Source organism: Neofelis nebulosa, chromosome 10 (assembly GCF_028018385.1).
Source record: "Neofelis nebulosa isolate mNeoNeb1 chromosome 10, mNeoNeb1.pri, whole genome shotgun sequence".
Taxonomy (NCBI): domain Eukaryota; kingdom Metazoa; phylum Chordata; class Mammalia; order Carnivora; family Felidae; genus Neofelis; species Neofelis nebulosa.
Genome location: NC_080791.1, coordinates 22620042 through 22684117, shown reverse-complemented (window position 1 = coordinate 22684117; position 64076 = coordinate 22620042). Strand labels below are relative to the sequence as shown.

Here is a 64076-nt window from a genome sequence, read left to right as displayed (position 1 = left end):
GATATATACCTGAGTCTGAAGGCCAGTAGTTTATTTGATGGGGGAAATATTAGATGGTTTCATGCTAAAATAAGAAGTAAGGAGGGGCACCTGGGTGGCTCAGTCAGTTAAGCTAGGACTCTTGATTTTGGCTTAGGTCATGGTCTCATGGTTGTAAGATTGAGCTCCTGTCAGGCTCCCCACTGGGTGTGGAGCCTGCTTAAGATTCTCTCTCTTCCTTGCCCTCTTCCCCTCCCTCAGTCACATGTGTGCATACACGCTCTCTGCCTCTACAGTTAGTGAATGTAATATTAAAAAATTACTCAATGTAATTAGACAAGAGAAAGCAATTAGAGGCCTTAGAATTTGAAAGGAAGAGGCAAAAGTGTTTTCTTTTGCAAATGCAAGGTGTATACCTGATGAAACCAAAAGAACCAATAGGCAGACTGCTACGGCTAGCCTTTCAAATGTTGAAATCAACTACGAAGGTCTGTAATGAAAACAGCAGGGTATGAATACATAAACAGATGAAGGGGACAACTTTTGAAAAGATGTCCTTGAAAATTTAAATGGCAGTTGAAGAAAAAATTTTTTTTTTACTGAGGTAGTGCTTTCTCTGTTCCTTCCTATATCATAACCCTCAAATGTAACTACACTTCTGAATTCTATCATGGTATTTCTGTCCTGTTTTTAAACTTCATATGAGTGCAACTGTATAGATGAAATGAACTGTACTCTTTTGTGCCTGGCTTCTTTTGCTCACCATTATGCCTTTGGGAGTTATCCGTAATGTTGCATATAGCAATAGTTCAGTCTTTATATTGCTGTGTAGTGTTACACTATATAAATATACCACATTTTATATTTTCTGCTGTTGATGGACAATTGGGTTGTTTCTAGTTATCACCAGTAAAGCAGCCGTGAACCTCTTCCTACCACTCCCCTCTCTTCCTCCTGCTCTTCCCTTTATGGCAACCCCTTCATTTGGAAAATCGTGCTGATTAAAAAAAATTGATTCTATGTGGGTTATTGTTCAAAGGAAACAAAACAGCTGCCTCAAGTGCTCTCAAGGCACAAGAAACAATGATTACAGCCATTTCCTAATATGATGTAGGACTAACATGGTTGGGAATGGTCAAAGGGCTCAAGAAGGTTAGGGTTTTAAGTGAAATGCTTTCTTGAAAAGTAGCAGCCAATGAAACTATTAAATAGTTCTTTACAGTTTTTAAAGATTAAAATGCAAACATTTTAGTCACAATGAGGCCTATCATAGGGGAATTGAAAGGGAAATGTGACGACCCACCCCCCCCCACCCCCAAATTACACATCGGCTCTCCAGTGAGCTACTTTCCATTAAAGAATGAAATGCTTTCTGGGGAAATTGGACAGGCTAAACAGCCTGTCCAATTGCCCACAGTGACATACAGGAAGAAGACAAGTCTTTATAATCAGAGGGATTAGAGCTGTAATTATGCCTCCAGATTGTGTGGTTTATGCTAATTCTGTCATCCCTCTTGGCCTGTTTCCTCCCTGAACATTCTTATAGACATCTTTTGATGGACCAGTCACTCTTTTCGCTACATAGGGTAGACCTGCTAAATCATAGGATGTACCTAATAATGAGGTTGAGAAGATAACCATATATTTCAAAGTACCAATTTACAGTCTCATCAGCAACATTTTTCAGATGCTTATTGACCGTATGGGTATTCTTTTTAGTAAATGATCTGTTTAAGTCTTTAGCCTATTTTTTTGTTTGGTAGTTTTTCATTATCAAACTGATCTGCAAGAATACTTTTTTTAATGTTTAATTTTATTGAGATATAATTGATACATAACATTGTATAAATTTAATGTATACAATGTGTCAATTTGATACATCGATATGTTACAATATAATTGCCACTGAAACATTAGCTAACACTTTTATTATGTCACAGTATTATCATTTCTTTTTTGTGGTAGGAACAATTAAGTAAGATCTAGTCACTTAGCAACATTGAAGTTTATAATACAGTATTGTCCGTAATCACTGTTTCGTGCGTTAGAACTCTTGGACTTATTTATCTACTGGTTGCAAGTTTGTACCCTTAAACAACACTTCCTTAATTCCTCCATGCCCTCGACCTTGGTAACCACCCTTCTACTCTCTGTTCTTACTAGTTTGGCTTTTTTAGATTCCACATATATGCTTTCTCTATCTAATTTATCTCAAATGCTATAAAATTTCATCCCTGTTGTCGCCAAGTGGCAGAATTTCCTTCTTTATCATGGCTGAACAATATTCGCATGGTGGGGGGTGGGTATCACATCTCTTATTTATCCATTAGTCTGTTGATGAGTATAAGCTGTTTTCACAGCTTGAGTACTACAAATAATGCTGCAATAAACGTGGGAGTGCTTATATCTCTTTGATATACTGTTTTCATTTCCTTTGGATGCATAACCACGAGTGGAATTTCTGGACCATATGTAGTTCTATCTTTAAATTTTTGAGGAACCTCCATGCTGTTTTCCATGCTACCTTTACCAATTTACATTCCCACCAACAGTGTCCAAGAGTTCCTTTTTTTCTCTACATTCTCAACAATATGTATCTCTATTTTTCTTGATGACAGCCATTTTAACAGGTGTGAGGTGATATCTCATTATGGTTTGAATTTGCATTTCTTTGATGATTAGTAATGTTGAGTATCTTTTCATGTACCTGTTGACCATTGGAAGTCTTCTTTGGAAAAATGTCTATTTCGTTCTTTTGCCCGTTTTTAATTGGATTTTCTTTTCCTTTCCTTTCTCTCTCCCTCTCTTCCTTTCTTCTTTTCTTCCTTCCTTCCTTCCTTCCTTCCTTCCTTCCTTCCTTCCTTCCTTCCTTCCTTCCTCCCTCCCTCTCTCCCTTCTTTCTCTATTTCTTTCTTTCTCTATTTCTTTCTCTTTCTTTCTTTCTTTCTTTCTTTCTTTCTTTCTTTCTTTCTTTCTTTCCTCCTTTCTCTCTCTCTCTCTCTCTCTCTCTCTCTCTCTTTCTTTTCTTCCTTTGGATTCATAGAGAGAGTGATGTGTTTTGAGCCCAAACATACTAATTTGAATCACCCCAGTGCTGTTACTTACTATCTCACCAAATGGCCCTAAACTACTCTCAATATCTCAGAACCCCAGTTTCCTTATTTATGAAACAAAAATGATAGCATCTTCTTTACTGAGTTGTTGCAAGAAAGAAATTAGATCTTATATTAATTGCCTGGCATGTATTAGGTGCTCAATAAATGCCATAAGTTGTTTTAGTGTTACTGGATTGTATGAATTTTTTATACATTTTGGATATTAACCCATTATCTGATATATGGCTTGGAAACATTGTCTCCTATTTTGCAAGTTATCTTTTCATTTTATTTTTTGTGTTTTGGCTGTGTAGAAGCTTTTAATTTGATTGAAACCCACTTGCTGAATTTTACTTTTGTTGTTTGTGCTTTTGGTGTGATACCTAAAAAAATCTTTGCCAAGACCAATGTTAAGAAGTTTCTTTCCTATGTTTTCCTCTAGGAGTTTACAGTATTAGGTCTTTTGTTTAAGTCTTTAATACATTTCAAATTAATTTTTGTGAATGATGTAAGATAAGGGTCCAATCACTTTCTTTCTTTCTTTCTTTCTTTCTTTCTTTCTTTCTTTCTTTCTTTCTTTCTTTCTTTCTTTTTCTTTTTTTCATCTGGTTATCCACTTTCCCCAACATTATTTGTTGAAGAGACTATCCTTTTTTCATTGAGTGTTCTTGACTCCCTTGTTAAATATCAATTGACCATAAATGCTAGAGTTTAGTTCTGGGCTCTCTGTTCTGTTCTATTGGTCTATCCTTCTATTTTTATGCCAGTACCATACTGCTTTAATTTTTACAGCTTTGTGGTATAGTTTGATATCAAGAATTGTGATGCCTCTAGCTTTGTTCCTTTTTCTCATGACTGGTTTTCTACTCAGGGTCTTTTGTAGTTTCATACAAATTTTAGTATTGATTTTCTATTTCTGTAAAAAATGCTGTTGGAATTTTGATAGGAATTGTGTTGAATCTATAAATGGCTTTGGATATATGGATAGATATTTTAACAATATTAATTCTTCCAATTTATGAACATGGGATATCTTTCCATTTGTTTGTATCTTCTTCAATTTCTTTCATCAATGTCTTGTAGTTTTCATTGTACAAATTTTTCAGTTCCTTCCTTAAATTTATTCCTTAGATTTATTCCTAAATACTTTTTTGTTTGTTTGAATGCTATTTTGAAGGAGATAGTTGTCTTTATTTCTTTTTCAGATGTTTTGTACAGATGCAACTAATTTCTCTGTGCTGATTTTATATCCACCAATTCTCCTGAATTTGTTGCTTAGTTCCAGTAGCTTTTGGGTTACATCTTCAGAGTTGTTCATATTATCTGCAAATAATGGCAATTTTGCTTCTTCCTTTCTCATCTTTTATTTATTTTTATTGCCTAATTACTATGATTAGGACTTCCAGTATATCTTGAATAAGAGTGGTGAGAGTGAGCACGTTTGTCATCTTCCTGATCTTAGAGGAAAAGCTTTCAACTTTTCATTGTATGTATAATGTTAACTGTGGGCTTGTTATATACAGTTTTTATTATGTTGAGGTATGTTTCCCCTATAACCATTTTTTTGATGATTTTATTCTCATGAAATGTTGTTATATTTTGTCAAATGCTTTTCTGCATCTATTGAGATGATGATATGATTTTAATTTTTTATTCTACCAATGTGGCATATCAGATTTATTGATGTGCATATGTTGAGCCATCCTCAGATCCCAGACATAAATCCCCTTTGGTCACGGTGATTAATCCTTTCAATATGTCGTTGAATTTGCTAATATTTTGTTGAGATGTTTATATTCACCAGGGATATTAGTCTATAGTTTTTTAATAATGTTTTTATCTGGCTTTGGGATCAGGGTAATGTTGGCCTTGTAAAATGAATTTAGAAATGTTCCCTCCTTTTAATTTTTTGAAAGAGTATGAACATTGATGTTAATTCTTCTTTAAAAAATTTTTTAATGTTTATTTATTTTTGACAGAGAGAGAGACAGAGCATGAGCAGGGGAGGGGCAGAGACAAAGGGGGACACAGAATCCGAAGCAGACTCCAGACTCTGAGCTGTCAGCACAGAGTCCAACACGGGGCTCGAACTCACGGACTGTGAGATCACGACCTGAGCTGAAGTCGGACGCTCAACCAACTGAGCCACCCAGGCACCCTTTTTTAATAAAAAGAAAAAAAAATTTTAATGTTTATTTATTTTTGACAGAGAGAGAGAGACAGAGCATGAGCAGGGGAGGGGCAGAGAGAGAGGGGGACACAGAATCCGAAGCAGGCTCCAGGCTCTGAGCTTTCAGCACAAAACCTGATGCAGGCCTCGAATCCATGAACTGCGAGAATGTTAATTCTTCTTTAAATGTTTGATAGAATTTGCTGGTGAAGCCATCTGATCCAGGAGTTTTCTGTGTTGGAAGGATTTTGATTAGTGACTCAATCTCCTTATTCATCATTGGTCTATTCAGATTTTCATTTCTCCCTGATTCAGTCTTGGTAGGTTGTATGTTTCTAGCAATTGATCCATTTCTCCTAGGTTAATCAATTAGTTGACATATGATTGTTCTTAGTAGTCTCTTATAATTCTTATTTTGTGTTATCAGTGTAATGTCTCCTCTTCCATTTCTGATTTTATAATTTGAATCTTCTCTCTCTCTCTCTAGTTATCCTAGCTAATGGTTTATCAATTTTTTTTATTTTTTTTGAAAAACCAGATCTTAGTTTTGTTGATTTTTAAAATTGTTTTTCTTGTCTTTGTTTTATTTATTTCTATTCAGATATTTACTATTTCCTTGCTTCTGCTAGCTGCGGGCTTATTTTGTTTTGTTTTTCTAGTTCTTCCAGGTATAAAGTTAAGTTGTTTATTTGATATATATTTTCTGAATATATGCATTCATTGCTATAACTTCCCTCTCAGGACTGCTTTTGTAGCATATCATAGGTTTTGGTATGTTGTGTTTCGATGATTTTAAATTTTATTTTTAAAATTTACATCCAAGTTAGTTAGCACATAGTGCAACAATGATTTCAGGAGTAGATTCCTTAGTGCCCCTTACCCATTTAGCCCATCCCCCCTCCCACACCCCCTGAAGTAACCCTCAGTTTGTTCTCCATATTTAGGAGTCTCTTCTGTTTTGTCCCCCTCCCTGTTTTTATATTATTTTTGTTTCCCTTCCCTTATGTTCATCTGTTTTGTCCCTTAAAGTCCTCATATGAGTGAAGTCATATGATATTTGTCTTTCTCTGACTAATTTCACTTTGCATAATACCCTCCAGTTCCATCCACGTAGTTGCAAATGGCAAGATTTCATTCTTTTTGATTGCTGAGTAATACTCCACTGTATGTATACCACATGTTCTTTATCCATTCATCCATCAATGGACATTTGGGCTCTTTCCATACTTTGGCTGTTGTTGATAGTGCTGCTATAAACATGGGGGTGCATGTGTCCCTTCAAACCAGCACACCTGTATCCCGTGGATAAATGCCTAGTAGTGCAATTGCTGGGTCGTAGGGTAGTTCTATTTTTAGCTTTTTGAGGAACTCCATACTGTTTTACAGAGTGGCTGCACCAGCTTGCATTCCCATTTGTTTCCATTTTTGCTTCCCTCCTACTCTCCCTATACACACACACACACACACACACATATATATATATATATATATATATATATATATACACATATATATATACATATATATGTATGTATATATCTTATTTTTTCTTTTGATTTCTTCTTTGAACCATTGGTTGTTCTGGAGTGTGTTATTTAACTTCCACATGTTTGTAGATTTCTCAGTTTCTTCTTGTTATTGATTTCTGGTTTCATAGCCTTGTGGGCAGAAGATACTTGGTATGATTTCAATCTTTTTAAATTTGCTAGGACTTGTTTTGTGTTCTGTTATATGGTCTATCCTGGGGAATGTTACATGTGCACTTGAGAAGAATGTGTATTCTGTCCCTGTTGGATAGAATGTTCTACAAATGTCCATTAGGTCCATTTGGTCTAAGGTATGCTTCAATTCCATTGTTTACTCGTTGATTTTCTGTCTGGATGATCTATCCATTGCTGAAAGTGGAGTATTGAAGTTTCCTGCTACTATTGTGTCATTGTCTATTTCTTCTTTAATCTGTTAGTGTTTGCTTAATACGTTTAGGTGCTCCAATGTTAAGTTTGCATATATTTATAATTATCATATCTTTTTGATGAATTAGCTCCTTTATCATTATGTATTGACCTTCTTTTCCTCTTATTACTATTTTTGGCTTAAAATCTGTTTTGTGTGATATAAATGTAGCTACCTGCTTTATTTTGGTTTCCGCTTGTATGGAATATCATTTTTCCATGCTTTCACTTTGAGCCTATGTGTGTCCTTAAAACTGAAGGGAACCTCCTATAGGCAGCATACAGTTGGATCTTGTTTTATCCATTCAGCCACTCTGTGCCCTTTTTTGACCGGGGAATTCAATCCATTTACATTTAGAGTTGTTATGGATATGTAAGGACTTACTAATGCTATCTTATTGATTGTTTTCTGGTTGTTTTGTGTCTATGTTGTTTCTTTCTTCGCTCTGTCTCTGCCTGTCTTTGCAAATTGATATTTTCCATGGTCGTTTGCTCTTGCTCCCCTTTGTTTAGCTTTTATGCATCTACTCTAGGTTTTTGCTTTGTGCTTACCATGAGTCTTATTGAAGTTACAATAATTGTAGTTACGTCATTTTTGCACCTAAGTCTGATGGTGGAGATCAAGTGTCAAGTAGATTAAATAGTCCAGTTTAAGCTGATGGTAATTTCCTTTGTCTACAAAAGCTTCCCCCCTTTTATTTTGAGGTTTTTATCTCTTATATTGTGTATTTATTAATAATTACAGGAGCTACAATTATACTAATGGTTTCCCTTTTGCCCTTTGTACTATTTGGTTAGGTGGTTAACACACCATCCTATTAGAATTTTCTAGGTCTGACTGTACATGAAGCTAAAGCAGTGTATTGTGTATTTTTGTATGTTTTCATGCCATTGATTAGCTTCTTTTCATTTCAGCTTAAATAACTCCTTTCAGCATTTCTTGCAAGTCAGGTCTAGTGGTAATAAAGTCCCTCAGTGAGAGCCAAAGCATGGGAGACTCTTAAAAACTGAGAACAAACTGAGGGTTGATAGGGGGTGGGAGGGAGGGGAGGGTGGGTGATGGGCATTAAAGAGGGCATCTTTTGGGATGAGCACTGGTTGTTGTATGGAAACCAATTTGACAGTAAATTTAATATATTAAAAAAAATAAAGTCCCTCAGCTTTTTGTAAGAATTATTTTTGCATTCTGGATACAAGTTCTATGGAGGATATAAGTATTGCAAATATCTTCCAAGTCTTTAACTTGCCTTTTTACTCTCTTAATGATACATTCTAGTGAACAGACATTGTTAATTTTAATGTGGTCTAATTTATCAATTTTTAAAAATGATTTTGCTTTTTAGGTCATGTTTAAGTAACCTTTGCCTATTCCAAAGTTATAAATGCATGCTATGCTTTCTTCTAGTTTTATTGGGTACTTTTCCTATTCAATTTATAATCCAGTTTGAATTGGTTCCTTTTGCATATTGTAACATAGAGGTAAGCAGCAGAGAAAGATTAGGAGAGGAAAGAGAAGAAAGGACAGTTGTGATGTATCTGGACTACATACTAACAGACCTACAAGTGGCCGTGTGTGAGCTATGAATATCACAGTGGCAGGAATTTCCTTATTTTCTCCTTCACACTAACGTTGTATGCGGGTGTACTTTGCAGGTGCCAAGAAAATCATGACTGAGTTTGAAGTGAACACTGTCCACTTGGAAAATAAGATTGTGTCTGTAGAGGAAAATCTCAAGTGTCCACCATCCATTTTGCTGCTATTTCTGCTTAATTATAGTAATGATAAAAATGGGAGTTTAAGACAAAAGTATTTGTGAATGTTCAGCTGAAGTGCTTCTAGTCCACCTCAACTATCTTAGCTGATCATAGGGTTTGGGAACAGTCTTGTTTTAAATTTCGCTGTACAGAGCCTCTTGGGACAGGATTCTTGAGTATAGAAATGCCAATCCCTGTCATGGGAGAGGTCTGTTGTTCAGAATCATTATCCTCTGACTGAGATAGAAACCGAGCTGGAAGTGCCAGGAAGGGTGACACTGAATTAAAGAGACAGCTGGGGTACTTACAAGACAGACAAGGCAAAAAAGCAAGGGCAGGCAGGGTATGAAGGGTGAAAAACATCAACACTTCAGAGTGAGGCCTCGGGAGGGCAAATATCTTAGATTTCGATGTTACAATAATTGTATCTGCAACATTTATGAACGTAAGTCCGATTATGGAAATCAAATGTCAAGTCTCTGCAGAATTTCTGACACACCATATATGATAACTGCAGAATGTTATCTGTAATAAGAAAGAACATAGAAAATAAGTCAGTGATCTAAGTTTTCTAAAGACAAGTCAAACCTGGCACTATTCCTGCCCGTGGAAATTTAATTAGGCATCAGGGTGGGTTTAGGGATGGCTTCACAGCTTATACGTGCCATGAGGACTGAGGTGGCGAGATGTAGAAACCACCGGCCCCCTTCATGTTGGTTTGCCTGAGGTCCCTATAACTCTATACAGCTGTTTCATTTCCTTTCCTGGTAGATTAGCAACTAGTGCTTTAGTGTCTTCAGAGTTAGAATCTGGTCCATTTCATTGGGAATATAGGGCCCCCGTCTTCTTCCTCCTGTCTCATTTCCCCCAATCCTCTTCTGTCTGCATGCACAGGGACCTGAGCTCAGAGGCATTCTGCTCATCGGTTCCTCTCCTAGACTGGCCGTAGTCTGAGATACAAAATCGCTGAAGTGCTCTCCTAAGAATTTTCTAAGATTTTCACGGTACCTCTACTGGCCCTCTACCTTACCCTGGAAGATCTTTAAAGACATGCACGACTCAAACGTCTGAGCAATACAGGAACCAAAGCCTCTTCTACAGCGATCTGTCCGTGTGCGAAGGTGGCACGTTACGCACTTCAGAGGTGTCACTGCTGGAGAGTGTAGAGCTGGTGTCAGACCAGGGACACTTTGGAAAGAGCTGGAATTATCTAGACCTGATTGTGGAGGGTGGAGGAGTAGGGGTGACGGTGGGGGGGTGGGGGGGGCGGTGGATGAGGAGCTGGTGGTGGGTAGAATAGCAGGTAGTAAGCAGTTGGAACTCTCACCAACTTCGTATCACAGACAAATGCGATTGTGAGTATAAAAGGATTCTTCGGATCCCTATTTTGGCCGTTTTAACCTAGGTAACTCAGAGTAAAGATTTAGCTCCCATGACTTTGGTTTTTCCAGCTTTAAAACGGTTCTATTAATGATGGCTTAGCCAACTTGGCAGCACTGTAGATAGGTGGGAGTGTAATAATGAGGGTGAATGCTTTAAACTATTTTACCCAAGGGGCGCCTGGGTGGCTCAGTCGGTTGAGTGTCCGACTTCCGCTCAGGTCATGACCTCTCAGTTTGTGCGTTCAAGCCCCATGTCGGGCCATGTGCTGACAGAGCCTGGAGCCTGTTTCAGATTCTGTGTTTCCCTCTCTCTCTGCCCCTCTCCCACCCACACTCTGTCTCTGTCTCTCTCTCTCTCTCTCTCTCTCAAAAATAAACAAACATTTTTAAAAAAAGAAAAAAAGAAAAAAATATTTTACCCAAGCTAGGTTATTAACATTCGCCGCTTAGATATTATGAGGTAATATACTCTGTAATTTTGAACTTTGAATTGAATGTATGTAAAGTCCTCATGAATTACAACATATTAGTAACACTTCCCATGGTATTGTGGGGTGAGCTAATCAGAAATACAAGTTTAATAAAACAAACAAAAAACCTCTCCCTGGTGCACCTGGGTGAGAAAGGAAAGTAGCATTTATTGAGCATCTGATTTGGGCCATGCTTTCTCACTTTGCATCTGATTTAATCATCACAAGAGCCTCGTGAGTAAGTATTTCCCCATTTCTCAGATGAGTAACCAAAGGTACAGAGATTTTAAAACAGCAATTTTTAAAAAAAATTTTAGTGAGAAATAATTGTTCTTGTTTTATTTATTTTTTTAATATAATTTATTGACAAATTGGTTTCCATACAACACCCAGTGCTCATCCCAACAAGTGACCTCCTCAACGCCCATCACCCACTTTCCCTTCTCCCCCACCCCCCATCAACCCACAGTTTGTTCTCAGTATCCAAGAGTCTCTTATGATTCGCCTCCCTCCCTCTCTGTAACTTTTTTTTCCCCTTCCCCTCCCCCATGGTCTTCTGTTAAGTTTCTCAAGATCCACTTACCAGTGAAAACATATGGTGTCTGTCTTTCTCTGACTGACTTATTTCACTTAGCATAATACCTTCCTGTTCCATCCATGTTAAGACAGCAATTTAAAAATTCTGATTCTAGAGCATCCAGTATTTCCTCTCCTATAATCACTTGTTTTCATATAAACTCCCTGATAAGGGTATCAAAAGTCATTGTCTAAAACAAACTACAAAATTATTCATTATAGACTGACCAGCTGTCACAGCAAATGGGATACAGATTTATGAATGGAAAGGATGACTTAAGGAAAATCTTGCTAGGATTTTAGATTATGGGGAATGGTAGGGACAGAATGGGGAAAGAGTAGGAAGGGGCAGCCATAGAGGCTTGAGCCCCTGGTGAGGAATGGCAGAATGTTGAAAAGGTCAGAAAAGTTGGCCCATAAGGCAGAAGGAGCATTCTGAAGAATGGTTTCCCCTCCCTTATAAACGTGGTCAAGGCTCAGCCCTCCATGGATACCTCCTGTACACATAGAGTTTCCAAAGGCTCCTGAGATCCTGCCTCTGGAGCCCACTTCTCAGGTCTGTGACTCACCTACAATGAAGCAGAAAAGGAAGGAGACTATCAAGAAGTGTTTGTCCATCCTGAACCAGAAGTCTTCTGTACAGGAGGAAAAGAAGCCAGGAACTGCAAGAACAGCTCTTTAGGCTATAGGGAGGAAACCTTCTTCACAGGGCAGGAATTATTCATGCCTAAGGGAAACCAATCACACAAGCTTTTCTCTGGAAGCTCAAGTTCATTCTCTCTCTACCCCATAGCAAAGCATAAAGATAATTAGTAAATTTGGGGGTTTACATTAAGCTAACTTGGTTTTTTAATTATAATCTTTAGCACCGCAATTATTGTTATAGTTACTACATTATCATTCTTACTCTAATTTTATAGAGAGGGAAACTGGGGCTTGGTGAGGTCCAGTATCTTACCCATGATTACATATCTAGTGGAGGCCACACTTTCAACCGCCTTGATTCAATGCCTCTTGGAGATTTATTCATAAAATCAACGAATAAGTACTATTGAGAGCTTTGGTGTTCCAGGTACAGTTCTGTGTGTGCACGTAGAGCAATGTATAAGTAAGAAAAGATCACGTAGCTCCTCACCCGATGGGGAAGAAACAGGAGAATGAAAGAGAAAAAGATGTATAATCTATGACCAAGCTGGGCCTTCAGCCTAGAACTTCTGATTCTCAGCCCAGAATGACTTCACCTTAGCAGAAATCTGTCCTCCACAGTCAGGGACTATTTACTCTGTAGGGCTGGGAGATTCTTGCTAGAATTACCACACAACATGATCTTTACCAAATTTATATTGTGAACTGGCTCGTTTTTCTATGATTTAGGTATCTATCTCTACAAAAGTTAACTCAGTTAAGGCTCACCATGGGTAAAGCACTGGGAAACCATGACTAACCCTGGCATCCCAAGTCTGCTTAACCTGTGTCAGTGAGCTGATGGCACCTTGGCAAGAGGTATTGGGAATCTTCCATGCAGAGCTAATTTAAGGACATATTCTTGCTTGTAGGAACAATACGTTCATTAAAACATATCAAGTATGACATTTTTAGATATCAGGTGAAGATTGGGTGACATGAAGTCTTACATCAAATGCCGCAAAAGTTACAATGTTCTTTTTCTATGACCAGAGTGTGGAGCCGATCATTGCCCAAGAAGAGAAACATGGGGGAATTCGTTTCTTCGAAAAGAATTGATTCTAGTATATGTGCTGCCGAAGCGAGCACTGAAAAGAATTGATTCTAGAATGAAAAGCCAGATTGTGAAGTCTTGAGTCTAGTTTTCTATTCTGCCATATTTCAGGAAGGCATCTTAGAAACTGGATGGCATTTTTTTCAGGACTTTTCAAAGGCTTATCAAGAAGGCAAAGCCCTGAGCCTTTGGTGCTTGGGTTTACAAGGCTATCAGGGCATTTCATTTGTCACCTATTTTCTCTGATTTATCTGTTTAAAGAGAATGACTCTAAAACCATAGCAAATGAAGTAAAGAACATTCCAGGTTAAACTGCAGTTGGTTTTCAGTGTCTACTCTTCTTTCAAGGTTCCCCTTGGCAGATGCTTTCTGAAAGGCCCATTGAGTTTTGAATCTCCTTTCTGCTGGATTATTTCTAGTTAAGATTGTGAAGTTTTGCAATTCTACCCAAACATTGGGTACCTGACTTACTCCTCATCCTCCCCCAGAACCTTACCCATCAAGTTTTTTCTTGGAAACAATTTCCTTCTTCATTTAGCACGGCATAGGAAAGAATAAGTATTAGAACCTACTAGAGGCTGTGTGGTACAATGCAAAAAGAGGATTTTCCTGGGAGTCTGAGACTTTTGGTTGATTACTGTGTAATTCATGGCATCTTTAGCAAGCCATTTATCTGTGATTTTTAGACTTCAACAATTCTATGGTCCTTTACGACTTTAACATTCCATGGTTTCATAATGTAAATCATGAATATGGATACTAAGATCTGTTATTCTGACCTAGCATTTTGCCTGGCACATGGTGATGTGCTGAGCATATGACGGATAAATCTCACATGATACCACTATCCACAATCCCACTGATACAGAGTCCCAGATTAATGCGCCCCATGGCAAGAAGGCCATCTACTCAGCCTAGATGCCATTTGTCCTGCTCTGATGAGACAGCAGAACATTGTGTCCTCATATTCATTCTTGGCTTCAGGGTTGGTAACTGAAATCTTGGTGATACCACAGATGAGCAACCCTCTTAATCTGGCTTCTAAATGCTGTGCTTTTGTTTTTTGGAGGGAATGGACATAGAGTCAGAAGTCAGGCTGCTTTGTTCCTTGGCTTCCAGGGGAAGTAATGGCTTTTCAGAGTGTATATAGAGTGTGAAATAATGATCTTTAAAAAGTGTGGTGGCGAGGAGCCTGTTTGCAGGGCCTAGGGAAATCACCCTCTTCTTCCAATTGCTGGTGATAAGAGAGGTGAAGGAGAGAAGAACAAAACCAGCATTTATTGAGTGCTTGCTATGTGCCACACATGGGGCCAGCCACTTCTACTCGCATCGTTTCATGGAGCCCTCACAACACCCTGGTGGTGAAGCGTCCATGAAGCAGCCTGGCTGAGGTTCAAGCATAGATCAGTGTCACTAACATTCTCTTTGTTCACAATATTGCTGTTAATATAATGTTTTAGATGAAAAGTCCTGATGGTAATGAAAAGTTTCAAAACACCCTTTCAGGACTGTTTATGGACTGAATTTATGCAGGTGTGGTAACAGATTTTTGTTAGCACCTTATCTTGGTTCCTGAGCAAAATTTATTAATATGGGGCTTAGTGGCCTCTTAGTTTCATGAGGTCCATGAACCTTGCTAGAAAATTTTAAATTTTTCACTAACCTCTTGTCGGTGAGCAAGAATTGCTGTCCCCTTCAAGATCCTTCTAGCCAGACTAAGAATCAAATTGACATGAGACAGATTAACAGAAGAAAATCAAATTTAATAGCATATCTATGGCGGATCCACACAGACATAGAATATATATATATTCTACGGAAACTAAGGAAACTAAGGAACTAAGGAAACTAAGGAAAAGGGGGCAAGGGTCTGGGACCTCACAGGATAGGAATGCAATTTATGGGAAGATTTAAAAAAAGAGTAAATATTTGGTAAACAAGTATTTGCTGGGCCACTCCGAAACAGTGGGACATGGAGAACTAGGTTCCTCCCATCTACCATACCTAGCTCTTACCATGTTGGAGTTTTATCTATGGGTGATAGCTCTTTTCCTGGAGCAGGTCCTCCATCTAAATTCTTTCAAGAGGTTGAGGGGTGCTTTTCCTGAATCTGGTGGCTTTTGATTGATTGCTTTTTAACTCAAAATAATTTTCATGCCAAAGTGGTCCATCTTGGGGCATCCCGCTCTTGGCTACACTCTAAAGGATATCAATCACTCCCTTCCATATTCAATGTTGGCAACAAACTACAAAACGTTAGCAGTGCCTAAGATTTTGTTCCTAATAGAAGTAAGTGAAAAAACAAGAATCAGATGTCTTCATTTGCATCTTTGAACTTACTAGGACACAAAGGTCACAGTGGTTTTATGTGTGTGTGTGTGTGTGTGTGTGTGTGTGTGTGTGTGTGTGTGTAAATGTTCTTATGAATGCAGATAGAGTAAAAGTGCATCTCACTTCTGTCTGTCCAGAAACTATATCTTAGAATTTGGAATTTTTCCTAATAAGAAAGCTCAGTTGGAAAGATTTGGCGTGTTTCTAAACGTAGTTGTGCCATTTTACAAAACCCTTTTCTTGGGGCTTCTGCACATTTTCTTTCCAGCCTGCTGAATAAATAGAAGCTCCACTTATATCGGATAAACTTTGGTGAACCATGTCGCACTGATTCGTGGACTGCAACGAAGGAAAAAACTCTGTCATCCATTTTCCTTGTCCAACAGTTCCTATTTCTTTAAAACCTTGAAGCAGCCATTGAGGAATTGGCACTTATGCCACACCCCTTCATTTTACAATGGGATGAAACTAAAGCCACCTTCAGTGTTGCCAAGCTTCCCATTTCCTTCTGGTTTTGCTTGCTCTGCGCATGCTGAAGCCATCGAAGAATTCTTACATCATGAGTCTCCCCTGGGAAGTGTAAAAGTCAACGAACCGACTTTTTGTCAATAGGTAAAAAAGGTGGTTTTATCATGCAGAACTTTGAGGGAAGCAAAAGCTTCCTGTCTCTTTCTGCAGACGGAACGGAACTCCTACAATGCTGGGTGGGCGTCTGGTTTTCCTCACCTCCTAGCTACTCACTTGTTTTGTGACAGACATGCACTGACAAAAGACTATTCAAACAACTCTAAAAGAAATTCTGTCATCAGCCAAAAGAGCCATCGACTTTATCCAAAGTAATTTTCTAAATCATCACATTTTAAAAATGCCTTTGCGGGGAATAAGAAAATCTTCTCTGTCACCACCGAAGTTCTCTGGCTTTCAAAGGGACAAACTTTAGTACCGATTTTGATAAGTTTTATTTGTTTGTTTACTTTTTAAAGAAAAAGCAAAACTACTCTTGAAACAATTTGAAAAAGAGGACTTTATTCATGGTCTGGCTCACCTAAAAGATACTTTTAACCATCTGAATGAGATAAAAATTTGCACTCAAGGTTCTGTATTTATCGTTAAGGTGTTACTGAAAAATTAAAGATTTCTTGGCTGAATTGCCGATATTAAAGAAGAAGGTGGAGGTCAATATCCTTGCAAATTTATGTTCTTTTCCCCCAACTTTATTCAGATATAATTAACATGTAGCTTTGTGTAACTTAGCAACTTTCAAGAAATGTAGCACAAGACTGTGACTTGTAATCGCAAAGCTGTGCATTCAATTCCTAGAGCTTACTCATTTTCTAACTGTAAGTTTGTACTCATTGGCCAACATCTCCCTCTCACCCTCTTGCAAATGTTTAAGTGCTGTGGGAAAAGCTTTAGCAGGATGGAATTGAAATACAAAATTTGTTGTCAATTTATTTGGCTCTTTTCGTGTGCTTCATTAGTAAACAGATTGAACATCTGTTCAAATCTTTTGTCCCTTTCATTAATATTTTCCCAGAGTTATTGATACATGCTTGACATATAACATTGTGTAAGTTCAAATTATTAATAATGTTTATTATTATTGTTTTTAAAATCTGTAGAATAAGTAGTTTTCTTCTGTTTTATTCCATATTTTGTTAGGAAATGGTCCCTCTATTTCGATTTTCTGGAAGAGATGGTAGAGAATCTGTATAATTTCTTCCTTAAGTTTTTGGCAGAATTCACCAGTGAACCTATGGAGGGTACGGGGCGGGGGGGGGGGGTGCTCTCTATTTTGGGAGGTTATTAACTATTTACATTTTTTTAATTAAAAATTTTTTTAGATTTACATCCAAGTTATTTAACGTATAGCGTAATAATGATTTCTAGAATAGAATCTCATGATTCATCACTTACATATAATACCTAGTGCTCATCCCAACAAGTGCCCTCCTTAATGCCCCTTGCCCATTTAGCCCTTCTCCCCTCCCGGCACCCCAACAGCAGCCCTCAGTTTGTTCTCTGTAGTTAAGAATCTCTTATGGTTTGCCTCCCTCTCTGTTTTTGTCTTATTTTTCCTTCCCTTCCTCTATGTTCATCTGTTGTGTATCTTAAATTCCACATATAAGTGAAGCCATATGATATTTATCTATCTCTGACTTATTTTGCTAAGCATAGTATGCTCTACTTCCATTCACATTGTTGCAGTTGCAAGACTTCGTCCTTTTTAATTGCCGAGTAATATTCCATTGTATATGTATGTACCACATCTTTATCCATTCACCAGGCAATGGACATTTGGGCTCTTTCCATACTTCTGCTATTGTTGATAGATGCTGTACACCCTGGGGTGCTTGTGCCCCATTGAAACAACACAGTTGTATCCTTTGGATAAATGCCTAGTAGTGCAATTGCTGGGTCGTAGGGTAGTTCTATTTTTAATTTTTTGAGGAACCTCCATACTATTTTCCTGAGTGGCTGCACCAGTTTGAGGAATGCAAGTAAGGTTTGACATTAGAGGAAGGAATCAATTTAACTGTCCCCATTCATGGAAGAAGAGAAACAAAACTTCAATGATAAAAACCGAATATGAATTTATAATAAAATTATCATCAAATAACAATAGAAGAGAACTTTTAAAATTTGATAGAGTGTCTATTAACATCCACGTAATGGTGAATTATCAAATCAGAAGTCCTTCCAACAAACTGTGCAAGAACAACTGGATAGCCCTATGGCGAAAGATGTAACTTTGCCTTTACACCATACAGAAATATTAACTTTACATGGATCATGCATGATATATATAAACTAAAATGATAAATCTTCTAGAAGAAAATTTAAGAGAAGATATTCACCACATTCAAGTAGGCAGACTTCTATAATGAAACATGGAAACACAAATCATAAAAGAAAAAGATTATAAATTTAACTTCATCAAAATTCAAGTCTTCTGATTTCTAAAAATCACTACTAAGAAAATACAACAGTAGGCTACAATTGAGAATATACTTCATATGTCTCACGAATATACCATTTCATGTGACTAGTGAGGCCTTTTGAGCTTTTGAACCCCGCCCCTTTACTGAGTTATCAAGTCTGAATTGACTCACTCCCAAATGTGAATATCAGCCTAGAAAATACATCACAAGGCTTCCTTGGACTGAGCTTCAGTTTTCATTAGCACTCAGTAGCAGATCCATAGCTGCTTTTCAAAAAAGCTAGAGGTGTGTCAAGGAGGTGAGAAGTCGCAATCTCCAAGTGGACGTTACCTCTTTGTTGCCAGAAGCTCCAACGTCTGACTATCATCAGCCACAGTGTCTATAGTTCAGAAAAGTCATTACGGTTGAAGGGCTCAGAGGTAGAGAGTGGGCCACAGCTTTTCCCCTAAGGGAAAAAGTCCAGGTTGTTTACCACACACACACACACACACACACACACTTCTGGGGTTACCACAGCTGCAGGGAGATTGTTAGTCTGTGGTCGGGAAGGTGGCGCATGCAGGGAGGAGGTGAGGCTAGTGTGTAGGGCATGGCTGGAGCAGTGGGAAGTTTTTTCCTCCTCCTCCGCACCTTCTGTCACTATTGGTACGGCCCCCCTCACTCCTACATAACTCCCCCACTCTGGGGCTCTCTCCTTTCCCATCAGGTGCTGCTGTGGCTTTGCGCTGCAGTCCTCTGTGCTTTCAGCCAGTATATTCATGATCTGCTGTGTAGCCAATTTCCTAAACCTTAGTGGTTTAGAACAACAAAATATATTATTTTGAAGTTTCTGTTGGTCAGGAATCAGTGTGGCTTAGCTGGGTCCTTTGCTTCCGAGTGTTTCATGGACATAATGAAGGTATCGTTGAAGCTGTAGTGATCTTGTGGCTTAACTGGGGGAGGAGTCACTTTCAAGTTCACTCACACAGTGTTGACAGATTGAGCTGTTCAACTGGTTGTTGGCTTCAAATGCCCTGGATAACACCTTGATTTTAGCCTTGTGAGATCTTAAGCAGAGAATCCAGTCACGCTGTGCCCAGACTTCTGGCCTACAGAAACTGTGAGATAATAAATCTGTGTTGTTTTAAGCCACTGTGTGTATGGTAATTTGTTATGCAACAACAGAAAAGTAATAACAAACAAACAGCTAGGAGAAGAAGTTTCCTGTACCTCCCCAACCCCTTGGGGTGAGAACACCTGCTACTGGATCCCCGGACGTCTTCTCTCTCTCTTAACACGATCCTGTGGGAGCCCTTGTCCTTCATCTTCCAGAAAGCCATATCTCTGTCACCATCGTACCCTCATCTCCCAAACTGTCAAGAACAGCAAAGGGTCTGGGATTTTACCCTACCTGCGAGCTAATAATCTGGCCTGTTCTTGTTTTATAGATGCTGGTAGAAGAAACAAAACTCCTGGATCAGAGACAGAAGACTTCATTCTCATGGCAAAAGCAGAAGCCAGACTCCATGTTGCTTTGCATCAATTCTCAAGTTCTCTGAGTCCCACAGGCAGTATAGCTGAGGCCCAGGTAGATGCTACTCACTGTGGGTTTGCGTTACAGCTAGGGAACACTGAGCTAGAGGAATTGACCACTTATATACTAAGTGGAAGCACAACTGCTCTTTGTCCTGGTGGAGATGTTACCTCATTCTTCAATATTTTTCACTGTGAACACAACCCAGGTGATGGCCTGGGAAAAGAGAGTGGTCAAGGCCTTGCATCTTGGCATACTCAACGAGAATACACTGTGATGCTCAGGCCCGTGGTCCACCATCTCTACTAACAAAAGTTGAAGAATATAAGCATATATAGTGGAATATTGACCTAAGAGAAAGAGAAAGTGAAAAGGTAGAAATTTTAAAATTTAAAAGAAATGAAGAGATTTATAGATTTTAAAAGGTTAAAATTTATTTATTTATTTATTTATTTTGAGAGAGAGAGAAGGAGTGAGGAAGGGAAGAACAGAGAGAAAGGGAGAGAGAGAGAATCCCAAGCAGGCTCCACACTGCCAGTGCAGAGCCCAGCACGGGGCTCAAACTCACAAACCATGAGATTATGACCTGAGCTAAAATCCAGAGTCAGACGCTTAACTGACTGCACTACCCAGGTGCTCCTAAAAGGTTAGAATTTTTTAAATAAACAAAAAGATTCAATATACAGATAAAGAAGCTCCTGAAAAAAGACAACCAAGGAAAAAGAAAAGAATACTAAAAATTAATAATCATAATAAAACACTTTTGTAAAATGATTTTAAAAGACTCGAAACTTTACATTGCAACAGCACACTGTGCCTGATGCTGTCAACTTAGAATGATCAACATCAGGACATATTCTTGTAAAATTACCAAACTTACGAAAAAAGAAAAAAAATCCTTTGAGTTTTTAGACCAATGTCCATAATTTATAAGGGACAGAAAATTGGTTAATCATTAGACTTTTGTAACGGCAGTGATGTATTTATGATATGTAAGGAAAGAAAATGTGAACCAAAGATTTTGAATATAGCAAAATTCACCTTCAAAGGTAAAGAACATAAAGTGTATGGACATACAGGAATTTGAGAATTATTATTCCTATAAGCCATTTCTAAAGAATCCAGTGAAAAAATGCTTCTGATAAAGAAAATGACTGGAGATATGGATTACTCAACTTTTTTGAATAAGAAATTCTTTATTAGTAAGAAGTCACAATCAAAAGAGTTTAAAATATGAATCAATGTTAGAGGACAGGAATATATATGTATGAATCTATAGCTCCACATTTACACCACACAAATCTAGTTCTATAGATGAATGTAAATAGCTTAAAGTAACTGGCCTGTAGTAAGCTCCACTAGTTTGATGGGCTTATTGTTAAACGGGCTTGTTGTTAAAATATGCACTCTTATATATTTTAAGCGGAATGCAAAAGGGATCCGACCTGAACCAAAGTCGGATGCTTAACCAACTGAGCCACCCAGCCTCCCCAAAGTTCTATTTCCTAACGCGATGATGAAGCAAGGTATGCAGAGTTTCAGTATATGGGATGACTTCAATGAGATTGCATCATCACCGTGGACCAGGAGTTGAAGAGGAGATCACTGTCTTTTACTTAATTATTATTAGCGGGAAAGAAATAGTCCAAATCCAGATAGTAATATGTCATTCATCAGTATCTATGACTGGCAGAGCTGGCTTAAAGTTTTTTTACTCCTTTACTAAATTCAGTTTAAAATGGGCTTGTATTTAGTATTGCGAACGTACAGAATAGTGGCCAGAGGAGCCATCTACAAGCTGATGGTGTTGAGAAAGTGCTATACTTGAGCTATAATAGCAAGCTTTTCAAATCAATATTTTTCTGTAATAGCCTCCTAATTATTTTTTGGTAAAATTTCAGCCTTATCCTCATGTCCTAGATATTTTAAGATGTATAAGTTCAGTTTCAGCTGAATAGGATGTGACTCACTTAGCCTACAAGGTATATTTGATGTGTTACTAAATTCACTTCAAAAAACTTCTTCATTCTTTTTTTTTTTTCTGCCTGCAAATATTCTATTGTGTGGATATATCACAATTTATGTAGCTACTCCCAACTGGTCCATAAACTTTCTCTTCTTTCTTCCCCCAGCTTTATTGTTTGTTATATATAACAAACAAAAGGATATATATTTAAAATGTACAATGTGATAATTTGATATTCATACATTGTGAAATGATCACCATAATCAGGTTAATTACACATCCATCACGCCACATAATTACCGTTGTATTTGTGTGTGTGCACATGTGCATGTGCCTGTGTGGTGAGAGTGCTTATGATCTACTCTCTTAGTAACTCTCAAGTACACAGTACAGCACTGTTAACTATAGTCACCATGCTGTACATTACTAGATCCCCAGAACATCTTCATCTCGTACCTGAAAGCATGTACCCTTGGATCAGCCTCTCCATTCTGCCACCCCAAGCCCCTGGTAACCACCATTCTACTTTCTGTTTCTATGAGTTTGACTTTTTTTTTTTTTTTAAAGATTTTGCATATAAATGAGATCAGTATAAATTGTTTTCAATCTTGCAGTTATCAAGCCATAAATAACCGTGTGTATTCACTTTTTCACAGATGTGCAAGGCTAATTCCACAAAATGACTTGGGTAAGATCCCTAGATCTTTATAATTTCGATAGCCATTGTCTAATTCCGCCCCGCCCCCCCCCCCCCCCCCCCCCGACTGATGTATTAACTTACCCTCTAGTAGTGATGTATGAGTGATGAGTAGTGCTGCTTTCCAACCTCACCAATTTAGGGGTGTGATTAGATTCTGATGATTGCCTAGATCTACCCATAAAGTCAAATCGTATCTGAGTTTAGCTTCAGCTCACATTTCTCAAATTATGAGTAAAGCTCAGCACATTTTATATGCGTAAGACCATTTAAATTCCTTTTTCTGTGAACTAATGCTGTTATTAACTATCTACCTTTCTTCTTGAATTCTTAATAGCTTTCTAACCGATTTTTAGGATTTCTTTGTAAAATAGGAAGATGCAGTCCTCAGTCTGCATTATGAGTTGCAAATATTTTGTAACTGGTTGTTTATTTGTTATTCGGACTTTGCTTATGAGTTAGTGGTTGGTTCCTAACCCCACCTCCTGCTTCAGAAGATTTTTTAAAATGTAGCCAAACATATAAAATTTTTTTATGGTTGTATATTTTTAGCCACATATTGAAAGACATCTCCCCCTCCAAGACTATAAAAACTTCCCTGCTGTTTATTTGTTATTTTGACACATTAATGTTTATTTCTTTAAACCATCTAGGTGGTCAAAGGGTCCTAGATACTGAAACTGGTTTTCATTGATTTTCTTTGTTAATCTGCATGACTAGCACAACATTTCACTCTGAAATATAAAAATACTTGCCACCTACTATTTTGGGATCCTAGCTGGAATATAGAAAGAGCCTCATTTTCACATCCTTATTATACTTAAAAAACAAAAATGAGGGGCGCCTGGGTGACTCAGTCGGTTGGGCGGCTGACTTCGGCTCGGGTCATGATCTCGCGGTCCGTGAGTTCGAGCCCCGCGTCGGGCTCTGTGCTGACAGCCTGGAGCCTGTTTCGGATTCTGTGTCTTCCTCTCTCTGACCCTCCCCCATTCATGCTCTGTCTCTCTCTGTCTCAAAAATAAATAAACGTTAAAAAAAATTAAAAAACAAAAACAAAAACAAAAATGAATCCGATCAACCTGGTTCCTATGTAATAATGGGCTGAAAGGACTCAAGAGCGGATGTGGGAAGATCATTATTTGTTTGTTCCATAGATATTTGGGGGGTGTTTCCTATATTCTGAGCCTCCAGATGCTGGGTATCCAGTGGTAAATAAAACAAAGTCTTGGCTCTGTGCTAGTGGAAGAATCAAACAAGTGACCAAATAGATATGTAAGTTCTGGTAGTGAGAATTGCTATTAAGAAGAGAAACAGGGAAAAGGTTGAAGAAGGGATGTTAACATTTCCTAATGTCAACCAGGAAATGCTGCCCTGAGAGGGTGACATTTGAATGAGCAAGGGGAATGTGGTAGGAAATGAAATGGGAGAATGGCCTTTGCTCAGCCTGGGGAAGACTTGCTATGGGAGGACCTTTGGATTTTCTTCAAAGCGTGATGAAAAGTCATTGGACGGTTTTGAGCAGGAGTGCGGCATCGATGGCTTATAAAAGGGCTCTCTGACCACTTTATAGAGAACAGACTATAATAGGGGAAGATTACAACCAGGCAGGCCAAAGAATAGGGTTATTGCTCAGACCAGGCAGGAGATGAAGCTGAAGGTTATGGTAGTGGCAGTGGATAGAGAAAAATAAACCCATGTGAGGGAGAAGTTAGTAGGTAGAATGGATAAGACTTGCTATTTGATTCTCTTTGAGGACAGGGCACAGGTATCTATAAAGAATGATTCCTGGGTTTATTGAGACCCTAAACACTGCAGTAGGAGCAGGTGTGGTGAATCAGAAAGATTATGATTTCATTTTGAGACAGCCTGAGATTGATACTTTGTGAGCCACCTAAAATTCAATGGTTATTTGTAGACGTGAATCTGGAAGTCAGAATAGGGGTCTGAGGTAGAGATATAAAATGGCTTGTCATAAGCATATGGAGCCTACCTTAAGCTTTAAGAATGGATCCAGTTCTCACCCAGTCTCAGTGAATCAGAACTCAACTTGTTCCCAGCTGCTCACTTATTCAAGCCAACTCAGACAGCTTGTTCTGAATCTGACTTTCTGTCTTCAAAGTCCATTCTAGAAGAGATTGTTATTAACTTCCCATCTTTTTGAACACCCAAAGCCAAATGTAAGCCTTATTGAAAGTTAACCCTTGACAAAACACTCCTGATACCGTCCTCACAGCTGGGCTCTTGCCCTTGAATGCTAAGACCACAGCTATAGCCACTACCTCCTTGTCTTTCCTAGCCAGATGCCCTTTCTTTTTTTTTTTTTTTTTTTTTTTTTTTTTTTTTTTTTTTTTTTTTTTTTTTTTTTTTTTTTTAATTTATTTTTGGGACAGAGAGAGACAGAGCATGAACGGGGGAGGGGCAGAGAGAGAGGGAGACACAGAATCGGAAACAGGCTCCAGGCTCCGAGCCGTCAGCCCAGAGCCTGACGCGGGGCTCGAACTCACGGACCGTGAGATCGTGACCTGGCTGAAGTCGGACGCTTAACCGACTGCGCCACCCAGGCGCCCCCAGATGCCCTTTCTTGTGTATGACTCCTTATGATGGAAATTTCTGATGCCTACCCTAGCAAAAGGGTCAAGGCTGCTTGTCTGAAATTGTAAGCAACACACAGGGAGTTAGTGCTTGATAGTTTCCAGGGTCTCAACAAATATGAGCTTCCCTTTCTTCACAAACTGTAATATAATCCTAATACTGATCGTGTGAGATATGAAAATTATTCTCAACGTCAGTAACTCACCCAAAAATTACATAGCTGGCAAACAGCAATGTCAGGATTTGAGCCCATATAGTGGCAAACTTGAGTCTGGGATTAAAGGATGTGTCCTTTCCACAATTCAATATTGGTGCTGAAGAAGAGTGTATGCTTTCATATCTTTCCTAACTCTGGGGAAAATGGCTCTTTTCACTGACATCTTGCAAGTGCACAGTAACAAGCAAGAAATTCCATCCTGCAAGCTTGGGACCAAGTGGTGTCAGCAGCAAGACCCGTGCAATGTCCCCTTGGGCCCCTCCCTTCACCCATATGCCATCATCTCCAGCAGACTGTGTCTCTCTGTACTTGAGTTTCTGGCACACTCATGTCTCTGCAGCCACATGACCTGCTCTCTTCACGCTGTGACAGGCTGTTTGACATCTCTGTACTCTGACATTTGCTGTTCCTTTGGGTGCCTGTCCCTACTCACTTTTTCCAGCTCACACATTGCTAGCCCTCCAAGTCGTGTTCAGCATCCCCTTCTTCCCGGGAGCCTTCCCCGGTCAAGCAGCCAAATTTGAAGGACTTTCATCTAGATGTCCATAGCCAACTGCGTTCGATGTCCTTTTCGATGTCTTTAGTGAGGCCATTGATTGACGTCCTGGTTGCGTAAGCATCTTTTCTTCCTGTGATACTGGCATGTGGTATATGCTTAGAAATTATTTAATTAGAATACCAATCAATCAGTTAATAACACCCGAAGGCAAACTAGCAAATTTTATTTTTGCTCACCTTCTTCCTGAAGCTCCTTTTCCTCCACCACAAAAGCAGTACTCCAATACCCCCCACACATACAGACTATACCTGGAGTCTGCCTTGGTCTACATGAGACAAAGACAAATCTGAGATTATTCTGAGGAGAGTAACCAGATTAGTGAAGAGAGATACAAAGAGCCAGGTGTCCAAATCCCGTCTTGAAATACCCGAAATGTTAAAATGTAGGAGAGAAATTTGACTCTACTTGCAAAGCACAAGGCTTAGGTATGCAACAATGAATAGAAATTATATACATGTATATTATATATTATAGTATAGTATATCTTGTATTATAGATTATAATATATATTGTAGATATATATTATATAATATATAAAATACATATAATATATATTAAAATATATATAATAATAAATTATAAATATAATGTATAATATAAAATTTGTTATATATTATAATATAGTCTATATAATTCCATATTATATTATGGATCATATATAATATGTACCGTTGATCTCATCATTGTGGAGAATTTTGAAATAGATGCCGTAGGGGTAGTGAAACTTCAGTTGGTGGCTTTGTTCTGGGAACACTGAGGTGCTGTATGTCCCTGAAATTTTATGATTATATGATTTGGATGAGTAGCACAAGGACAGATGACTGGAGATCAACCAGCACCTTTCACAGAAAGCTGTACATGATAAAAGTCTCAAGATGTTTGTTGTGTTTCTGCTGTGCATTGTCTTTCTGGTCTGCTCAAATAATGGTAAGTCATGGAGACATGGGGAGAGCTGGTTGTTGATTAAGAGATGGGCAGATGCTGAGGAAGGGGAAATTTCCACAACTGGCTCTTTGGGTGTTGGCAGATGTATATGAGATTATGACAAAGAAGATTTTTCTTTTTCTTTTTTTTTTTTTCCCAAGGTGAATTTAAGGACCATCTGACAGGTACAGTTATGGCTCGTCCACAATCTCTGGTAAACAGATCATTTATGATGTGTTTAGGAACAAACCTCCTCTCAGTCTTCAGAGAGGGCTGTAATCCATTCTTATTCTACAATCCTAGGAGCTCTATCTTCTCCCAGACCAAGTTAGTCCATTTCTTGGAGTAAGGAAGCTGAAATCTCCTTCTTTGCTTTCCTTTCCCCATTACTGGACAAAATCATCAGGTTAAATAACTTGTTCATTACTTGCGTCCATAGATAAATTTTATAGGAACTCTGATATTTTGATCATATACAACAATTGATTCACAAGATTATCAAAGGAGTCAAATGCCAGAGAAAGATCAGGAACCACTAGACAATAGTAAGTCCCCGTAGAGAAACTCACAGGCCTGGAGAATCTTCTCCAGACTACATCTTTTAATTACCTCCTTCTCTGTCTCGCAGACTCTGCAACAGCATGTTATAAATGTAAAAAATATCATCTTGGGTTATGCTATGACACCATGAAGATCTGCATCCTAAAGCACCAACAGTCCTGTGCTATTGAGAACCTCTACTTCCTTACAAGAAAAGGTAATGTGGAGTAGAGAGTGTCTGAGAAATAGCCACCTGTGCACGGGTGAGTGGTCATTTAGAGGGGATGGCAAAGACTTTTCTTTAAGACAAAATTGGGTAAAGGAGAAGTTGATGTCTCCTATCAGTTAGGGAAATACAATCCATTCTCTGGGTCAGTCATTGGTAGATTCAGCCTTATAGCTGATTGGGGCTTAGCGAAAGGTTAGTGAGGCTCTGTAGAGAAAATACTCCTGGGAATATGATAGAAGGAAATGGAACCATTACAATTGTGTTCTCTCTCTTTCATCTCTTCAGGGAGAAGTATGTATTATTATTCCAAACTGTCATGTATGACCAACTGTGAGGACATCAACTTCTTGAGTTTTGAGAAAAGAAGAGAGCTCATCTGTTGCAGACATAATAACTATTGCAACCTCCCTGAGGGAGTTTAATTCTATATCTCTCCTGGACTTGGGGTCATTCTTCAACTCACCATCCCCTAGTCTCTTCCCCCAGACCTGTATTTTGCTTTCCTCTTCCAACCACTGGTACAGAGTGAGAGAGAAAGCCAGCTAGTGAGGTCACAAGGAGAGAGTGGAGGGTAGCTGAGTCTCATTAATGATGGAAGACTAAACTAGACTGAAGTTTTGCAAATCCCTGTTGCTCACATCTGGCAGTTTGGATTTCCTTATGATGGAAATAGGGTTGCCACAAATACAGTTGGGTTTGGAACTGGTTATTTATTATCTCCTATATGGTAATGCAAAGAATTGGGTCAAAATAGTCACAAACTTGTACCAAGAACTCTCTGGCCATACTTTATGCTCATCTATAGCCACTCCTCTGGTTGGAATTGAGATTCTCTTCGGATTAGCCCTGACACCTTCTGGTGCTCTCCTTTTGCCCATGGGTTATGGAGATCAAAGAAAAAATAGCTCTGGCTTCCCAATTTGTGGGCAACATGAGCCATATCTTTCTTTGGTAGGGCTCTTAGAGGAGGGAAATCTCAGGCAGACAGAAAGCTGGACAGGCATAAGGATGAGGCATCAAAGAAAGGGCATTTCAGTTTGTGGAAACTAAGATTTGAGAGACAAGTTGGTGTGGGTGAAATTGGCTTAAATTATCAGGGCCCTGGATGGCCAGGTGACCAGCTAGCTCCAGATTGAAAAAGGTGATTTAATTGGGAATGGAGACCTTCTGCAAGAATGGTCAGTCAGTCTCTCCTTATGAAAATGAGGAAAGGGGTGCCTGGGTTGCTGAATCAGTTAAGCATCTGACTCTTGATTTTGGCCCCAGATAAGGACTCGCAGTTTGTGAGTTCTAACCCCGAGTCGGGCTCTGTGCTGACAGCATGGATCCTGCTTGGGATTCTCTCTCTCCCTGTCTCTCTGTCCCTCCCCGCTCATTCTCTTTCTCTCTCTCTCTCTCTCTCTCTCTCTCTTTCTCCTTCTCTCTCTCAAAATAAATAAAAAAAAAGAATGAGGAAAAAATTGAGAAAAATAAAGCAGGTGGCACAGTAGTTGAAGACAATAGAAATGAACAGAGATGCCATGAGGTAGTGTTGTAGTTACAAAGTGTCCTATATAAGATGACATTATGAGTAAACTGATGGTATGAGATAGCAGAAGTTAATAGTGGTGGGAAGAGAGGCAGGCAGACAGAGTGAACAAACAAGCAGAGAGAAATGGGGTAGCACTGACGGTGGAATGTGACCAAGGTGATGAAGCTTTCTTGGGTACAGAATAATCCTGGCATTTCTCTCCTTATAAGGCCTACTGCAGTTCCTGGTCCTGGATTTCCATGAGCTTTTTTCTCCTTTATTAGGCCTTGTAAAATTCTTTTTTTTTTTTTTTAATGTTTATAATTATTTTTGAGACAGAGAGAGACAGAGCATGAGTGGGGGAGGGGCAGATCGAGAGGGAGACACAGAAATTGAAGCAGGCTCCAGGCTCTGAGCTGTCAGCACAGAGCCCGACGTGGGGCTTGAACTCCTCAACCGCGAGATCATGACCTGAGTCGAAGTCGGACGCTCAACCGACTGAGCCACCCAGGCGCCCCAGGCCTTGTAAAATTCTTAACAATAAACCAACTACCCCTCTATTTGAGTAGTTTGGTGCATTCTGTCTGTGTCTGAGAATATGATCCTTTCTGAGGAATTCTCAGTTGGGATTTTACAGAGCCAGGATGAAGCAAGACATGAAGAGAACCTTTTCAAAATGGACAGATTGGAAAAGCCAGTGTAATGTGGATATTTTGAGTTACGGAAAGAACATATTTTTATTCCTAGTTGCACAGGGGCTTGCTCACCTATGGAATCATGGGGATGGGAGACATCAGTCTAGGGGGGAAAAGGAGAGAGACAGAGATCATTGTTTTGCTTCTGCCTCCCAGCTGCATTGAGTGTTGGCTTATGACCACTATAGCTATTTGCTCTGCAGACTTGCCCTCTGCCAAATAGGAGCTGCTTTGCCCAGATGTTCAGCTCCCAACTTGAGCATAGACCACAACCAACAAATGGCAGACTCCTTGCATCGAGATGGGATGGAGCCTGTGGTGCAATTTGTGCTGCAGAGCTTTTCCAGGGGATCTGACCGAAGCCAGTCTCCCAGCTGAGACCATGTACTTGTTAACATCCCGCCCCCCCGCCGACCTCCCTTGCTTCTGTTTTTCCCCCCTCCAATTGTAAGAAGACCATATATTTTCCACCATCACTGTGAATGACGCTCTAAAACGAGAAGTTGGGTTAGAAACTGAAGTTACATTCTGGTACCTATGAGTGACGGTGTGTATAAGATATAAATGGATTCATCCTCATGAATGAGGAGAATCTTTCTTATTCGGCTTCCCAGCTAAAAGTGCTTCAAGCTTGGATATTACCGCTTGGTTCACCCCATCTTCGGATTTTCTTCTTAGTCCCATTTTTCATCTTGAACAAGTGAACACAATAAGACCTAGGTGAAAATTTCTTTATCCACACGATACCACCCCAACTATCAATCTTCCAATGCACATGCTCTTTTTTCATATATGCATGTAGTTGTGCAGGAGTTTTTTCTTCACATACCTTTTAAAAGACAATAATTTGACTACTAATCTAAGTGTTAACTTGGAGTTGACTGCTAAGTAATTCATAGAACCTTACACATTAGACCAAAATAAATGTCACATGTATTAAAGATTTAAATGCCATAAACAAAAAACCTGGGGCTCCTGGATGGCTCAGTCAGTTGAGCATCTGACTCTTGATTGTGGCTCAGGTCATGATCTCACAGTTGTAGGATTGAGCCCTGCGTAGGGTCCGGCTGAGCATGGAGACTTCTTGGGATTCTCTCTCCCTCTCTCTCCACCCCTCCTCTCCTCAAAATAAATGAATGAATGAATAAATAAATAAATAAATATTTAAAAAGAAACAAAAAACCTTTTAAATATTGTTGTGGCTATTATTGCTTAACCTCTTACAGTGTGCTAGACACATGTTAAGTACTTTTCATGTATGATCTCATTTAATCTTCGGAACTTCCTATGAGGTAGCTATTATTGTAAGACATTTTAGTGGAGGAGAAACCTGAAGAACAGACTGGTTGCCCAGATGCTAATTGGGTAATTTGACAAGTACAGTAATTTGACAAGTGTTACACAGCTTTCCAGTTAATATTGCTGCATTAAAAAATTATTGTATTGACTGGTACTATGGATCACAATTTAGAAAGTACAGAGTGGGGATAGCTCGTCTCTGCTCCATGATGTCTGGGACCTCAGGTGGGAAGATTCAGAGTCTGGAGGTGATTCTAGAGCTGAAGACGGGAATCACTATGAGGTGTCTTCACTCACATGTCTTTGCAGTTGATGCTGGTTTAAGGTGTGATGTCACCTGTGGCTGTTGGTCAGAATACCTTCATATGGACTTTCTTGGGCTCCTTCACAGCATGGAGGCTCTGGACTTCTTACCCAGAAGCTTAGGGCTCTAAAGGCAAGTGTATATTCTAACAAAGTGAAAGTTGTGTCACATATTATGGGCTAGCTTTGGAAGTCATGCATTATTACTTCTGCTACATTCTGTTGGTTACAAGTGAGTCACAAGCCTGGCCAAGCTCCACTTTTTGATTGGAGAGTAGCAAAGAGAGCTTGTGGTAGGGGAGATATTGTGGCAGCCATCTTTGAAAAATACAATTTGTTACAACTAGTTAGTGGCACAGTTGGAATTGGATCCAATTTCTACACAATCCCAAAGCACTCTCTTTTTCTAAACTCACTATTATATTAACAATATTTATATAATCTAGTGATAGAGGAAGATTTTGAATCATAACATCAATCACAAATAGGATAAGATTGATAGATCTGACCACATATGAAAGTGGTGTGTGTGTGTGTGTGTTTGTGTGTGCACATGCATGCACATACATCAAAGGGCCAATCAGGAACAATTGGCAACACCAAGAGTCCACAATTCCTTAAACGGACATGGTGAAGCTTTGTCAATCATATAGATAGATATTCATATTATATTATTCAGCCACAGAAAAGAAAGAAACCTTGCCATTTACAACAACATAGATGGAACTTGAGGGCATTATGCTAAGTGAAATAAGTCGGACAGAGAAAGACAAATACCATATGATCTCACTTACATGTGGAATCTAAAAACAAAGAAAAACAATAAAAACAATCAAGCAAGCTCATAGATACGGAGAACAAGAAAACAGATTGGTGGTTGCCAGAGGTGGGGGGTAGGGGATGGATGAAATGGGTGAAGGAAGTCAAAAGATACAGATTTCAGTTATAAAATAAATAAGAGATATAATTACAGCATGGTGATTGTAGTTAATAATACTGTTTTGCATACTTGAATTGCTAAAACAGTAAATCTTAAAGGTTCCCATCACAAGGAAAAAATTTGTAAATGTGTGTGATGATGGATATTAATTAGATACATCGTGGTGATCATTTTGCAATCTATACAAATATCGAATCACAATGTTTTACACATGAAATTAATATTTATATGTCAATTATACCCAATTTTTAAAAAAATATCACAAGAAAACAATTCTAATTTGGAGGAAAGAATGAAACAAGATAAAAAAAATTCGCATGAGGAAACAAGCTCTGTGGCAGTGTTGATAATAAAAGTCAAAAAGTAGAAACAATCAGGATTGCCTCAATCAAATGTGATACATTGGTATACCGAAACACCATGCATCCATTGAAGTGATATAATATCAATACAAATATATGGATTTCAAAACATGTTAGAATATGTTCATTAAAATAGGGGGTTTTAAAATACTGCAGTTTAGTGTGATCCCATTTTCACTTCATGTCTATTATCTATCTACCTCTCTCTCAATCAACTTTTTTATTCAACTAATTTTAATAGTGAAAAATGGTGGTATTTTAATGTATTATCTAGTTTTAAGCATTGAGTGATATATTTTTCTGGCATAAGTTTATTTTCTTTTCCTATAGAAGTAAAGCCATGGAAAAAGTTTCAGAGAATCAATATATAAAAAGACTGCAACAACCCAGATGTTGGAATTAACAGGCAAAGAATTTAAAATTCCTATTATAAATATTCTCAAGAACTTACAGAAAAAGAGAGACATGAGGGAATCTCAACAGAGAGGTGCAAAATATAATAAAGAACTATTTGACAAAAAATCTCAGACAATACTAGTGTTGTAGGTAATTTATATTTTTGTCCCTTTCTCCTTTTTGATTTTTAAAAATGAACATAAAATTATTTTTAGTAGCTTAAAAACTAAATGAAGGACATAAATAATTTAAATGAGATAACACTGGGAGTGCCTGGGTGGCTCAGTTGGTTAAGCATCCGGCTCTTGACTTCAGCTCAGGTCATGATTTCACAGTTTGTGAGATTGAGCTCCATGTGGGACTTTGTGCTGACAAGGCAGAGCCTGCTCTCAAAATAAATGAATAAACTTAAAAAAAAATAGGACAACACTATATTATTCAGTAAATCAGACATATCGAAGTAGAAGATTGGTTAACTTTCTCTTCAGTTATGATACTGCTGGCAATTTGCTAGGCTAGGTAAAAACAGATAACAAGATCATCACTCATGTTGCCTGCATAGCAAAGATACTGATGAAAGAACAGTCAATAATATAAACCCTTGAACTACCAAAATTTTTCCTCAATTCCGTTTATCCTTGTGTAGGTATATAAAAGCCAACTCACAACAACTTGTGTTACTATAAAAACAGAAAGGATCCCCAAAAATAAAATCACAAAGAGGGAGAAAATAGCAACCAACACCACAGAAATAGAAACATTGTTAGAGAATATTATGAAAAACTATATGCCAACAAATTGGGAAATCTGGAAGAAATGGACTAGAAACGTGTAAATTACCAAAACAGAAACAGGAAGAAATAGAAAACTGGAACAGACCAATAACCAGAGAAGAAATTGAATCAATTACCAAAACTCCCAACAAACAGAAGTCCTGGACCAGATGGCTTCACAGGTGAATTCTACCAAGCATTTAAAGAAGAGTTAATATATATTCTTCTCAAACAATTCCAAAAAATAGAAAAGGAAGAAAAACATCCAAATATATCCTGTGAGGCCAGCATTGCCCTGATACCAAAACCAGGTAAAGACATGACTAAAAAAGAGAATGGTAGGCCAATATTCCTGATGAACACAGATGCAAAAATTCCCAATACGATACTAGCAAACCACATCCAACAATACATTAAAAAATGATTCACCATGATCAAGTGGGATTTATCCCTGGATAGCAAGGGTGGTTCAATATTCTGAAATCAATCAATGTGATACACCACATACAGATAAAATATTTGACCAAGTACAACATCTATTCATGATAAAAACCCCTACCAAAGTAGGTTTAGAGAGAACATACCGCATCATTATAAAGGCCATATGTGAAAAACCCACAGCTAATATCATCCTTAAATGGGGAAAACCTGAGAGCTTTTCCTCTACAGTCAGGATAGAGACAGGGATGCCCACTCTCAATACTGTTATTTAACATAATACCAGAAGGCCTAACAACAAAAATCAGACAATAAAAAGAAATAAAAGGCATCCAAATTGGCAAAGAAATAAAACTTACACTGTTTACAGATGACATGATACTATATGCTAAAAACCCAAAAGATTCCACCAAAAAAACTGCTAGAACCAATACATGAATTCAGAAAAAGTTGCAGGATACAGAATCAATGTACAGAAATCAATTGCATTTCTATACAACAAAAGTGAAGAAGCAGAAAAAGAAATCAAGAAATCAATCCCATTTACAATTGCACCAAAAACCATAAAATACCTGGGAAGAAACCTAACCAAAGAGGTAAAAGATCTGTACACTGAAAATTACAGAACACGTATGAAAGAAATTGAAGGTGACACAAAGAAATGGAAAAACATTCCTCATGGATCAGAAGAATAAATATTGTTAAAATGTCGATACTTGGGATTCTCTCTCTTAATCTGGAGGAAAGAATGAAACAAGCAATGAAGAATGAAACAAAGCAATGTGCAGATTTAACTCAACCCCTATCAAAATCCCACCAGAGTTAGAACAAACAATTCTAAAATTTGTATGGAAGCACAAAAAAACCCAAATAGCCAAGGCAATCCCGGAAAAAGAAAAGCAAAGCTGGAGTCATCATGATTCCGGACTTCAAGCTATATTGCAAAGCAATAGTCATCAAGATGTTAGGTACTGGCACAAAAACAGACACATAGATCAATAGAATAGAATAGAAAACCCAGAAATGGACCCACAACTTCATGGTCAACTCATGTTTGACAAAGCAGGAAAGAATGTCCAGTGGGAAAAAGGCAGTCTCTTCAACAAATGGTGTTGGAAAACCGAACAACCACATGCAAAAGAATGAAATTGGACCACTTTCTTACACCATACACAAAAATAAATTCAAAATGGATGAAAGACCTAGACTGTGAGACAGTAAACCATCAAAATCTTAGAGGAGACCACAGGCAGCAACCTCTTTGATCTCTGCCAGAGCAACTTGTTACTAGACACGTTGCTGGAGGCAAGGGAAACAAAACAAAAGCAAAAATGAACTATTGAGATTTCATCAAGATAAAAAGCTTCTGCACAGCAAAACTCAAAGGCAACCCACAGAATGGGAGAAGATATTTGCAAATGATATACTGAATAAAGGGTTATTACCCAAACTATATAAAGAACTTTTAAAACTCAACACCCCAAAAAACAAATAATCCAGTTAAGAAATGGGCAGAAGACATGAATAGACCTCTTTCCAAAGAAGACGTCCAGATGGCTAACAGACACATGAAAAGATGCTCAACATCACTCATCCTTAGAGAAATATAAATCAAAACCATGATGAGAAACCACCTCACACCTGTCAGAATGGCTAAAATTAACAACACAAGAAACAAGAGGTGTTGGCAAGGATTCACCCCTTTAATCTCTCAGCATCCATTCTTCACCTGGGTGGAAATTTGACAGTCCCAGCACCAGGAATATAAAAATTCCCATTACCTTATCCTTGGGAGGTGATAGCAATTCAACCATACTATCACCAAAAAAAAAAAAAAAAAAAAAGCGAAATAGCAACCACCAAGGCTCTTTCTAGTGAGGGGGGGAGGGCAAGGGAGATCATTGAAATGATGAAGCAATCTGAAATATAGCTGCCACAACTCCCACTTCTGTAACTGAGATGGTTGGTCGTCACAGCTGCATTCCCACACTTGTATTCTCTGTTCTCTCACTTCTGCTGGCCTATCAACTGGATAGGCTTCCCGACCTGGTGGCATACCCCAGCCCTCATTTCTGTAAGATCTGAATCCTTGCTGGATTTGTCTTTGTTGTCTTTTCTATTCAACAAGACTATTGAGCAAGGGAATAATTAAAGATCTTCTAGTGAATCCCGATTTTCAAACCTAATTTTTCTTGCCCCCATTGTGTAGGCACAACTTAAACTCCCCCCTTGTGATCAGAATAAGTCACCAGAGTCAGTACAGTGACCTTTTTCTCTGCCTGTTGGGAAGAAGGAATGGAGACACTTTGCTATCCCGCTCCCACTCCACTTCTCCTCTCTTCCTCTGACCATAGGCATCATAGGCTAATGGGGGATGAGGCATTCCTCTTATGCCATAAGAGAATATTCTGATATGTGTCCTCCAGGTTCCATTACAAATTAAACATGAAGGAATTTGGGAAACCCTTTCTCAGAATAATTCTTTGGTTGATGAGGTTACTGTTATGTAGTATTATCTGTTGAAAAATGTCACACCATGGGCGCCTGCTTGGCTCAGTCAGTAGGGCATGGGACTCTTGATTTTGGGGTTGTGAGTTCCAGTCCCACGTTGAGCAGGGAGCAAACTAAAAAATAAATAAATAAAAAGTAAAATGTCAGGTCATGCATATTACTATATTATTTTAGTTTTCCCTTATTTCTATACCAAATCTTGCTTTATTCCTACATAGGGAGTATCCAGGTAGAATGGGTCAGGCTGGTTTCTGCAGGAGGCAAAGGAGAAAAATCACATGAAAGATCAAATAGACCTTTCCTTGGTTCCACTTCCTCTAGTCTCAGAGCCTGCAGTAATGTTTCACTGTTCAAAGCCTCAGAAGTCTTCTCCAATGAGTCCTGAATGCCCCAACTATGTTCCTATGTTCCCTATTTGCACTGTCTTTGCAGTAATTTACCAAACTGCAGTATATAAACAAAGATATTTTTGGTTTTCTTGTACCAGGTGTCCAGAAGTGAAATGTACTTTCTCTAAGACCATCTACAAAACCAAGTTTCTATTCTAGGGCTCTTGGAGATTGGCCATCTACCCTGAGGCATCGGCTGCATTGAAAGCCCAGGCAGTGTCTAATGCCAGACTCAGTGTCTCTCTCTCACACTTGGCTGCCCTTGTGGTTCAGTGATTTCAACCAGCAGCAACTCAAAGTATTCCTCTCCAAGTTCTGGTTCTGTACTTTTGTAAACTCCTCCTTCAAAGGGCTCCTCTTGCAAATACATTGGAGATAAAAGGAGATTAGTCTTACATTCACTCCTAATTCAGATTAATCCTATACCTGGTTCTCGGTGTGATCTCATTTCCACAATAGGCCCTGGTTCATTTGATACTGGTCACTCTCTGGGACTCCTCGGCTGCTGTCCTTCTTGACTTAATAACTTATTATAATTTTTACATTTAAAAGGTAATGAGCACTTTCTTGTGCCGAGTGCTGATCTATGCCATTGACGCACATTATCTCATTTTATTCTTACTACAACCTTATGAATACATGAGGTTAAGTTCCATTCTTAGGGTCACAAATGTAGTAAAGCTGTCATTTGAAACCAGAAGCCATGGGAGCGTTATGTTAAGCTGATATGGTGCTGCTACCATGAAATGGGCCTCAATAAAGGAGTTAATGTAGGAAGGCCTAGTTCCTTTATTCCCAACATACCACCTTGCAGAATTACATGGACTTACCAGACTTTACTGAGTGGCTGGCATAGGTGTAGCAAAAATGCAAACTACACACTAAATACGACCATTTCCATAGTCCAATGGAAAGAGAAGGAAAGTGCAATCTATCTTAGTTGGCCTTCTCACAGACATGACCCAGGTCCTAGCTTTCTTCTGTCTACCTAAATAAAGAGGTGAATAGAAGCAAGCTTACCTTGCCAGAAATTGAGTTCATTCAGTAATAGCAGAGAAATTACAATTGGGGAAACACATGCTGTAGCAAGCTACGGGTGAGTCCATTCAGGATTTGGGGTGGGCTATACTTATGGTCAAGGAATGCAAAGAGGGGGGAGTCCAGCCAGCGTTCACGAAGTAATTTCAGTGGCTTGAGTATAGCGAGAGCTTTATGGCAGATGTTCAGTGGTCATGAGATAAGGCTCCATTGTCTTTAAATCGGGCTTTTATGGGAAATCAGTCTTTCATTTTTTTAAGTTCCGTTCTTTCTGAGGGAGCATGCATTAGATTCTCCATGTCATAATCTCTAATTCCATTTAGATTGAAATCGGTCCCTCTGTCCCTCTGAGTCTTTCTTCAAAACACTATCTAGCCCCTGACCCCTAATGGTCTCTTTTGTTCTTAGAAGTATCCCCAGCACCTAAAGCAACTCCTCAATATCTAGCACGTGGCAAGCATCCAACATATGTGTCGAAGGAATGAATCCAACAAGGAGGTTGGCCTGCTCCTTCCCCACCAGTCTGATACTGGTACTTGGTAACACATAGAATTGTGTTTCCACAGCAATGAATTGGTTGACATTGTGGTGAGCTTCAAGATGTGTATTTTAGGAGGGCAATCTGGGTGAGCTTCAGCTCTCTGAATCCAGTGGAAAGTCATTGGGTGGCTTCAGCTCTTCAGGTCCTATTCCCTTGAAGATCTTCCAAGCAATGCAAGGTGAGGCAATGCCCCCTCCATCATAGGGAATCCAGTTGGAGACCATCTTGTCCCACATGCAAACATTAATTTACAAAGATATTCTACTAAATAGATTATAATCTCATGTGATTCCATCAATTCTGAGGATAAAATTTTCATTAATATGCTCAGTTTTACTTGGAACTCCTTATTCATCCTCCTGTTTCAAACCTTGATGAGCAGCTCAGGTGCATAAAAATGAGGCCACAGATGCTCTGTTTTTAAGCAATAAAGATGACAATTTGATAGCCCATGATTGGCTGTAAAAGCCCGAGCTGGAGTTTTGGATCTACTACTCTGCTCTTGGAAAACTACCATTTTATTTTTTTAATTTTTTTTTAACGTTTATTTATTTTTGAGACAGGGAGAGACAGAGCATGAACGGGGGAGGGTCAGAGAGAGGGAGACACAGAATCTGAAACAGGCTCCGGGCTCTGAACTGTCAGCACAGAGCCCGACGCGGGGCTTGAACTCATGGACCGCAAGACCATGACCTGAGCCGAAGTCGGCCGCTTAACCGACTGAGCCACCCAGGCGTCCCGAAAACTACCATTTTAAATAGGGGATTTCTACACTGTTGTCTATGTGTGAAGAGAGATAGCAAAAGTTTTAAATTTTATTATATCCCATGGGGTGCCTGGGTGGCTCAGTTGGCTGAGCGTCTGACTTCGGCTCAGGTCATGATCTCATGGCTCACGAGTTCAAGCCTTGCATCAGGCTCTGTGCTGACAGTTTGGAGCCTGGAACCTGCTTCGGATTCTGTGTCTTCCTCTCTCTGTGTGCCCTCCCCCCCCCCCCCCGCCCCGCTTGTGCTCTGTCTCTGTCTCTCTCTCTCCCAAAATAAACATTAAATTAAAAAATTGTTTTAATTTTATTACATCCCCAAATGAACCAGGAGTTAGAGAGGTGGTCATGTTGGTGTTGGCATATATGCAGGGGGATGGGGTGGCAGAGTAGGTTGTTCATCTAATTACATAAATTTTGTGAACCACAATGTAGTAGTTTCTATGTCATTCCTCTATCTGGTACATTAAAAACATCCCAAGAAGTGCTTGATTTAAATTCATATAAGGATGTGTTTAGATAAGTAGATAACGAGTGTTATCAAAATGATAAGAGGCTTCTGGTCTTAAATGGCCTCTATGCAACTGGAGGGAGAAGCCACTAATCCAGGATGAACATGTAGTTGATAGTAACAGAAACCTTCATGCCTGGTTATAGGTGAAAGAACTATCTTAGGCAGTTCTACTATCTCCCAATCAAGATTGGGGGGGAAGAGTGATGTCACTGAATGAGAAAGCAAAGGCACTGCTAGGAAGAAAAGGTGAAAAAAGGAGAGGCGAGAGATTGCCAGAGGCAGCAAAGGCATAGCATAAGGAGACCCTGGGGAGGCGGGGGCAGGGCGGGGGTGGCAAGCAGTAGAAATCTTGATGGCAAGCTCTGGGCAGTAACAGGGAACTTCCTGATTAGGGAGTGACACCCTTCTCTTCCCTCCCTCTGCGGCTGAAGCTGTCTATTACTCTCTTGCTGAGGTCCTGGATCCCTTCACTAACTGTAGTATGAGTGAGGGAGTTTATGACTTCCCATCTACTAGATGGCGATGTGAGAGTTCGCATGATCGGGGGTCTTTAGGAAATAACTAATTGATAAAGTTCCTATTCACAGTGTGTTAAAGCTTGGGAAATTTTTCCTTAGCTAGACGTGTGTGGAAAAGAGATTGTCTCCCCCAAATCCTGACACTCACTGTAGGCTATCTCCTCCCCTCTCCCCTCAGATACCTCCTTTTTCCCGCCTCTGGGAACCAAGAAAAGATAACCTATTCCCAGAAGTTTGGAACATGTAGAAGGGCCTCTGTAGGCGCCAACAAAGCTCCAAGAGTTGGTGGCTGTACAGATGAAGAAGAGACACAAAGAGAACCTCTATAGACATTTAACTTGAGCTTCTTTGGATTTCTATGCATTCTCTGGATGTTTCCCCAGACTGTGGCCATCAAGAGTTGCAGAGTGGGGCCCATCTTGCACAGGCTCCGTATCAGAACTCAGTGAATATCTGTGCTGTTTGCCCATCAAGGAAAATCAGTATGCCCTGAACCTGAGTCTCCACCTTCAAAGTCTATTCTGGAAGAAACAGTTCTTGTGCCCACTTCAACACACAAGTCTAATCTAAGCCTTTGTGGTAGTTAACCTTCATCAGGACATTCCTGCAGCTACCCTCATGGCCAGGTTCTTCCTCATCCCATGCCAGAAGGGCACCTGCAGGCTCTAGCCTGCTGTTCTCTATGGACAGATGACCATCCTGAGACTGGCTCCTGCTGGCTGAAGGCTCTGACATTTACTCTGGCTAAGAGGTCTGGGCTACTATGGAAAGTAACACAAAGTGTTCCATGTTCTTAGTTCTCATCTCAGCCCTATCACAGGGCTTTCTATTCTGGTAGCCCTGGTGAGCACCCACTTGGCTCACTTTTAGTCTGGGAACATAGAGAATACGGATCCGACATGTCATGTTTGGGGTGACAATCTCCATTCTTCCCGATGCACTTTCAGAGAAAATTTAAATGGCCTTAACATGGGTGTTCTCACTCTCCTGGGCTCCACAGGTGGGTTTTCCTGGGTAGGCAAGAACAGGTGCAAGTTACAGCTAGAGGGCAGTATAACTTCCAGTCCCTCTTCTCCAGCTTGACTTGTCAATGTCCCAGCAGCCTGTACAGGGAAGCATATTTACGCGCACGTACTGTGACAAAAGTCCTGGAAGTTGGTCGAGAACTGCTGTTAGGGGTGGCTTGCAGCAGCCTTCCATCCCGTACTCATCACTCCAAAACGGAGTGGGCAACTACTGGAACAGGGGGCTGTTAGGCAGTGGGCTGGGGCAATGGAACAAGACTTCAGGGCAAAGCCCTCACTGCCTTAGAGACTGCTGACTCAGTGTAAGAAAAGCCTCAGGAAATAGGGGCTTTTGAGGAGGAGTCCTCTTGAAGAAGTCCATTGTCACTCCTGGCCTCCCCACAATCCATCCGCTGTCAACTCGGTTAGATGAGTTAAGCTCCAAAGCAGGGCATGTGGTAGGAGCCGAATCGATGGGAAGTGGTGACCCAGAATCCATGTCTGACCCTGAATTCCCGTTTCTTGCTCTGTTAGCACCAATCAGACATGATTTATGACCTGACAGCTGAGAGCACCCAGATCAGTATCTCCCTCTGTCTTCACACTGCAGGGAAATTGCAATTCAGTCCTGTTTCTTAGGCGTAAAATAAAGACATGGGGCTCTATTGCTTCCATGCCCAACTCCTCCATTTGACCCACTGGGGAAAACGGTACCTTCAAGGCTGCCCACAGCGAGAAAGTCTGAAGGACAGTGAAAGGAGGGAAGTGGGGCTGCTTTGGGTTGAGTATGGGGGGACGGCAAGAGTTTCTGGAGTGAGACCCAGGCATGCAGGGCAGTGATGTGGGGTGGGTCCAGCTACTAGAGGGAGTGCGGTTCTGAGGCAGGGCTGGGTGAAGGGCCAGCCAGGAGAATGAGTCAGCCAGACCCCATGTCCCCTGCTGGCCTGGCAGTGAGGCAGGTTTGCACTGCGTGCAAGGGAAATGGTCATGGAGGAGAAACGTGCCTGGACCTCCGTCACACATGTCCTTTTTTCTGGGTGTGTGGGGCTCAGATGGAGTCCTGTAATAAAGCAAGGCTCCCTCTTGTTGTGGACTCAACTGGGACCAGATGATCCCACCCTCAGGTGTGTTCCCTGCTGAGCAGGGCCAGGGAAAGTGCTTGTCTGAGGTTGGCAGAAATGGCTGAAGGGGATATTGCTCTATGCAGGGAACTTTCTCTGTGTGAGTGGGGGTGGTGTTCTGCTTTTATTTTCTTTTTCCCTGTATCCTTTGCCCCTTCGCTGCCCTCCTGCAGGGACAAAGTGAGCCCAACCACGGGCTGACTACAAAGGAGCCAGATGTGGCCTCAAGTCCATTACCTTCTCCTCTGTCTGCAGAGATAGGACGTGGGTACAGGTTGAGCCTCTGGGCAGGGCAGGAGCTGCAAAGAGCAGGACAGCGAGTCCTTCAACCACCCATCTAGGAAGGGGCAGCAGGCTGGAAAGGCTTTGAATAGGAGCCAGGGGTGGAGGGGAGAAGGTTCAGACCCTCAGCCCCAGGAGAGGCCCCAGGGGAGGGCTGGGAACCTAATTCTGGGGGCTCAGATATGGAGGCGGGGAGGAAAGAATGCCCGGACAGCACATCCTCTCTCTCTGTGGGAGGGAGAGGTGGCCACGGGTGTCCAAGGTCTGTCGGAGGCACACACTAAGATCCTGAGGACAGAAGTGTTGAAAGGCTAAGCAGCTAGCCAAAGCTTCTGGCTGAGTCTGGAAGGCAACTCAGGTGTTAGCCCATTTAAAGGGATTTACCAGGGCACCGGCTCCTGAATCTCCCACCATTTCTGGGCCTCACATTCAACAGGGAAGACAGGTACACTGATAAAGTCACAATTTTCACAATAAGAAACCAGAATCTCATACGTATCATGTACAACCCTTCTCGGATTATAAAGAGAAAGAAACAGCATGATGTAATGGAAGGATATGCTCACCGCGTCCAACCTTGTTCCCTGGGGAATAATACTTCATCTCTAAGTGTACTTGGGCTTCAAGCACACTTGCAGATGAGGTCAATTATTTCTAAGCTATGTGGTTGTTCAGAGAAGTCAAAGAAATCAAGAATGTTTGCCACCAAGTAGGGTCTTACTGACCATTATCATATGTGAATTTATTAGGTCCTAATAACTACAGCTGATATACCTCTGACAGCCCTTGATTTCACCTGTGAGGTCCCAGATCCGAAAGAAATGAGTAACTTGTTTAAGGTCACGTAGCAGGTAGGTAGCACCCTTGGGCCTCCATCCCAGATGTACAGGGAGTACCCTCCTGGCGAAGGTTATGTGAGGGATCGTACTTGGGAATAGCATGTGTCTGGCTCTGGGAATAAGTCCACTCAGATAAGTGGGCCCCACACTCACTCTGTCCCCAAGACAGGAATCTGCCGTTGCCATCGCCTGTCTTCTCTGTGGTGATCACCAACCACAGGTCATCCCGCAACTTGGTTCTAGGGGCTTTTCACCGTTCCCTCGTGTCTCAGGTTAATCACACCAACGATGCATTCACTTTTTCATCAGATAGTCTTGCCTATCTGATAATTGCAAGGCATCCCAGTGCTGAGGAGAAAGCAGCAAACACAACACAGGGAAATCTTGCATTCAGGGCGCTTTCGTTCTTGAGAGGGGAAAGAGGCAAGAAAACATAAATAAGGAAAGTCTTAGAATGACAAAGCGGCTTGAGCATGCCGGAGAAAACGGGAAAGGGACGTGGCAAGCGTGGAAAGGGAGTTTTGCACGTATATACAAATATTTCCTATTTACATGTGTGTACATTGGAAAGCCTCGGTGATAAAGTGACACTTAGTAGATGAAGGAGGGAGGCACAAATGTGTGGCACCATCTGGAGGAAGTGAGGCAAAGGCAGGGGACTGATGGGAAAGCTCATTTCCAGCCCTCCCTGCTCCCTTCCCCCCTCTGTCCCCTTTCTAGTGACTAATCCAAATATGTCTTCCTCTCTCCCCATAATCCCCAGTGTATGTCTCCCCACTGGAATCGTTTCCGGTCTTTGTCTCCCTTGAACAAATTAGTGAATAAAGCTGAAGGGAAACTGATCATCTTCACCTCTTCATCCCCCTTTCTTGTGCTGCCCCATCCATCTCTCAGAGGGGTGTTAACGCTGGGCGGTCAGACCACATCTGGAGTATCCTGGTGGCAGTGACGACTCGCTTTGGGAGGGAGGGAGTACCGCTGGAGGTCATGCTGAGGCCAGTGTCTGGATGGTTATGGTACCTGAAAGGGACTGAGCCACTCCCTCGCAAGGCTCAGGGCCCCCAGATTTGCTACATGTGAAAGGCTGTCCTGGAACCTGGGCTTAGACATGCTCCGTGTAGGCCAACGAATAGAACAAGCGAAGTGAAGAGGTACTAGGGAGAGAGATTCTACACCAACGTTAATCAGTTCCTTATACTAGATCTACTAAAGTGAAGTGAGCTGTCTGGGTGGGCTGAGTTCCAAGTATCTGGAGAAATGCAAATGCAGACAGGATGTACCGTCTCCTGGGAACGTTGTAGAGAGGATTCAGGTGGCTCGATCTGAAATTTATGATTCTGGGATCTAGTGCGATGCCTGATGGCAGGTGACGGGAATAAATAAAGCTGAACCTCCCACTGGGAATGTCTCAGAAATGGGTCTCAGGCTGTTGCTGTTGCTTCTGCTGGGCATTTTCACAGTGCTCTTCATGGATGAAGGTAAAACCTGTGAGGGAGGCAGTGATGGGTGGTGAGAGGCTATATGGGGAGGAAATGGAGGTGGTTTCTAAAGTTGGCTCTTTGGGATACTGTAAAATGGCTCAAGGAGAATTTTTCTTCTTCTTTTCACAGATATCCATGGCCCCAAATCAAAATGTATGGTGTAGTTGGTTTGCAGTTTTTGGATATATGATGTCACAGGGAGAAAGGACATTCCTGATTTTTTCACACGTTGTATCTCTCTGACTCTTTTCCAGTCTTTTCACTCACTGCCCTGGAATCTTTTTTTTGCCCCCAGCCTTGGGTGAAGGTGGGAGGGGGTTTGAATATATAGGGTTATAGCTGTCGCTATAAGGGAGTAAGGACCCCTGGCAGAAGTTGGGGAGGGTGTCAACTTCCAGTTGGCGAGGACTGTCCCTTGCCAGTGTAAATGTTGACAGTGGGGCAGGTTTCTGAAGAATTGCCTTCCCTAGAGCCCTGCTTTAAATCTTTCCCCTTTTTCTTTAGGGCTTCGATTTTGCCATGATTGTGATTTCTATGATGGATTCAAACGCCGTGGTCCCAAGAAACGTTGCTGGAAGTTTAATTTATCCCTCAAATCCAATAAGAGTTGCACCACAGATCACTATTACTACAATGATCCAATTACAGGTAAGTGAGAGGTAGAGAGAGACACAAGATTTTACCAGTGGTGCCCACCTTCCTTGTGGTCAAGGTGTGGAGGGAACAGGGCCCATGGAGAGGCTGGGAAAATGGAATTCTCCATACCCCAACCTCGGGTGGAGCCTGTGTGGGAGTCAGATGTCTTTTGCCCGGTCCTGTCTAGAGAGACCGAGATGAGATGCAGGCACAGTCTGAGGGCTCATCCCTGGCTACAGAAAACCAATGAGATTCTTGACAGCCATCGTTGCCAGGGAGACAGTGTGATTAAGTAAGGCGATTACCTTTACTTTTCTTCTCTCTTTAGGGAGATATCTGTACCGATATACAAAACTGTCTTGTAATCCTTGTGAAGAGGGAATGTTCCAAGTATACCATGACTTACTGAGAGAAACATTTTGCTGCACTGATAAACATATGTGTAATACTGGACATAATATTTTGGAAAAGTCAGCCCTTTTTGGAGAAGATAAAGAACACACTATCCATGATGATGTCCTACCATAACCTTAAACTATCCTCCCAGTAATTTTTGCCCTTCCCCTACACAATGGCAACATCATCTCACATTATCTCAAAACCAGACCCTACTCTTTACTCTTTTCCAGCAGATCTACCCATGGAAGCTCTGTATGTCCTGTGTCAGTGTTTTTCCATTAAGAGGAAAATAAGAACACCCATGTCTGCCTTCTGGTCGGATTCCCCTGTCTTTACCTCCTGATAGCATCTGGTAATCTGTAACTATCCTTAAGTTCTGATGCTAAGCCTGGGGTCAAATCTTTGGCAAAGGGAACAAAGTATTTTTCTGGTAGAGCTTCTGAGCAAAGATCAAGAGAAAGCAGGCTGGAGAGAAATAGGGACACGAAATTGCAAGAGATTTTAGGAGAAATCTTTGGGTTTGTTGGAGGGCAGGAAAGGCTTGTGTTAAGTAGGGGCTTGAGAAAGTAAATGTGAAGATAGAAAACTCTAACTGCCGTGAACTAGACAGTCTTTGTGCCTCTGCCACCATTTGGGGGAAACTGTACCAACCACAGCTCCTCCTGACCACACAGACCAAAGTTACCGTGTTTCTAATGATCTTCTCTTGCTTTCATGGCCAAAGCCAAGGACATCAGGGTAAGCACTTGGCCTGGTGTTGGCCAGCTACTCTGTTTCCTGGCATGTGAGGAGTCCCCTCCCACCCAGTTCTGAAAAATATTTAAATATCTCCTTGCATTCAATGAATTCATTGGTAAAAAAGCTGAGTGCTTTTCATCTATTGACACATCCCCGCAACAAATTATGCCAAGGGAAGATAAGAGTTTCAGACTTCACTGTGGTGTCCTAACAAAAGTAATAAGCTATGAAATGACAAAAATGACTCCCTAAAGTATTATTCACTCACTTTGGGTTGAACTTTTCTTTTACTATGCTTGCATTCCTATGTTGGAATCTACAAACACTATTACATTTCATATTTGGCTGTACAGTTATGTGTACATATATAATATTATCCCAGTTTTAGTAGTATGCCTCCTGATCCAGGCTTATAATTGCTTACTGCTTTCTACCACATTGTATTTGCATCAACATAATAAAATATTTTAACAGACAAATTAATTTTGAAAAGTTTGCAATATATGTATGCTTGGATTTCCTCCAAATTGTATCATGTTAGCAGGAGTGTTATACTTTAGTATCATGAGAAGCAGAAAATATGCTAGATTCTTCCATTCAGGATTAGTCTATATGGAGAGAACGGAGGTGCTGGCAGTAGGCTCCAACGATGAAGTGCTTTACCAGGGGAATTACTGTGATGTGTGATTAGCGCCCAGAATGGTCCCAAGCAAGTCAAAATTGGAAACTTCAAATTAGAGGAGAGAAATAATGTAGAGTGAAGAAGTTAGCCAGTGGCGGGAAGAGTAGCAGATAGATACTGAGTGATACTGACAGCTGGAGGCTGACCAGCACACATTTATAGCTAAGTTTGAAGTGAAGCTTCCTAAATCATTCTGGCAAAGCCCCCAGACCTTCATCCTACCCAGACTAGCTTTCTAGGTCCAATCTTTCTGAGCCTTGCCCTATTGTGTTTCCCATCTTTGATTTTCATGAGATTCTGACTCCTATATTGTCGCATGTACAACACTTCCTAATTTTCTTGTCCAATTGGAGTACATCTCTGTTCTTAACATTTTGGAGGGAAAAACATAGGAAGTAGAGGGAACAATGACAGAAGACAGACCCTGAACACACACCCTAGTTCTAGATTGAGTAACAAATGATAATCAGTTGAACAAAACAGGAAAAGTGAATTTATATTTACATAATCACATAAATAGGTCTCATCCTACCAGGTTGTTAGAAATTAGTCTCAATCCTGTGTGCATGCTCATGCTCACTCCTATTTTTCCAGGGTACTAGAACTAGACAGAGCGGAAAGCCTGAGTGTGTGTGCAGTGGGGGAAGGGGAGAGGCATCTGCTCATGGGGACAGCTCTGTACAGAGATTGCTGTTGAGATGTCCAGGGGCCAGACTCACATGGCTTACTCAGATCCCACAAATTTCAGCTTCTTTCATGCAATGCTAGACACATGGTAACATTTGTGTGGCTACTCCTTCTGGTTTCATCTCCTTGAAAGTATCCCACAGCTCTTCCATATCTAAGGGTGCTTTCTGGTGAGTTTGCCAGGGAAGCAGGGTATAAGTTACTATCTTTAGATCCCATAGCTGACTTCTCCACTTCTTCTCCAACCCGTAACCCTGAAGAGAGTCTCATTCTGGAAGGCAGAAAATTATTCTCTCTTCAGGATTCTGATGCAAATTCTTTTCTACGCTCTACCCTTCTCCTCACCCTGGGGATAACATTAGTGAACAAAATTCAAGAAGACTCAGGCCAGCTCTTCATTTTGCTACTTCCCTCCCTGTGAGGCCAGGGTTATAAGCTTTCGTGGGAGTGAGATAGGGAGGATAATACCAAGAGATATAAACATTTAAGAAGAAGAAAGGAAGGAAAATATCCTGCCTCAGAAAGAAGGAGGAAGGTCGGGAAAAGAATTGCCCCCGATTCTCGTCTTCCCTTTCTGGAAGCACCTTAGGCTACACAGTAGAAGCACTAGGCTTTGCAATAACCTGTGGGAGACATTGATGTTACTCCCAAGGTGTTTGTCCTCCCCCCTTCCCCAAATCCCACCTGCCACCAGGGACCAAGAGAGAAAATCTAGAAAAGGAGAGGACTTTTTCTTACACACGCAGAAGGCAGAACCATGTGTTTGCAACCTGAAATGTGGCTTTTTAAGAAATCATTGCAAGGAGGCGGAGGCAACAATATCATCCAGAGATTGGAGCTACTGAAGGACAGGCAATCTCTATAGGTATTCATTGCAGAAGTCATAGCCCCGGCAGCACCTGAACTCCACCAAGTAGACACTCCATTTTATTTTGCCCACATTAGCACAGCTCTTCAGGCAGCCCATGAACATTAACCACGGAGTACCGTCTTCTGCAGAAGGAAGAAGAAACGTATTAGCAGAGAGGCTTCTGCAAAGAAACCTCTTTCCATACCAGGACATAAGAACAACTTGTGTGCAGTTCAGGTCTCTGTTATTCAAGTGTGAAGAACTGTAAGCTGCTACAAGTTGAGGGCTTTCCAGAAGAAAAGCAATGGCAGAGAAGTTTGAAAAAATTCCTGGGGGTGGGGAGGTAATGACAGAAGCAATCGAGGGATTTCCAAAGCTGGATATCTCAGTGGAGAATCTCAACAACTGGTTTAAGTAAGAGTGATAAATGCCAAGGGCTCACTGAGCACGAAGGGTAGGAAAATAGAGGCCATTTAGACAGTATCTAATGCTGACACTGACCCGTCCTCATGGAAGTCCAGGTAGCGACAGACAAGGAACTGCCTTCCACCCTCCAACAACCACCTAATGTCCACTGGGCATATTGTGCCTCCCCTCCACTCCGTGCGGTCTTCCCGCTTTCTGCAAGCTGCTCAGGATACTGGTTCCATAGCTATAGATCCCCACCCCTTGGTGACCACCTCCATCTATTTTTCATTAGGGCCTATGTTCAGGGTAGAGAGAGCAGTCATCCCAGGGCTGGGGCTGCCTGTGGTGAAATACGGTCCCTGCTTTTTCCTAGAGCTCGTATGTCCCAGTCGGCTTCCCCCCACCCCCATCCCACAACTTACTCTTGGAAATCCTGCCAGTTGTGCAAGACTCTTCACTTGTTACAATGCATATTCCTCTGCCTCTGGAACACTTCTCTCCTGGAAACTGCAAGTGGCACATCCTACACTGAACGATTCCTGTCATTTGGGCTAATGAGTCAAGAAATAGAAGTGAGAAGTGATCTCACACTGCCATGAGAAAACCCACCTCCCCCTTTCAGGTCTGAAGTCTGCTTGGAGCCCAGAAGTCTTTACCAGAGACCCATTAAGTGTGGGCATCTGCCTCTATTAAGAGAGGCTAAGCCAGGAGAAGGACTGCAGTTTATGGTCTCAGGAATTTAGACTGGAAAAACTGGAGGGGAAAGAAAGGTGGAGGGGTAAGGAAAAGAACTAAATCAAGACAGATAATCTTCAGACTCTTCAGACTCACCAGGATAATGGTCTTCATCAGTAAATAGTTCATGAACTGTATTGGCAAAGAGAAACAAAATCAATCTGCAATTTTGTCTGAGATTTAGCCTTGCCCAGGGCACCTGTGATGCTTGTAACACATGGGGTCCATCCTGTGCTTTTCACCTGGGGCCACTGTAGGCTCTTTCTGTCGCTCCAAAGCCCCGGCAACTGCCTCCTGGTATCTTTGCACCTGTTCCCTCCTTTCAATTCCCTTCACCTCCGGTGGGGCCTCCCAGATACCCTATTCATCACTCTAGGGTGTAGCACAGACCAGAAGAGAAAGATAAATGTATCTTCTCCCCCTCATTCCCTTCTTTTTAACTGACCTATGTGGCTTTCTTATCTCCGTGTTCCTGGACGCTGACAATGCGGAAAAGCATCTGAAATTCACGAGGTTGCTACACTTCAGTTTGGCCAACCAGTGCCTGTAAAGTCAATATTCCACTCTCTCCCTTTTGCTTTCCTTTTATTACACTTACCTCAGCCTTGTCAACTGCTGCTCATATTATTTTGTCAAACTTCAAATCAGCTCCCATCCCAGCCCATCCTGCTGTAAGAGGTTGCTGAGTGTTGAAATTCAAGGGCTGTCTCTGGGTTCCTCTAACACCCGATGCCCACACTGCCTGGCTCATCTCCTCCCCCGCCTCCTTCTTCCCCCTCCCACACCATGATCCATTTGTATTCACATGCGTGTTCACTGTCTGCCAGTGACCCAGACAGTACTGTTGGGGAAAAAGATACATGTTCTGCAGACCTCATGTTACAAACCCCGTCTCACAACTTCTATGAAAATCTTCTCAATCCACTTATTTCCTCCCATAAGGGGAAGGGTCCCAGGGATGTGATGCATTGTGAGTGGAAGGCGTGGTATTAGAATGGTAATATGAGGGGCGCCTGGGTGGCTCAGTTGGTTGAGCGTCCGACTTTGACTCAGCTCATGATTTCATGGTTCGTGAGTTTGAGCCCCGCGTCGGGCTCTGTGCTGACAGCTCAGAACCTGGAGCTTGCTTTGGATTCTGTGTCTCCCTCTCTCTATGCCCTTCCCCCACCCATGTTCTGTCTCTCTGTTTCTCAGAAATAAAATAAACATTAAAAATTTTTTAAAAAGATGGGGCGCCTGGGTGGCGCAGTCAGTTAAGCGTCCGACTTCAGCCAGGTCACGATCTCGCGGTCCGTGAGTTCGAGCCCCGCGTCAGGCTCTGGGCTGATGGCTTGGAGCCTGTTTCCGATTCTGTGTCTCCCTCTCTCTCTGCCCCTCCCCCGTTCATGCTCTGTCTCTCTCTGTCCCAAAAATAAATTAAAAACGTTGAAAAAAAAAATTTAAAAAAAAAAAATTTTTTAAAAAGAATGATCATACGGCCTCCAGAAGAGGACCTTTGTCACAGGAACCCTGACCCATTCCCGTATCCTGGACACACCTCACCAACTGTCAACCCTAGGGACTCACCTGTAATGCAGCAGAGCAGGATGGGGAGTCCCAGCAATAGGGGCTTGTCCATTTTGGAAAGAAAAGAGCAGGTTAGGGCAAGAAGCTGCCAGGTGTCTATTTATACCTCAGCCAGGTTGGGTTAGGGGTGGGGACACTGTGGAAGTCCTTGAAAGGCATACCCTTCTCCTAGGGAAGCCAGTGACTCTCTGGTTTCTCTTTTTGGAGAACTGGGCAGAAAAAGGTCCAGCTGACCTAATTTATTTCACTCCCAACTACTCAGGATGATGCCATGTTCTATGGTTTTTTTCAGGATACCACACTGTGGGAGAAAACAAGGATAAATCGGAGTTGGGTGGGTAGGATTCAAGGTGCTCATTAAAGATGAGAGAATATATGAGCACAGATCATTGTAATACAGAAAGGCCAAAAGGATGCTGAGCACAGATCAGTAAAAAGGCATACCTGTAGAGAGTGGAAAAGAGAGGTGGAAGAATAGACACAGAGGCACTGACAGGATTCTCATGAGGGGCCAGTTTCACACTGTTTGTCATCCTGGAACAAAGCAAACCATGGAGATGAGAGCCGAGGAGGAAGCTGTTTGCCATTCTTGGAGTTAACCAGAGGGTGAGACAGATGTCGTTAGGAGAGAGAGGACTGAGATTACTTCTGGAGTGAGGTAAGCTGGTCCTTCCCACTTGAGGTCAGGCCAGGTATTGGGGGTAGTTACCTCAACTCTGAGAAGGACTAGATATTCAATAAGAGAGGTGGCTGAAGGTACAATTCCCATGGAGGGGGTTGAGCTGGTGGAGTCTAAGAACAGCTACCTAGTATCTCATTCTAAGCCTTCTGGTAGTTTCTTTCCGTTATTCCTATATTTTTAACAGGTACTAATGGAAGTTGCAGCCTCGTCTCTGGTGTCATTACAAGGAATTGAGGGAAATATCTGTGCCTGTGTTTAGAGCAGAGCAACAGAGAGAGAGGAGCAGAAACTAGAAGGAAGCAAATTGCAATGGGACACAATTTAGGGCAGGGTGGGGTCTTGGTCTAACCAGATATTGGCTGAAGAGACAGGGGACAATGAGAGTGATGTGTGGAGATTTTCTCCACCATATATTGAAGGCCATTATTACATACCAAAAGAGAAAACTGGCATCTCCATAAAGGGAGGAAGGAGGAAGAGAATTATGACCAGTTAACTGCTTACCCAGGATACATAGGACCCTGGTGAAGCTTTTATACACACGTACTCACACATACAAACAACATCACTGACTTTTGTGTTATGCATATTTACAAACAGATGCTTCCCTTTCCCTCCTCTCATTGCCCTGGAATTTACTGTCTTCTCTTCCATCTTTACATTCCTTTCTCCAACCTTCTTTACCACCTAAGAATTCCATATTTCATTCTTTGGCTAATGGCAGCCCACAAGAAGGGAGGAAATGTTCTCCTCCTCTGTCTCATCAGAAGCTGTCTCTTCCCATGATTACACTCTTGTGCGATGATTATACCACTTTTTCCTAAAGCATAATTTTCCTCTCCCAGCCTTAGTGATCCTGGATTACTAAGTTGGATTCCTAGCTTATATATGAACCTTACCTAACTGACATACTTTTCTCCTCAAGTCCCCTCAAATTCATACTTTCAGACTTAGTTTTCTCACAATACCTGATTTTCTTACCAGACCCCTTCTTTCCTTTCCTCAGTGCCCCTAACTCTCCTCGAGGGCCCCACATAATTCATTTTATGTCATATATTTCAGATCTATGACTTAAAAGTATTCAGGAGTGGATCCCTTTGGCCTATTGCTTTGAAGTTTACTTAAATCTGTCACAACCCGTTTGCTCATGATGTTTTTCTCATCACCACAGAGTTCTGGGAGTACAAGTAGTACTCCAATTAGGACAACTAGTCCAGAAGAGTAGCCCAAATACTCAACTCTTAGTGACCAGGTAGGTACCCAATTATGTCTCTATGTGTGTGATTAGGCGATGTTTCAAACACGTGCTAGCATTTCTGGTTCTCATCTCCAATGTTGTCATGTAAAACAGCATAACAGAAAAAAAAAAGATGCTTTTTGAATGGAAATTCACTTTCCAATCAGTTATCATTATTTTAAAAAGACACAGACTACTGTTTCTCTACTACTACACAGGGAATACAGCAAAATATGCAGAAAATCATTCATAATTGTGATATTTTCACATAACAACATTTTTGAATAAGTTATTGGGGCTGGAGGTGAACACCACTGGGATTTGAGGAATGAGACCTTCACTTAGGCAGATAGAACATAGGAGGAGGGTCAACAAAATGGAGAACTCCAGTTACTTTTCCATCGAAGCCCCAGGAGCTTAAGCCTTAAGCTCCTGGGGCTTCCCCAGTCCCCACAAAACTTGTACTGGTGATCTAGCAGGGAAAGAACAGTTTCTTCTAAATTGGGGTTTGAAGAAATGGCCAGACCAGAACAGTCTGTCTCTTTTTTCCTCAGGCCAGTGACCAGTATAGCCTTGGGTGACTGAGACTAGATGAAATCAGAGAGGTTCTCCCCTATCTAGAGATGTGAAAACAGGAAATTTTCTGGCAATATGAGCAGGGCCAAGAAAGAACATAAAAAGAAAGTCTCTGGGGAGCCTTTCTGTGTGTATTGTTTTTTCTATCATGAGACTTGCTATCCCCAAGGATCCCCTGGGAATCTCAGAATTGCTCAGTGTGTCTACAGCTCCCAAGATAGTTCCCTCTTATGATGCTAAGGGCTGGAGAAGAGAGCATGGACATTGACATGACTAGGGAAGTAAGTCTAGGATTCAAGGGTGCAGAAGTAACCAATAATCTACCCATTGTCCCTGTTATGGCATACAGCTCAAATGAAATCTCCTACGCTTTCAATATGCTGTATCAACAAACCTAGCTCTCACCAGGAGAACTCCTTCAAAGGGTGACGTCAGTGAAGGAGAGATTAGGGAATCCTTTTCCATTTCCATGGTAAATTCACCAGAACACAAAGACCGCGCTCAGAGACCTCTTTGCAAACTGCAGGCACTTCCATGGTGGCACATAGTCCTCTGTACGGCAGAATTTATGACATGCTATTTAAATGAATCCCTTCAGATTATCAAACAATTTCTCGGGGCGCCTGGGTGGCTCAGTTGGTTGGGCGTCCGACTTCAGCTCAGGTCATGATCTCACAGTCCGTGAGTTTGAGCCCCACGACAGGCTCTGTGCTGACAGCTTAGAGCCTGGAGCCTGCTTCAGACTCTGCGTCTCCTTCTCTCTCTGCCCCTCCCCTGCTCATGCTCTGTCTCTTTCTGTCTCAAAAATAAATAAAAACATTAAAAAAAATTTTAAAAACAACAACAATTTCTCCGTGTTCAGAGACTGTCCCTGATCAGTTGACCAAAGCAGATTTCCCCCCTGTTATTTCCTCTGTGTGAGTGTCTATACATGGGTGCAGAGTTTTTATATTGATGAACAATAATAAAAATACCAAGAAGGGGAGAAAACATAAGTGCATATTCAAATCATTGAAAAGTAAACCATGTGACAATGAACCAGGTCATGAAATTGAATATTACCAAAACCACAGAAAATTCCCCACACAAAGTGTTCTTTCCTAACTACATTCTCCTTTTTCCTTATCTAGTAGGAAACATTACCCTTTCTCTTTAAATGGAATTTAACCATTGTTTTGTTTTACAGTTTTACCACACTATATTTTTTGTTGTTTTTGAATATTGATATAAATAGAATCAAACGGTATGCACTCTAGGAATTATTCATATTTTTGTATAAAGCTTTACATTTTTTTTCTATGTTGTATCCCATTATGTGAACTTTAGGGCTGATAACTTTTCACTAACAATGGAAAACATCAACTCAGAGATTCAAGGAGCCTAAAAAATTCCTGAGAGATAACTTAAAATGCAGCATTGTACCAGCATCCTTCTCAGAGCTAGAACAAACAATCCTAAAATTTGTATGGAAGCACAAAAGACCCCAATAGCCAAAGTAATGTTGAAAAAGAAAACCAAAGCAGGAGGCATCACAATCCTGGACTTTAGCCTATATTACAAAGCTGTAATCATCAAGACAGTATGGTATTGGCACAAAAACAGACACATAGACCAATGGAATAGAATAGAGAACCCTGGGTCCATACATTTGGACCCACAAATGTATGGCTAACTAATCTTTGACAAAGCAGGAAAGAATATCCACTGGAAAAAAGTCAGTCTCTTTAGCAAATGGTGCTGAGAGAACTGGACAGCAACATGCAGAAGAATGAACCTGAACAACTTTCTTACACCATACCCAAAAATAAACTCAAAATGGATGAAAGACCTGAATGTGAGACATGAAACCATCAAAACCCTAGGGGAGAAGCAAGCAACAACCTCTTTGACCTCAGCCACAGCAAGTTCTTATTCAACATGTCTCTGAAGGCAAGGGAAATAAAAGCAAAAATGAGCTATTGGGACCTCATCAAGATAAAAAGCTTCTGCACTTCAAAGGAAACAATCAACAAAACTAAAAGGCAACTGATGGAATGGGAGAAGATATCTGCAAATGACATATTGGATAAAGGATTAGTATCCAAAATCTATAAAGAACTTACCAAACTCAACACCAGAAAAACAATCCAGTGAAAAAATGGGCAGAGTACACGAATAGAAACTTTTCCAAAGAAGACATCCATATGGCCAACAGACACATGAAAAGATGCTCAATATCACTCATCATCAGGGAAATACAAATCAAAACCACATTGAGATATCACCTCACACCAGTCAGAGTGGCTAAAATGAACAACTCAGGAAACAACAGATGCTGACAAGGATGTGGAGAAACGGAAACCCTTTTGCACTGTTGGTGGGAATGCAAACTGGTGTAGCTGCTCTGGAAAACAGTGTGGAGGTTCCTCAAAAAATTAAAAATAGAACTACCCTATGACCCAGTATAGCACTACTGGGAATTTATCCAAAGGATCCTGGAGTGCTGATTCATAGGGGCATATGTACCCCAATGTTTATAGCAGCATTTTCAACAATAGCGAAATTACGGAAAGAGCCTAAATGTCCATCAACTGACTAATGGATAAAGACGATGTGGTTTATATATACAATGGAATACTACTTGGCAATGAGAAAGAATGAAATCTGGCCATTTGCAGCAACGTGGGTGGAACTGGAGGGTATTATGCTAAGTGAAGCAAGTCAGGCAGAGAAAGACAGATACCATATGTTTGCACTCATGCGGATCTTGAGAAACTTAACAGAAGACCATGCGGGAGGGGAAGGGGGAAAAAAAAGTTACAGAGAGGGAGGGAGGCAAACCATAAGAGACACTTAAATACTGAGAACAAACTGAGGATTGATGGGGGGGTGGGGGAGAGGGGAAAGTGGATGATGGGCATTGAGGAGGGCACTTGGGATGAGCACTGGGTGTTGTATGGAAACCAATTTGACAATAAATTATATTTTTTTAAAAAAAAGAAGAAATAGAAGAAGGGGGGGTAAGAAGAAGAAGGAGAAGAATAAGAGATTTCTCATGCCGGCATCTGCTTCCACAGGCCGACAGAGTCCTCGAACTTCAGACCTCCTTAGGTGCTTCAACCCATGCTCCAGCAATCCCACCCCCATAATCCTCCTCCATGGTGAATATTCTTGAATGTTCAGAGGTGGGTCCAGGTGTTCTTACTGAACCCAGAAAAACACAGACATGTTACCTTTGGGCCAGCAGTATCCTTGGTACTCAAGAAGTTCATGAAAAAGCATCACCAGACACAGTTAGGATGATGAACAAATTCAGTGTCCAATTCTAAGATATCTACTAAGACTAAGTTAAAATGAAGCCTGAAATGTGCCAGAATGAGCACATAGAGGTCTTTCGTGTCCACAGTGAGACAAATAAAGGACAGGAGGGAAAGCCAGGTGAAAAGGAATAAAGAATGAACTGTCTAAAAAAAAAAAAAAGTTGGAAAGTGAAGTTTTAAACAGTGTGGAATATATTAAGTATCTAGCGATAAATCTAAACCAAGTTGTGTAAGTTCTCTGAAGAGAAAGTAGCATAATTAAGAAAAGCCAACTACGATCCAAAAATAAATGGAGAAACAGATCATGATTATTGGATGGAAAATTCATTAATGTAAATTAATATCCTCCAGACCCATGGAGTCAACAAAATCTCAAAAAAAGTTTTTATTTTGATACCATTTAAGAATCCCAAGAAGTTACCAGACATAGTGCAGACAGTCTCCGTGTATTTTCTACCCATCTTTCCCAGTGAAATACCGTACATACATTCTCATGTTCATTCTACAAAACAGGAAATAGATATTGATACAAAGCTATTAACTAAACTACGTACCTTATTCAAATTTCATCAGTTTTTACATGTACTCATTTTTTGGGGTGTGTACTAGTATGACAATTTATTGCATGTATAGATTGGTATAATAATCACCAAGATCAGGATATATAACTGTTCTGTCGCCACAAAGAAGCTCTCTCATACCACTCTTTTACAGTCAGACACTCCCTCTAACTCTACAGTCTGATAGCCACTGATCTATTCTCCATCATCATAATTTTATCATTCAGAGGGTGTTATATAAATGGAATCCTTATAGTATGTAATCCTTTGAGATTGAATTTTTGTCACTCGGCATAATACCCTTGAGAGCCATCCAATTATTGTGTGTATCAAATTCATTTCTATTGCAGACAAACAGTTTGTTTATCCATTCACCCATGGAAGAAAATCTGTTTTTTTCCCAGTTTGGAACTAGTCCAAATAAAGCTGCTATGAATATTCTTTTTCAGGTTCTTGTGTTTTTTTCTTCCTCTAGGACAAAAACATTTTTTTTTAAGTTTATTTATTTATTTCGAGGGAGGGGAGGGGCAGATGGAGAGGGAGAGAGAGAGAATCCCGAGCAGGCCCCACACTGTCAGTGCAGAGCCCGACACGGGGCTTGAACACACAAACTGTGAGATCATGACCTGAGCTGAAATCAAGCGTTGGTCATTCAACCGACTGAGCCATCCAGGTGCCCTGAGGATAAAAGCGTTATACTGAGTGAAAAAAACTAGACACAGAGTGTTTAAATAGTATAGCAGTCAATAATTAGTGACATTTCTAGTGACAGAATGCAGATCAGTGGTTAAATGGGTAGAAGGTGGGAGAGTGGTATTGATCGCAGAGGGGCATAGAGATGCTTTGGGTAGTGATGGAAATGTCCTATATCTTGATTAGGATGGTGTGTATACAATGGTGCACATACGTCAAAACTCATTGAAATCTGTACTTTGAAGGGGTTCGTTTTGATATGCACAATCTATACCTTAGTAAAATTGACTCAAAAAGTGTTTTGTGCTTGAGTCTCATTATAATTTTTCCTTGCCTTGTTTGCATATGGTCTGTATATGGCTTATATATGGCTTGTATATGGCTTGTATATGGCTCGTATATGGTTTGTATATGGCTTGCATATGGTCTGTATACGGTCTGTATATGGCTTGTATATGGCTCATATATGGTGTGTATATGGCTTGTATATGGCTTGTATATGGTCTGTATATGGCTTGTATATGGCTTGTATATGGCTTGTATATGGCTCGTATATGGTTTGTATATGGCTTGTATATGCCGTTTGTATTGATGCTACCTGCAAGTGTTGAAGCCTCACTAACAAGAAATTCCAAGCCCTGGGAAGGATAAATCTTCTTCCTCATTTTGATCATGAAAGCTCGTGGAAGATTTTCAATTTTGAGGAAAAGGAATAAAGTCAATTGGGTCCAAATTTCCGTCCCGTAGCTTTGATTAGCATCCCATCCTCAAGGTGGAGGGATTAAAATCAGACAGCAGTGACAATAACGGCCGTGGAGAATCAAAAAAGTCCTTGAGTACTGAAGTGCTCAGATCATGTGTCTATTACCAGAATGGGGAAGAACGAAGCGTTCTTCTAGACTGACAAAGGGTTGCATCCCCTACCTTTTCTTTTTTTTTTTTAATTTTTTTTTTTGATATTTATTTATTTTTGAGACAGAGAGAGACAGAGCATGAACGGGGGAGGGTCAGAGAGAGGGAGACACAGAATCTGAAACAGGCTCCAGGCTCTGAGCTTTCAGCACAGAGCCTGACGCGGGGCTCAAACCCACGGACTGTGAGATCATGACCTGAGCCGAAGTCGGCCGCTTAACCGACTGAGCCACCCAGGTGCCCCCCCCTACCTTTTCAACCACTGGCACCACTAATCCATTCTGTGTCTTCCTGCTGTCACTGAGCCTGAAGTGAGATGGAAGTGAAAGCTTAAGTTCTTCTCAAGTCTTTCCTGCTCTGGAAGTTGTGTGTGGTCTTCTAGATCTCCCTGTGATGTGTGAGAGTGTTTTGAAGCTCATTCCCCAAAGTAACTCTCTCCCCAGACTTTCCTCCCTGGTTTTTGGCATGTCTACTGTTTGTCTTAACTTAAATCTTTTGCCCCAAGTAGTAAGAGCTTGTCCATTTACCTTTCAATGTTTTTCAAGGAAAGCCTTCCACTTAGCTGCCAGTTCACCATGAGAGAGTTACAAGGCAGGTGAAACAAAGACAATTGTAGAGATGTCAAGACAAACACAGTTCTTTGAAAACAAAGTCTGCATTCCTTCCTCTGGAGCCAGGTACCCACAACAGGAATGTAGGCTGCTGGGACAAAGGTGAAGTTTAAAATGTCGTAAAACTCTCCCCCCATGGTTAAGCTGCCTTATTCTGACTCATCATTCTCCTGGTGGCTGTAAACCTTAGACAAAGTGGATTCTGACTTTGGCTACTATCAGTATTTCTGTGGAGGGACTGTCCTTTGGAGCTCCCTCCTCTGCCATTTCCACTGGTATCGCCTCCAGGCTTCCTCAAAACGTCTGACATTTTAAAGCAATTAAATAGCTTATATGTACCAATTTAGTCCTCACGATTTTTCTTGATAGATACTACTTTTTTTCTGTTGCAACAGCTGAAGATAGACGTTAAAGATAGACACACGCAGGGTCACACAACCAGCCAAGTGGAGAATCCAAGTTTAAACAGAGTTTCATCTGCCTCCTGATCATGATGTCATAGTGGCCAACTGTAGAAAGAAGGCAGCAGGTTTTCAAAGACCAGGGATTATAAGAACATGGTAAGATTTTTATTTTTTTTTTTAATTTTTTTTTCAACGTTTTTTATTTATTTTTGGGACAGAGAGAGACAGAGCATGAACGGGGGAGGGGCAGAGAGAGAGAGGGAGACACAGAATCGGAAACAGGCTCCAGGCTCCGAGCCATCAGCCCAGAGCCCGACGCGGGGCTCGAACTCACGGACCGCGAGATCGTGACCTGGCTGAAGTCGGACGCTTAACCGACTGCGCCACCCAGGCGCCCCAAACATGGTAAGATTTTTAAAAACTCTTGCAATATTCCTGGGTTTGAAGTGATTGACAGTAAAATTACAAAACTGAAAATATATGTAGGAAGCTTGGTGGCCTATTTCATGCCCAGGGATCAATGGAGAAAAGCTCTAAGAGATGCAGTCAATAGCGGCAGTCTGGGGAGAAAAGAAAGACAGTTGAGCCCCTGGGTCATTGTGGGGAAGACTGAGGGGTCCTGGGAAGCCCCCAGAGTGGGGCGGTGCTCTCTCCGCAGACAGCCCCGCCCAACTTGCTCCCTAGGCTTGCACGATGGAGAAGCTTCCCCATTTTCTGGCAAAAGCCCCATTCTCTCCTGCACATGCGTTCCCCCTCTCCTCCTTCCTAGGAAAGTGCCTACACAACTTCAGGTGTTGGTGTAAATGTTCCTTCTTCCAGGACTCCTCCTCTGATTCCCACAGCACAGCTGAGAGCCAAGATATGAAGAGAGCCTTAACTTTGACTCTTCTTCCTCTCCCATTCCATGTTAAACTAGTGACAGAGTCCCATCTGTTCAGACTGTTACTACTATGATTCCCTTCTCCATTCCCCTTTTGCTGCTGTGTTATGGCCTTCATAACAGGCTTCACCTGGAGCCTATTCTTTCCTCAATATGGAACAATTCATTGCGTTCAATCCACTGAAATGGAACCTTAATAACAATGGATTAGAGAAGAAAGCTTTGCCTCTGCTCCTTCGAGGAAAGGAAGGCTGCTATTCCAGGGCTGGGATGCTGAAGCTGCTTTGAGGGATGAAGGAAGAAGGATGGAGGAGCTGAAGGAGAGGCTGTGTTAAGCACTTCAACCTGGGGGAAGACGCAGAGGAAGGAGTTACCTGATAAAACTGCAGAAGGAAGGATTGTGTAAAGTCCAGAAGAGGAGCCCCAAGAGAAACGCATCCCCTGGTCGGGGCCTGAAGTGCTGGGGGGAGTCAGATTGGATGCCTGTGTTCAAAGAGGGGAGATATTGCTGGGGGGGAGGGAGGTGGTTCATGGAGCCCCAGACAGGGTAGGAGGTGGGTTGTGGACCCAGGAGTTCAGTGGCATGTCATCCTGACAAGCCCGGGGTCACTGTTCCAGGAACAGCCTGGGACCCAGCCCTTGGGGTTAGAGGAACAGAACATCTTCTGCCTGAGCTGAGGTGGTTTCTGATCATTAAAGTCCAGATGGGCAGCAGTTGAGAGGTGAAAAGCTTAATCACACGAGAAAAGGGATCAAACAGCACTGGAAGTCTTGGCACCACTCAGAGGTGGGCGGGGGAGGAGTAAGAGCGAGGTTTCGAAGATACCAGTCTCCTCAAGGAAGGAAAAACCCAGCTTTCAGAGATTTAGACATATGCCCAAATGTTGAAGATCCAAGGTTAGGAAGAGGAGGTCTTAGGAATTTCCCAAGGATATATGTTCACACATAGAACAAGGAAGTGAGACACTCGTAATAGCCTCCGTACTCCCCTCCTGGTCCCAGAAAGTTCCTCCCCCAAACAGAAGTCTGGAATGCAGGTCTGAAGGCAGTCTGAGGAGGACTTTCTGCTCAGGTCCACCGGGGTCCCCGGGTCCCCATAATTTCAAAATCATTGGAATAGGTTTAGCATGGCAGGTATAATCGGGCATAATTGGAATCATACTTCCTTTTTCTTCTTTTAACTATCAAGTAATTTTTTGGCATCCCCGCCTGCCCGTGGCTTACAAGCATGTCTTCTGTCCCGCCTCCTGCCACTCAGGTGCCACCGCTGGGCTTTATGGCGTGTTAGGTGGGGAGCCCTCTTTTTGGCACTCCCGTTATTCTGACGCCCTCCGTTCTGGGCTGCTCCTCAGAAGTCAGCCAGCAGGCACAGACCCAACTGCGCTCATCCGGGAGGCCTGAGTGAGCAGCTCAGTCAGAACACGAGCTACCAGGTGAAAGCCAGATGGCAAAGACTGTGCTTCTTTGGCATTGTCTCCCTGCAAGTAGGTACACAACAGCTGTACAAAACAACAGCGGCACCCTGCTAATGGTGATAGTGCCAGTAATAATCACACCTAGTGGTTTGAGCTTCAGGTTTTTATTTATTTTTTTCAGTACCAAAAACCTGAGGCTATAGATGTGATGGGACTTGCTCAGTCCTTGGTCTTCTTGCCCTATTAATGATCTCCTCCAGTGACCTCATGTCATGGCTCTAAATACCCTCTGTATATGGATGACTTACAAATCTTTGCTTTCCTCTCTGAACCCTCCTCTGGCCTCTCTTTCTGGCCATTTGAATGGGCATCTCAAATTCAACAAGTCCAAAAACAAATTGATTTCGTATCCCATCTCACACCATCATACCGTCCACACAAGCCGCTCCCAGCCTCACCACCCCTTATTCTATTTCTCTCTGTCTTTCTCATATCACTGAGTGTCTTATATTTCCTGAATATTCCTCCTCTCCTTCCCCTGCTTCCCACAGTCCCCCCCCCCGCAACACACCCACACGCACACACCCACATGAGTTTGGGTCCCCAATCCCCTACCTCTGTAAAGCTATTCTTTCATTTGTTTAAAAGGTGGTTAAGATTCAAGGGCGCTGCCATTGAAAAAAAAAATACCTTCAGTGCACTGAAAACTTTTAGTGTTTGGTATATTCCCTCCATCTAACCTCATTTTCTCTACTAGATTGT

General features: G+C 41.2%; 4 protein-coding genes across 4 annotated transcripts; 2 read left to right on the top strand and 2 right to left on the bottom strand.

The window, feature by feature from the left end:
• Positions 1-9351: 9351 nt before the first annotated feature.
• On the bottom strand, positions 9352-11997 carry PATE3 (prostate and testis expressed 3). The gene is made up of 3 exons (XM_058687242.1): positions 11949-11997; positions 9982-10104; positions 9352-9476 (listed from the first exon to the last, which is right to left on the bottom strand). The coding sequence occupies exons 1-3, from the start codon at positions 11995-11997 to the stop codon at positions 9352-9354; spliced, it is 297 nt and encodes a 98-aa protein (XP_058543225.1).
• Positions 11998-21416: 9419 nt separating this feature from the next.
• PATE2 (prostate and testis expressed 2) lies at positions 21417-28336 on the top strand. The gene is made up of 3 exons (XM_058686467.1): positions 21417-21429; positions 27487-27615; positions 27913-28336. Exons 1-3 carry the CDS (start codon positions 21417-21419, stop codon positions 28047-28049), a joined length of 279 nt encoding a protein of 92 aa, XP_058542450.1. The 3' UTR covers positions 28050-28336.
• Positions 28337-44157: 15821 nt separating this feature from the next.
• LOC131487023 (prostate and testis expressed protein 13-like) lies at positions 44158-46692 on the top strand. Its single transcript, XM_058687240.1, has 4 exons — positions 44158-45341; positions 45474-45497; positions 45849-45992; positions 46309-46692. Exons 1-4 carry the CDS (start codon positions 45278-45280, stop codon positions 46506-46508), a joined length of 432 nt encoding a protein of 143 aa, XP_058543223.1. The 5' UTR covers positions 44158-45277; the 3' UTR covers positions 46509-46692.
• Positions 46693-48849: 2157 nt separating this feature from the next.
• PATE1 (prostate and testis expressed 1) lies at positions 48850-50684 on the bottom strand. Its single transcript, XM_058687241.1, has 3 exons — positions 50576-50684; positions 50167-50295; positions 48850-49479 (listed from the first exon to the last, which is right to left on the bottom strand). Exons 2-3 carry the CDS (start codon positions 50288-50290, stop codon positions 49346-49348), a joined length of 258 nt encoding a protein of 85 aa, XP_058543224.1. The 5' UTR covers positions 50291-50295; positions 50576-50684; the 3' UTR covers positions 48850-49345.
• Positions 50685-64076: the final 13392 nt, after the last annotated feature.

Bases quoted from the DNA above. Each gene is read 5' to 3' on its own strand.
- PATE3 (XM_058687242.1), bottom strand. From the start codon at position 11,997: ATGGACAAACACTTCTTGATAGTCTCCTTCCTTTTCTGCTTCATTGTA. The intron at 10,105-11,948 runs GTGAGTCACAGA...TACACTCTCCAG, and splicing joins CCTTTTCTGCTTCATTGTAG to CAGTGACACCTCTGAAGTGC. The intron at 9,477-9,981 runs GTAAGGTAGAGG...TTCTTATTACAG, and splicing joins GTCTTTAAAGATCTTCCAGG to ATAACATTCTGCAGTTATCA.
- PATE2 (XM_058686467.1), top strand. The intron at 27,616-27,912 runs GTAATGTGGAGT...TCATCTCTTCAG, and splicing joins CTACTTCCTTACAAGAAAAG to GGAGAAGTATGTATTATTAT.
- LOC131487023 (XM_058687240.1), top strand. From the start codon at position 45,278: ATGGGTCTCAGGCTGTTGCTGTTGCTTCTGCTGGGCATTTTCACAGTG. The intron at 45,342-45,473 runs GTAAAACCTGTG...TTCTTTTCACAG, and splicing joins AGTGCTCTTCATGGATGAAG to ATATCCATGGCCCCAAATCA. The intron at 45,993-46,308 runs GTAAGTGAGAGG...TTCTCTCTTTAG, and splicing joins CTACAATGATCCAATTACAG to GGAGATATCTGTACCGATAT.
- PATE1 (XM_058687241.1), bottom strand. From the start codon at position 50,290: ATGACAGGAATCGTTCAGTGTAGGATGTGCCACTTGCAGTTTCCAGGA. The intron at 49,480-50,166 runs GTAAGTTGTGGG...TTCCTTCTGCAG, and splicing joins AACTGGCAGGATTTCCAAGA to AAGACGGTACTCCGTGGTTA.